A 71,426-nucleotide genomic window follows, 5' to 3' on the forward strand; every position below is an offset into this window, starting at 1 on the left:
AGCAACCGGCACTTGGCACTATGTCAATAGGTAAAAAATGATATAAACTGATTATAAAACATCCAAGAATGATAATATAACAGCATGGAACAATAAAAAATTATAGATACATTGGAGACGTATCAGCATCCCCAAGCTTAATTCATGCTCGTCCTCGAGTAGGTAAATGATAAAAACAGAATTTTTGATGTGGAATGCTAGCTAACATGTCATCTCATATTCTCTTTTTACAGCATGGACATTTGGACTTTTATATGGTTCAAAGCAATAGTCTAGTTTTGACATGAGACTTAAATACTCAAGCATATCAACAAGCAACCATGTCTTTCAAAATATAAACGCTAAAGTAAGTTATCCCTAGCCCATCATGCTTAATCATTGATCCATTCATGAAACACACTCGCATATTAACTACACCTAATGCTCAAGTACGATCATAGTGCCCCCTAGTTGGTGCTTTATAAGAGAAGATGGAGACTCAAATAAAAAATAAAAAATTGCATAAAGTAAAATAAAGGCCCTTCGTAGAGGGAAGTAGGGATTTGTAGAGGTGCCAGAGCTCAAAGCAAAAATTGAGAGAAAGAAACATTTTGAGAGGCATACTTTTCCCACCAATGAAAACGACTTACAGCTCCCAACACTTTCCATGCTAGATATATCATAGGCGGTTCCCAAATAGAAAATAAAATTTACTCCTTTTTCCACCATACTTTCACTTTCCATGGCTAACTGTATCCATGGGTGCCTTCCATACCAACACTTTCCAAGGAATTTATTATTTGACAACATAAAGTAATTCATTTTTCATTTCAGGACTGGGCATCCCTAACACCTTTGCCTTACTATCATGCAATGACAAGTGAATAAACACTCATCGTAAGAGTAACACATCTAGCATGGAAAATATTGGCCACCCCTCACCGCCTCGTGAGCGGTACGAGCACACAAAAGAGAAATTTATTTTAAAAAATAGAGATGGCACATACAAATTTGCTTAGAACGGTAAAAGAATACCGCATATAGGTAGGTATAGTGGACTCATGTGGCAAAACTGGTTTAAAGGATTTTGGATGCACAAGTAGTGATCATACTAAGTGCAAAATGAAGGCTAGCAAAAGATTGAGAAGCGACCAACCAAGAAATGAATAATCTCATAAGCGAGCATTAAGAATAATTAACACCGAATATTGCACCACAAGTAGGATGTAATTTCATTGCATAACTATTGAATTTCGTGCTTCCATAGGGAATCACAAACCTTAACACCAATATTCTTACTAAAGCACGATTACTCATCAACATGACTCACATATCACATCATCATATCTCAAAACTATTACAAGGAATCAAGTTTATTTTGTCCAATGATCTTCATGAAAGTTTTTATTATATCCTTCTTGGATATCTATCACTTTGGGACTAATTTTCATGTGTTGCTTTTGATAAGCTCAAACAAATATAAGTGAAGATCATGAGCATACTATTTCTTTCTCTCAAATTAATTTAAGTGAAGCAAGAGAGAATTTCTTGAAAATTTTACTAAATCTCAAATAAAACTAAGTGAAGCAAGAGAGAATTATTCAAAAATACTAAAGTACACCGTGCTCAAAAAGAAATAAGTGAAGCACTAGAGCAATTCCATAGCTCATAGAAATTTAAGTGAAGCATAGAGAGCAACTCTAACAAGTCATGGCATAATTTTGGCTCTCTCAAATAGGTGTGTCCAGCAAGGATCCATGAATTAAAACAAAAGGCAAAACAAGCAAAGACTCAAATCATACAAGATGCTCCAAGCAAAACTCATAGTATGTGACGAATAAAAATATAGTTTTGAGTAAAATACCGATGGTTGTTAGAAGAAAGAGGGGATGCCACTCGGGGCATACCCAAGCTTAGTTGCTTGCTTCTCTTTGGATAATAGCTTGGGATTCCATGGGCATCCCCAAGCTTACACTCTTCTTACTCCTTATTCCTTCATCCATCGTAACATCACCCAAAGCTTGAAAACTTCAATCACACAAAACTCAACAAAACCTTCGTAAGTTCCGTTAGTATAAGAAAGCAAATCACTACTATAAGTACTGTTGCAACTCATTCATATTTTATTCTTGCATTATATTTACTATATTCCAAATTTTCTATGGCAAAAACTCTTCAAAGAAAACCATAGAATCATCAAAACAAGCACACAACGCAAAGAAAACAGAATCTGTCAAAAACAGAATAGACTGTAGCAATCTGGATATTTTGAATACTTCTGTAACTTCAAAAGTTCTGAAAAGTTAGGAAGGCCTGAGAAATTTGTATATTAATCTTCTGAAAAACGAATTGGTATTTTATCATGCTCTGGTTAAAAATTAGAATTATTTTTGTGAGCGCAAAAGTTTCTATTTTTCAGCAAGATCAAACAACCATCACCCAAGAAGATCCCAAATGCTTTGCTTGGCACGAACACTAATTAAAACACGAAAAACACAATCATAATAGTAGCATAATTGTGCAAACACTCAAGAATAGAAAGCAAAAAGCAAAAATAAATTTTATTCATTGGGTTTCCTCCCAACAAGTGCTATTGTTTTGCGCCCCTAGCTAGGCATAAAGCAAGGATCTAAGTTTTGTCATCCTTCTTCTTAATTTCCTTAGAGGTGTTTTCGTCATGAGGTTTTGTAAAAACAACATAAAACATATTATCCATAGAAACCTTAGCACTATTAAGTTGCTTAACATCATAACCCCTTTAATTTTCGGCAACAATCCAAGAGTAATATTGATTAACATTATTGAAAACTTGTTGGATTATGTCTGAAATGGGGACTTCCTTTTTAAGATTCTCATCAAAGATTTGATTATCCCCAATCAAATGTCTTAATGCATAATCACTATTGTAAAGAATTTCATCTATCACGGGCTTTTCACGATTCATACCATAAAAAACAAAGATTTCTTTAGCCTTAGGATTCTTTATAACGGGAAGCTCAAAAAAAATCTTTGCAAAGTAGGATGAGTACGGATAAATTTACTTTCAAGTTTCAGAACTAGTGCTGAAATAGCATCTGCATAAGATCTAGTATTTCTAAGTATAGGAGCATCATCAAGACTTAGATTTCCAACACAATTGAAAAATTCTTGGATACATTCTTTTCCCATAACATTCCCTTGTCCCAAGATAAAAGTTTTGGCATCCAGATTGCCCGTACGTCCAATCTTAGGAGTTAGGCCATCATTTGTTGCTGCCATACTGAAATCACTCATGATTGTAGGCAAAGGATAGATATGATGAGAAAACGGCGAATGAAAAGAGGGCGAATAAAACGGCAAATTTTTGTGAAGTGGGGGAGGGGAAAACGAGAGGCAAATGGCAAATAATGTAAATTGTAAGGAGTTGAGATTTGTGATTAGGAACCTGGTAGATGTTGATGATGTCTCCCTGGCAACGGCGCTAGAAATTCCTTTTGATGTCTGCTAGACTACGTCGGTATTTCCCCAAAGAGGAAGGGATGATGCAGCACAGCGACGGTAGGTATTTCCCTCAGTGATGAGACCAAGGTTATTGAACTAGTAGGAGAACCAAGCAACACTGCGTAAACATCACCTGCACACAAATAACAAGTATTCGCAACCTGACGTGTTAAAGGGGTTGTCAATCCCTTTCGGGTAACGGTGCCAGAAATTGGCAGATGGATGTGAGAGAGTTGTAATAATTTTATAGATAGATCGTGCGCGAATGCGAGATAAAATAAATTGCGGCAAGGTATTTTTGTATTTTTGGTTTAATAAATCTGAAAATAGAAGCAAATAAAAATAGATCGCAAAGGCAAATATATTAAAGAAGAGACCCGGGGGGCGTAGGTTTCACTAGAGGCTTCTCTCGAGAAAAAATAGCAAACGGTGGGTAAACGAATTACTGTTGGGCAATTGATGGAACTTAAAATAATCATGACAATATCCAGGCAATGATCATTATATAGGCATCACGTTCAAGATTAGTATACCGACTCCTGCCTGCATCTACTACTATTACTCCACACATCGACCGCCATCCAGCATGCATCTAGTGTATTAAGTTCATGGGGAAACGGAGTAATGCAATAAGAACGATTACATGATGTAGACAAGATCTATTTATGTAGAAATAGACCCCATCTTGTTATCCTTAATGGCAACGATACATACATGTCGGTTCCCCTTCTGTCACTGGGATCAAGCACCGTAAGATCGAACCCATCACAAAGCACCTCTTCCCATTGCAAGATAAATAGATCAAGTTGGCCAAACAAAACCCAAATATCGGAGAAGAAATACGAGGCTATAAGCAATCATGCATATAAGAGATCAAACAAGACTCAAATAACTTTCATGGATAAAAAGATTGATCTGATCATAAACTCAAAGTTCATCGGATCCCAACAAACACACCACAAAAAGAGTTACATCATATGGATCTCCAAGAGACCATTGTATTGAGAATCAAACGAGAGAGAGGAAGCCATCTAGCTACTAACTACGGATCTGAAGGTCTACAAAAGGCTACTCACGCATCATCGGAGAGGCACCAATGGACATGATGAACCCCTCCGTGATGGTGTCTAGATTGGATCTGGTGGTTCTGGAACTTGCGGTGGCTGGAATTGATTTTCGTCGACTCCCCTAGGGTTTCTGGAATATTGGGGTATTTATAGAGTAAAGAGGCGGTCCGGGGCACCCGAGGTGGGCACAAGCCTCCAGGCGCGCCCTGGTGGGTTGTGCTCCCCTCGGAGCACCCCCCGGGTGCTTCTCCGGCCCACTCGATGTCTTCTGGTCCATAAAAAATCCACAAAAAGTTTCGTTGCGTTTGGACTCCGTTTGGTATTGATTTCTTGCGATGTAAAAAACATGCAAAAAACAGCAACTGGCACTTGGCACTATGTTAATATGTTAGTACCAAAAAATGATATAAAATGACTATAAAATGATTATAAAACATCCAAGAATGTTAATATAACAGCATGGAACAATCAAAAATTATAGATGCATTGGAGACGTATCAATGCCCCTTCCCCTTTGGCCCATGTGGCCCATTAACCTCTCGGGGTGTCCGGTAACCCCTCTGGTACTCCGATAAATATCCGATACTCTCCAAAACACTTCTGGTGTCCGAATACCATCGTACTACATATCAATCTTTACCTCTAGACCATTTTAGGACTCCTTGTCATATCCGTGATCTCATCCGGGACTCCGAACAACATTAGGTCACCAAATCACATAACTCATATAATACTAAATCGTAATCGAACGTTAAGCGTGCGGACCCTACGGGTTCGAGAACTATGTAGACATGTCCGAAGCACCTCTCCGGTCAATAACCAACAGCGGAACCTGGATGCTCATATTGGTTCCTACATATTCTACGAAGATCTTTATCGGTCGAACCATAACAACAACATACGTTATTCCCTTTGTCATCGGTATGTTACTTGTCCGAGATTCGATCATCGGTATCTTCATACCTAGTTCAATCTCGTTACCGGCAAGTCTCTTTACTCATTCCGTAATACATCATCCCGCAACTAACTCATTAGTCACTTTGCTTGCAAGGCTTCTTATGATGTGTATTACCGAGAGGGCCCAGAGATACATCTCCGATACTCGGAGTGACAAATCCTAATCGTGATCTATGCCAACCCAACAAACACCATCGGGTATACCTTTAGAGCATCTCTATAATCACCCAGTTAGGTTGTGACTTTTGATAGCACACAAGGCATTCCTCCGGTATCCAGGAGTTGCATAATCTCATAGTCAAAGGAATATGTATATGGCATGAAGAAAGCAATAGCAATAAAACTGAATGATCAATATGCTAAACTAATGGATGGGTCTTGTCCATCACATCATTCTCCTAATGATGTGATCCTGTTCATCAAATGACAACACATGTTTATGGTTAGGAAACTTAACCATCTTTGATTAACGAGCTAGTCTAGTAGAGGCTTACTTGGGACACGGTGTTTTGTCTATGTATCCACACATGTATCAAGTTTCCGGTTAATACAATTCTAGCATGAATAATAAACATTTATCATGATATAAGGAAATATAAAATAACAACTTTATTATTGCCTCTAGAGCATATTCCTTCATTATTTGAGTTCCGCCGACGAGAGCTCCTCCTTTAGTTTCTTCTTCTTGGCGCAGGACGGGCGGAGGTGGCGGTCGGGATGGCGGCAACAGGGTGCTGCGAGGCGATGGCCATGGAGGGCGCGGGGGGTGGGAGGGTTTTTGGGAGGAAGTGGGAATGAGAGCATGTGTGTCCCCAACATGCGGACCAAGGGAGGACAAGGTGTTGTAGGGTGAAACCCTAGGTGAGATATTTTCACACTTGGAGGGGGAAAAGGATGAACACAAGAACACAAGAGAGGAATTCACTCACACAAAACTCAATAACCCATCCACTAGAATAGCAAACACATGAGATCCACAAGCATATAAGAACAACCCAAGGAAACAAGCCAAAGATAAGGTTCTTCCCACTCCTAAGGAGGTAAGGTCTTGATGATAGTCTTCTCCAAAGAGGAGGTCTTGAAATCCACTTGGGATCCTCTCCCAAAAGGTCTTGATCTCCAAGAGGAATGGTAGAAGGAGCAAAGCTCTATCAATATCTCACATATACTTTGCTAACCCTAAGCATGACTCTATGTACGGAATATATAGGTAGGTGGGCGAGGGGGCGAGGTGGAGGCCCAATCAGCCACTCTTGGACGTCCATCCTGAAGGGCCCGTGCACAAGGGCTAGGTTGGGCCCGTGTGCACGGGATCCAGTGTGCACGGGGTAAGTTGGGCTCGTGGGCATGGGGGTCCCGTGTGCACGGTACACGCCTGTGCGCACGGGGTGCTACAACGGCCCGAGCCCGTGCGCACGGGAGTGCACGTCTCTTTTTCAGAGGGCTTCTAGGAGGCCCGTGCGCATGGGATCTTGGGGGCCTGTGCGCACGGGGTTGCCTGGGAGGTGCAGCCTTCGTCTTGTTGGACTCCTTCTCCTTCCTCGAGGCCTTGGGGTGCTTCCCCTCCTCCTTTGGGGTGCCCCTTAGCTGCTTGGTGGCGTTGGTCTTCGTACCTAATGACACATAGCATAGTTTGGTGAGGTAGCAACCAAATTTCATTCATGTCCATATCTATCTCAAGTAGGAGTGAGTTCACCTCGGTTTCAATGGCGCGTGCTCGAGCTTTTGTCATGGGTCCATGTGGTGCTTGATGTGTTGGTGTAGGGTCGATGGGGATGATGGAAGGATGCTCCGCATCACAAGGTCCTATCCGTCCACATCCTGTCCCTTTCGACGCAAACGTGGATCAAATTTTGGCCGAAAATAAGTTGCGTATGGACAAAAAACAGATGCCCATTCGTTTGCGCCGGCGTGTTGGCCGTGTTTTCTATATGTTTCAACTCAAATAGATGTGGCAGGACGAAATGGGTTCGCTGGAGTTGGCCTAAGCCCATGTCTCTCATAAGGATGGTGAATCTACTAAAGGATGTTGACCATGATAGGTCGGTGTTTGCTTCATTAGTGTCAGATATTAAATATCTAATGTCTCTACATAAAACTTGTATTACTTGTATTAAGCGTAGCCAAAATGCTGTAGCAGATTGTTTGGCAAATTTTGCTAGAACCGGAAAAAGAATTGTAGTGTGGTTGGGCTCTGGTCCACCCGGAGCGCTTGGTCTTAGCATAGTTGATTGTAATCCTGATATTGATTGAGTAATACAAGCTTTTACACGAAAAAAAAGATGCCTTTCTATTTCATTCTCGTGGTCATGTCCGAGCCGTGCCATAGGAAGGCGCGCTGAATTTTGTTGATGTTCGTTCTTGCTCATTTGTCCCGATCAAATCCCGACTTACACACACTCTCTACACTTTTTCCATTTTTGTCTTGATTATGCCAGCAGCCGAGAAACGCTAAGAACACGAACAAAAAGCGGTCACACGATTTGGAACGGCAACGATGCAAAGACGTCAAGGCCTTCTTTGGTTCATAGGATAGGAATTTTATAGGAATAGGAAAATCATAGGAAGTGAGATGACATGCATGTCAATTCCTATAGAGAAAGAGATGTCATTTGGTGCATAGGATAGGATTTTTTCCATTGAGTCTAGGCTAATGTTTTTTTCCTCCAAAATATGAAGGATTGATCCCTATCCTACATAGGAATAGGAATCCATTCCTACAAACCAAAGGGCTTCAAAGGAATTTTTCCTTTGCAAATCCTATCCTATAGAATTCCTACAAAAACCCTACAAACCAAAGGAGGCCTAAATCGGCAGACCGGGCACGTCACGTGGTCGCGCAGCCACACGTCCATGCAGTGCTGGTGGTACATGTGCAGCTACGCCGGCAGCCGCTTAACCATGTCTCCATCCTCCAGCTCTCCGAGGCACGCCGCGCACTCCGACGGCCGCCTGGCCATCTTCCGTCCTCCTGCTGCTCGGGTGCTAGGATGTCGTCCGCGGTGGCCGTGCGCACCGGCGGCTCACGACCACTTCCTTTTTGCACCACGAACTGCGGTAGATCAACGGAAAATTCTCTGTCGCTCCAACACCATAGCTTGCCTGGCTCTGCCCAGCACCGCTGCGCCACCTCTGACCACGACAAGAGCGGGCATAACTGGTGGCGGTACAAATTGGCGCTGAATATTTTACGAAAAAGGGTTTCCTCACTTAAGCACGAACCATAATCAACAAAGCATCCGATACAAACGCACACCACACACCCAAGGCAAGATACATGAATGCCGGGCACCGACACACAACCACAACGACTAGAAAGCACCTAAAAGATGAGCAAAACGAAACCGCTAAGAGCCGACGGAAAACACCACCAAGAGGAGTGATCGTCCGGAGGATGTGTAACGGACATGCCGGACCAAGGACTCCAAGGCGGTGCCTCCAGGAAGGGTACAACCATGAACGTCGCCACCGTCCGATCCGAGGATCGAGTTTTCACCCGGAGTAAGATGGAAGGGGAAGAAGCACCACGACGAAGCCTGCAAGGAGGACACGATGTCCACGGATGCCGTCACCGTCGACCAGACACACTAGGTAGGTGATGAACCCCGGTGCTTCAACACTTCCGCTGCCCCGGTCCGACAACACCCGCAGCCACGCCGCCTAAGCGGCCATGGTTGCCTGCCCGCATCCGAGCCGCGCAACCCGCCCACGACCAATGCACGACTCCCGCCGCCAGGGCCGCCGCCCCGCCATGAGACCACCCCGAAGCCACCAAAGGCCACGACTTTGCCCGGATCCACGACCCCAACCACCTCCAGAACCGCCGCCGACCAAGCTGCCTCGAGGAGGGCTGCAACCACATCGACCGGGGGAAGGGGAAGGCGAAGAAGTGGCCCATGGCCATGACTGACACCCATGTCGGCTCCAACTTTCCCCCAGAACCGAGTTCCACCCCCGTTTCGAAGGGCCAGAGCATCAGGAGGCATCGGCCGTCGCCAGAAGCCGGAGAGGGAGGGTTGCGGAGCCGTCCCCGCCACCGCCTGAAGACGCCACCGGGGGATCCACCCGAGCCGAGCGCCGCCACCCAGCCGCGAGGGCCCGACTGGGTGGGGGCAGCCCACCACCACCGCTGCCGCGCCGCCCCCCTACCAGAGCACCACGGCGAGAGGGACGCCCGCGACCCGGTTGACCGCGACCCGCGGTGCTAGACGCAATGCCGAAGCACTGCTGGGGGCACCGCCGCCGACGCCACCACCGGCCCGCACCACCGCCATGCCGCCCGCCGCCCGTCGAGCGCCACCATCGCCGGCCTACTTTGGGATGCTGCCGCGCCCGGCATCGAGAGCCATGCCCAGCCGCAGATCTGGCCCGTGCCAAACCCTACAAGCGGGGGACGAAGGAGCCCCGCCGCTGCCAGCGACGGCGAGGGCGGAGGAGGGAAGAGGAGGGGGTGCGGCGGCCGGGATCGGGAACCCTCCCCGATGCCTCGCGGGTGGCGGCAGGGGAGGGAGGGAAGGGAGTCGGCTTCCGTGTAGGCCATTGATGGTAGCCGGACGAGCGCGTAGATGGTGATAGTCGTGCCAGAGATTGTTAGACTTAGAGATATATTCTTGTAATCTCAACTAACTGTATCTCTTCCTCTCCTGTAGCTTCTCTTATCTCTTTTGTAACAAACCGAATCCCAAGCGATCGGTAATTCCTTGTAAGCCACGGCAAGGGGCGTTTCCTGTCGAAGATCAATATATACACACGTGGCTCCCTCACGAGGGAGTAGGAACGCTTCCCATCTAACATGGTATACAAAGCCATCCTCTTCCTATCGATCTAGCCAGCTACCTCCTTCCTCGATCACCCTCGCCATCCTTCCTCGATCATCCTCGCCATCGCCATGTCGTCGTCATCCACTGTCTCCCTCAACCTTGGTGCGCTCCCATCAGAGAAGCTCACCAAGACCAACTTCATCCTTTGGAAGGCACAGGTCATGATGGGCCTGCGAGGAGCACAGGTCACCGGCCTCCTGGACGGATCAGACGCACCTCCACCGAAGACGGTACAGCAGCAGCAGACGGACAAAACCGTCACCACCGAACCCAATCCTCTGTATGCTCAATGGATCTCAAAGGACCAGCAAGTCCTTAGCCACCTCCTGAATTCTCTTTCAATGGAGATTCTCGCCCAAGTTGCGAGCAAAGAGATGACCTTCAATCTCTGGACTGCCATCACCACCTTGTTTGCCTCGCAGTCCCAATCGCGCATCACCAACCTGAGGATTGCCATCACCAACACAAAAAAGGGCTCTATGTCTAGTAGCGCTTTCATCTCCAGGATGAAGAACCTAGGAGATGAGCTTGCAGCGGCAAGGCGCCCCGTCTCGGACCCAGAGATGGTGGATTATGTCCTTGCCGGGCTCGACAGGGACTATGACCCTGTTGTGGCAGCCATTGGCGCAGTAAAAAATTAGATCTCAGTTGATGACTTGTTCGCCCAGATAGCAGCATTTGATCCACGCGTGGAGATGCTCGGCGACGGTCCAGATGCAGGGTTCAAAACCTCAACAAACTTAGCCTACAGGGGGCGCGGGCGCGGCTACAGAGGCCGCGGGCGCAACAACAACAGAGGGCGCGGCCGAGGCAGGCGCCCCTCCCCAACTCCATCTGGTGGAAATAGCGGCGGCAACGGTGGTTGCGGTCGCCCACAGCAACAGCGTCAGCAGGTTCGAGACTATCCAGAATGTCAAATTTGCTACAAGCATCATCCAGGAGGTGCTCGTGATTGTTGGCATTGATATGATGATGAAGATGAACATGAGGAGAAGGGGGCCAACATGGTCACCGACTCCTACGGTGTCGACACGAATTGGTATGCGGACACAGGCGCCACAAATCACATCACAGGGGAGCTCGACAAGCTGACGATCAGAGACAAGTATCGTGGACACGACCAAGTGCATACTGCTAGCGGTTCTGGTATGAAAATCACTCATGTTGGTAGTTCAATTGTCAAAACCCCCATTAAAAATTTGCATCTAAAAAGAGTTCTACATGTCCCCTCAACATCAAAAAATCTTCTTTCAGTTCATAGATTTACTCTTGATAATCGTGTTCTTATTGAATTCTATCCTTATTTCTTTTTGGTAAAGGACTTGGACACGAGGAGAGTGCTTCTTAGGGGCAAGTGTGTGGGAGGTATCTACCCACTCATATCTTCGTCGTCATCATCAAATAAACAAGCTTTTGTTGCTATCAAGCCTTCTTCAGCAAAGTGGCACAGTAGATTAGGTCATCCTTCATCAGCTATTGTCAAGCTCGTTCTTAGCAAGAATAAACTTCCCTATTCTCATGAGTCTAGTGTTGCGTCTGTTTGTGATCCATGTCAACAAGCTAAAAGTCATCAGTTGCCATATCCTATTTCATTTAGTGTTTCTACCGCACCTTTGCAACTTTTTTTTCCAGATGTTTGGGGACCAGCTCCCACCTCTGTTGGTAGACACTCGTATTATGTTAGTTTCATCGATGACTATAGCAAATTTACATGGATCTACCTTCTTAAGAAACGATCTGTGTTTCAAGTTTTCAAGAACTTTCAAAACCTCGTTGAGCGAAAACTAAACACTAAGATTATTGCTATGAAAACCGACTGGGGAGGTGAATACAATAAACTCAATATCTTTTTTCAAGAGCTTGGCATATCACATCATGTATCATGCCCCCATGCACATCAACAGAACGGCTCTGCCGAAAGGAAACATCGCCATGTTGTTGAAGTAGGGTTAGCTCTACTAGCAAACGCATCCATGCCACTAAAGTTCTGGGATGAGGCATTCTTGACTGCCACATACCTCATTAATTTACTCCCTAGTAAAGTCATCAAATTCGAGACTCCCATCACACGTCTTTTTGGTACCACTCCTGACTACAAAACACTTCGTGTATTTGGTTGTGCTTGTTGGCCTAACCTTCGTCCGTAAAATACACATAAACTTGCCTTCCGTTCCAAAAAGTGTGTGTTTCTTGGGTATAGTCCAATCCACAAGGGAGTCAAATGTCTTGATGTTTCCACTGGCAGAGTTTATATCTCTCGAGATGTTGTGTTTGATGAATCTGTCTATCCTTTTGCGTCCCTTCATCCCAATGCCGGAGAACTTCTCAAGAAAGAGCTACTTCTTCTTCCACCACATCTCCAAAACATTGATCATGGGGGTGACAGTTGTACTAACCAAACTGATGATCCTACTAGTGGAACCATGTCTCCTTGTATGCAGGATCATGCAGCAAAAATTGGTGCAGAAAATGATTAAAATTTTGAAGAAAACGATCCTATATTGCATGTGCCAGAAGAAGACGGAGCAGGCGCGGAACACGAAGAAGATCCGCCATCACGTGGAACTCCTGTGCGCCAGGTCGCCTCGGATCAGGTGCGCAGATTCGCGCCGGATCGCGCGCCGGGCAGGAGTCTGCAGCGCCAGTTGGAGGGCGACGTGTCATCATGTCACGACGAGACGCCGCGTCCCGCACCGCGTCCCACGCACGGGCCCAACGCGTCGACAACGACAGGCGGATCTGGGTCAGCATCGGGATCTCTGACCCACGCGCGTGTGTAGACCAGCAGCACGAGATCTTCTGCGGCTGCTGCTTCTGGTGGGTCGGCCACATCACAGGCCACACGGCTCGGCTCGGGATTCGTTGTGGAAAGCGGATCTGAGGCGTCTCCAGGATACTCTGTGGCTAATTCTGCTGCGTCGTCTCCTGTACCACCTCCAACTAAGGTTTCACGTGTTATGACTCGGCTTCAGAAAGGTATTCGAAACCCAAAATTTAGAATTGACAACACTATTACATATGGTATGCTATGTATCACAGGAGAACCGGCAAGGTTAGAAGATGCCTTAGGGGATCCAAGATGGAAAATTGCAATGGATGAGGAGTACTCAGCTCTCATGAGGAACAAGACTTGGCATCTTGTACCTGAAAAACGAGGTAAAAATATTATTGACTGTAAGTGGGTTTACAGAATCAAGAAAAAGGCAGATGGCACTATTGATAGGTATAAAGCACGCTTAGTTGCAAAAGGTTTTAAACAACGTTATGGTTTGGACTATGAAGACACCTTTAGTCATGTTGTTAAAGCTGCAACCATTAGGCTTGTGCTAGCAATTGCTGTGTCCAAGGGATGGAGTCTGAGACAGCTAGACGTTCAGAACGCGTTTTTGCATGGTGTTCTGGAAGAGGAGGTTTACATGAGACAACCACCTGGGTATGAAAGTAAGAAAACACCTCATTATGTGTGTAAGCTTGATAAGGCACTTTATGGTTTGAAACAGGCACCAAGGGCATGGTATTCAAGGTTGAGCTCTCAGTTGAAGTATCTTGGTTTTGTTGCATCCAAGGCTGATACATCTTTGTTCATTTATAACAAAGCAAGTACAACTATATTTGTGTTAATATATGTTGATGATATCATAGTTGCAAGCTCCTCTCAAAGTGCCACTAATGCTCTTTTGAGTGATTTGAGTTCACAGTTTGCCTTGAAGGACCTTGGTGGTCTACACTTCTTTCTAGGTATTGAAGTCAAGAAGATTCAAGATGGTATAGTACTAAATCAGGAAAAATATGCCACTGAACTTCTAGTTCGTATGGGAATGAAGGACTGTAAGCCTTCACCCACACCATTGTCTCCTTCAAAAAAACTTTCAGCCTTTGAAGGAGAGCCACTTAAGGAAAAAGAGAGCACAAGATACAGGAGTGCAGTAGGAGCTTTGCAGTATCTGACACTGACAAGACCAGATATATCCTTTGCTATTAACAAGGTTTGTCGGTATCTTCATGCACCTACTACTGTACACTGGACAGTTGTTAAGAGAATTATATGGTATATAAAGCATACTGTGAGTTTGGGTCTTCAGTTCAAGCACTCTAACTCATCTCTTGTTAGTGCCTTCTCTGATGCTGACTGGGCAGGATGCAGTGATGACAGAAAGTCAACTGGAGGCTTTGCAGTTTTCTTTGGCTCAAATATCATTTCTTGAAGTGCTAGAAAACAGACCACAGTGTCCAGGTCAAGTACTGAAGCTGAATACAAGTCATTAGCAAATGCTACTGCTGAAATCATTTGGGTTGAATCATTGCTCAATAAGTTGGGAGTTAACCAACATCGTGTGTCATGTTTGTGGTGTGACAACTTAGGAGCCACGTATCTTTCTGCAAATCCGGTGTTTCATGACAGAACGAAGCATATAGAAATTGACTTTCACTTTGTAAGAGAAACGGTTGCAGAAAAGAAGTTAGACATACGGTTCATCCCTTCCAGAGATCAAGTTGCGGATGAATTCACTAAAGCTTTGCCAGTCAAGCCTTTCGAGGAATTCAAGAAGAATCTTAATGTAGGATAGTTTAGATTAAGGGAGGATGTTAGACTTAGAGATATATTCTTGTAATCTCAACTAACTCTATCTCTTCCTCTCCCGTAGCTTCTCTTATCTCTTCTGTAACAAACCGAATCCCAAGCGATCGGTAATTCCTTGTAAGCCACGGCAAGGGGCGTTTCCTGCCGAAGATCAATATATATACACGCGGCTCCCTCACGAGGGAGTAGGGACGCTTCCCATCTAACAGAGACGAGACGAGGAAGCAGCCGATGAAGACACACTCAAACGTGCCCGTGGTTGCCGCCGGGTGCGTGCGGCGCGCGCGCTTGTGGTAACTCCCGTGATCCTCGGGCGTTTTCTGGCTGTGAAATGCTACCGGCTATACATTTGATTTTACATATACTCCGAGGTCATATCTGATTGGTCTAAGCCATTTGTACGTCTACCTTTCTCCGGAGATTCTAGTCACGCCATTGTTTTCTACTCCTACCTTGCATGTGATCCATCGTACTATATCTTTATGCACAAGGGATGTTTGACAGTGGCGGAGCCAGGAAATTTGAATTAGGGGGGCCGATTGCAGTCAAAATAGGTTGAGGAGGGCCAAAGCATAGAAAAAATAGACTTTAAGCATAAAAAAATTGCTAATCATGCACTGTTCATCAGTGAATTAGTAGCAAACTCCTAATGTCAAGGGGGACCAGGGCCCCTGCTGGTCCCCCCTGTCTCCGCCACTGATGTTTGATGTATACTCAAGGGATAGGAGCCGGCCGTGACGTCTACGTACCTTGCTAGTGATCCATCAGATATCTTTTTTCTACCGCATGGGACATGTGGTTTGCAAACTCAAAATTCACACATATATCTTTTTTTAAGGGATTCATATTTTTACATAGCTTTACAAGAGAGTATACGGGTACCTCATAAGGGCAATTTTGAACACAGATCACCGAAACGGAACTCATCAAACGTAGACATACTCGCGGACGGTGATAATGGTGAACGCCATCCAACCGCGGGCCTCTATCTGTTCCTTTCCCTCAACAAAGAAATGAAAAAACTAAGACAAATGTCCGCCTCCAGTATCAAGATCAACAACAATTCAACCGTACCACATTTAGATCTGAAAGCACTCCTCGAAAGATGTTCAACAAATTTTTTTTCCTAAATTTATCAAATCCAAAAGCGGCCTTAATCTCAACCTTCCTCTCATCGAGCTTAATAAACTTCTTCATAGGCACTGGTTGATCCAGTTGCTATTCCTTTGGATTTCATCCAACAATGGGTTTGCCTCTGTCATTTGATACAACACGCACATGCGTCCGGACTAGACAATGACGTGATCAAGAAATTGCAAAACATTGAGCAAATCAATGAAATGACCAAGAGTAACAAGGAGCAAAACTTACGATCTCTTCAAGTGACGCGCCCCTTGGCGACCTTTTTGGCACTCGTGCATACAAACCGCAATACTTTATTGACGGCATTTTGAATGGCGTACCATATGGATGGAGTAGTGACCTCACACCATGATCATGGACCACTTCCATGTTTTAGGGGGGGGGGCGTAGTTCTTGTGCCCATTGAACAAAACATGCACACTTTTGCCAAAATGCCACATTATGCTTCATGGCTTGAAAATCCACACTTGTGCCAACCATGCCTCACACAACAATCCACCCTCCTTCACCAAGTATGCAACAATCATGTTTCCTTGATAGTCAACAACGACAATGTCGAAAGTTTTTTTAGAGAAGTCAAAATATTCCGTTTGGCATTTGGCCGAACACATGCTGGCCGTGGCCTCTGCCATGGATGGCAGCGACAGGGGCAGATGGCACCTGGGTGCTAGCGGGATCCTAGGTGGAATGGCGACGACACAGTCCAAGGCGGGCAGGAGTCTGGCTGGAGCAACAGAGGTCCGACAGGGCCTCGATGGTGTCCGAGATGGTACTGCGGCGGTGGCGGTCTCCAAGGGTGAGGATACACAGCACAGGGGAAGGGAGGGAGTGGGGGGGGGAAGGCTCTGGGTGGGCGGTGGGGTGTTTTGGTCGGGCGGCGTTGTGGGAGTCTGACGTGGCGGATGTCCGGACTCCTCAAAACCTCCCCTAGGTTTGATTTTGGACATTCAGACCGGTCCGAACAAATTTGGTAACCGTTGTTGGATTGGCGAAAAATATCCAAACATTTGTGAGCGATTTGATGATCCGCGTCAGAGTTGCCCTAATGCTAGTGAACTCTCTTTTGCAAGGAAAAAAAAAAGAAGAGAAGATGGTATACTCCCACCAACCCGCACCGAAGTAAGCAGCTCATGTTGATTAGCTACTATACGTACCACCAGATGATGCCGCTCATGCATATGGCTGCTCGCATAATCTTAGGATGAGCCAACCGAAAGCAAGCATGAATGCCATTCCTAACTCCCCTCCCTAGCTACCCAATCAAGTGATCAACCACACCACCTCCCATCACCGGCTCAACTGTACCGCAACATTTCTCCAAAAGATAATTTTCCTGGGTGCATGCATTTGAACCATGAACCCATGATGCATATATACTTGCAAAGGAACTTGCTACGACAAGGTACCCCGAATACAGTCTACTCCACCAATGTCCGAGGCCCATGATGAGTTTCTTCAGGTACCGATCATGTCCTCGGAGGGTCCGGTGATGATACAGTTCGTGTCCAACCCCAGCATCGCCGGCAGCAGCGACGCGCTGTCGGCGTCGCTCAGCGCCTGCCCATCGGGGAGGTCGGCGTCGGAGGTAGAGATCGAAGTGCTCTTCCATGACGCCGACGGTTACGTCTACGACGACGATGGCTGCTGCACGGCGTCATTGCTCGGCTGCGGCGGCGAGGACTTGGAGTCGGGCGGGGCGACGGCAAGGCTGCTTCGCTCGCCGTCGCCGGGCATGGAGTTCGTGGAGCGTGACGGCAAGGGGGGGCCCAAGTGGAGCGAGATGGAGCGAGTGAGGTTTGGCCGCTCGTGCTCGTCGCCTGGGAAGGCTGGTGAGCTCTTTTCACTTCGCCGATGCAAGTAGTGAAATTTTAGAAGAGTTTGTTCTGTTTTTGGTCGGGGCTTTGCTACACCTACGTAATTATGCTAGGTAATGTTACATAAAAACTACATGCCTCACTTGATAAATCACCAAACGGTTAATTGGTTAGGGAGATCAAGAACTACATGCTGCAGAGGGAGTTTAAACCAGTGAAGATCATGAGATCACAGAACATGGTCTCACATTGTCTTGCTAACTATGCCCGAACGGCTCGTAGCACCGCTTGTTAGTTGCAACGGCCACCCCCCTTCATTCATAATCTTGTATTAGCGGACTGTAAGCCTGTTACTTTGAAATAAACTTCTTTTAAACCCGCAAAAAAAATGTTACGTAAAAACTGATATGGGATGATTTGATTGGAAGGGGAAAATAGCCCAGCCCCGCCCCATGAAAATCAGGGGGGGGAGATAAATAGATTAGGATAAGTACGTAGGTGTAGGATTATTGTTTTGGTCGTATGGGAAAAAAAGTGAAGCAACCAACTAGCCAAAAAAAAAACAGTTCGCATGCATTTCAAAATTAAACTCTGATAATAAATCAGACCAATCAAATGTGTGTTGTATGATAAAATTTATGCCATTGAATTCGTATTTAACAGAAATTTTCATCGGCATAATTTCTGTCACAAATATATATTATTGATCTAATTCATGATAAGGTCGGATTTCGGTTAAGGTGACTTTTAATCTTGCCACGTGTGGGATGATTGCTCATGTGGACGAGAAAAGAAAGAAAAACAAATGCAGTATATAAAGAGTAGATACAATAGGAAGTTGGATAAACAGAAAGTGCAATAGAACGTCGACGAAAGATGCACTAGAATTGAGCACCAAAAAAAAAAAGTAGTCCTTCGTGCAGAGGCCGTCTCCAGACATGACCATGTCCACCTCCCCACGCCTCCTTCGATCCTCCCACCCAGCCTGCCTGCCGACTCCAATGTCCAATCCCGCGGCTTCCGCACACGTTGGCGAGGCCGAGCTCTTCACGAAGGTAGGAGTTTTTGATAAAGGATGGATTTTATTAGCTCATAATGAAGCATCAAGAGGATACAAACATAATAAGCACACACCCGGCCTCTGCATAATTAGGATTCACGAAGGTAGGAGTATATTGCTAGCTGAATTTAGTCACAGATGCGTACGTATACATGTACTTTCTTTAGATTCAGACTGCGTAGATGAATGGATTGTCGAATTGTTCGTGCGGTCGTGCTATGGGCTGTTTGTTGTTGGAGCCTGCAGCCCTGCGCACCAACTGTTTGCTGGTATGCTTCAACGTGGGCTGTGCTTACAGTGCTTTAAACAAAGATAGTAACATTCTTCACAGGAAAGAGAGATAAGGATGATGCAGAGTCCAGCCTTCGAGTGGGAGATGGGCTGGGGAGGAACCGATTGAGAGGACGGGGCTGTTTAACCTCTTTGTCGGGAAAAAAAAAGCCAAGAAACACTAAAACTAGAAACACTGTCCTAGTTTCTATAAGGCAAATAATACTGAATACCATGCCCAGGGATCAATCGTTAGTCTTTGCAAGCTCTCTACATTACATATGGCTCCATGAATTTTGAAGGGTTAAAATGAAGATCGTGGTATTGATATCTTTCTTTATATGTAGTGGAATATTGAGATAAAAATATTGAATGGGTTCTCAAGAAAATAGCCATATTTTTTTTGTTTAATTTATCTCTGTATATTGCTTGCATCTCTTTATGAGCTCATATTACTCTGTAGGTGAAAATGAGTCTGCTAGTTCGGCGGAAGGGCCTGTTTTGGTCAATCAAAACAGCAATCCTAAAAGATCCATCAGTCGTTCTTCTAGCCATGGGATCAGAATAGCATTGGATAGGTATTCTTCGTCAACTGCAACTCCTATGACTCCAGTCTCAAGTATAAACACTAAGAAATATAAAAACTATTGACACATAGAAATTTCTTACACATTTTTTACGTGTTTTCTTACACATATGAATCTGCAGCTGTGAAAGAAACTCAAGTAGCAATCTCAATGAAAAAGATATCAAACAGGTATGATGCAGACAGTCTTAACACATGATTACTAATAGCTTAGAACTGTGTATTTACATGCTTTTAATTTCTTAGGCGATAATGTTCAGTGCCTCTTTGAACAAGCTCTCATTAAGCCAAGACGAAGCAACTGAATACACACACTTGATCCTAGAAGAAATCCAAACAGGCCAGGGACTAGCAAAGGTGATCTACTAGCACCAGCCAGTATTTTATAATCACTGACTCTGTTTCTTCATATTGATAATATAAATCCAATTTATTGTCCTTGCAAAATCCTCAAACATGCAGCTGAGCGGAACAAGAAAGGGGACACTGAATGATCTCCAACCAACTTGCTGGTCAACACCTATACCAACCAAACACATACAATGTATGACATCGACGGCCATTGTCTTCTTTCGTGCTCACTGGAGACGAATATGGGTAATTGTCATCTGGCTTGTAGCATGTGCTGCACTCTTCACTTGGAAGTTCATGCAGTATCGCCAGCGATTGGCATTTGAGGTCATGGGATACTGCCTGCCAACTGCCAAGGGCGCTGCAGAGACTCTTAAGTTTAACATGGCCATTGTGCTCCTACCTGTATGCCGTAACACTATCACTTGGCTTAGGAGAAGCCGTAGCATCAACTCTGTCATTCCATTTAATGACAATATTAACTTCCACAAGGTGTGATCTATTGCCAAATGTAATGTGCATTGCATTTGCATGGCTTGTATACTCCAATTGCTCCGAGCATAATATTCATATTCCAGTTTAGCTTGTTGCTGCAGGAATTGTGATCGGCATAATCCTCCATGGTGGTACTCACCTATCATGTGACATCCCAAGGATTGCAATGGCAGATAAGACCATTTTTGGGCGCACAATTGCTCGTGACTTTGGCTATCACCAGCCATCATACATGGAGATAGTGACATCAATCGAGGGGACAACTGGTATAGCCATGGTAGTGCTCATGCTGATTGCTTTCCTGCTTGCCAGTAGGCCTTCAAGAAGAAATCCAGGATCACTCCCACCTCTGGTCAGACAGATGGCGGGATTCAATGCTTTCTGGTATTCACATCATCTGTTCATTGTTGTCTACGTTCTGCTCATCGTGCATTCCATGTTCCTCTTCCTAGCAAAAGATGTATCAGAGAAGACGGTAATATGAATTGAATAAAGTAAAGATCACTATGTTTATGTCCCTGTTATCTCATACTGTCTCAAAGTGTATGCAGACATGGGTGTATGTGGTGATTCCTGTGATGATCTACCTTGGAGAGCGAATGTTCAGGATGGTCAGATCTATGGCATATGAATCGAAGATCCTCGATGTGTGTGATCATCTTCCATATTTCGTCATCTCAATGAAGTATATTTGTTTTATGCACGTCCTCTTGTAACAAATCTAATTCAGTATGTTTTTTACAGGCAATGACTTATCCAGGGAAGGTACTTTCTCTCAAGATGGCAAAGCCTCCAGGTTTTCGCTATCAAAGTGGAATGTATGTCTTTGTCCAATGTCCACAAGTATCGAAGTTTGAATGGTGAGCTTACCATGGTACCGAAGCTTTGGTAAATAGTTGGTGATATATCAGTTTCGTTACTGTTTTGCGCTGTCACTTTATCGCGTGCAAGTTTGTAGCATGGGTATTATTGCTAATTCTATATATATTTCGTTCTGTGTTTCAGGCACCCATTTTCTCTTACCTCTGCACCAGATGATGATCATTTGAGCATCCACATCAGATCTCTGGGTGACTGGAGCTACCATGTGTATGATATGTTCCATGAGGTAAGACACTCTTCATCCTCTGAATAATGCTTCAGGTAGCTATCTCAGTACTTTAGTCATATAATATAAACACTTGACATTTTGTAGGCACTGCGTTGCAGCAACCTCGACCTGCCAAAAGTATCCATTGATGGCCCATACGGTGCAGCATCACAAGATCACTCGAAATATGAAATTATCTTGCTAATAGGGCTTGGAATAGGAGCAACACCGTTCATAAGTGTCCTCAAAGACATTGCTAATGGCCTAGATAAGGCAATGACCAGTGCAAACTGCTCATAAAGTGTAACCAGCTACGCATCTGCATACAAAATGATTTACCGTAATCTTCCCAATCCATTGCAGGAAGGCTGCGCAGCAAATCATCATAGTGCCAATGGGCTGAGGAAGGCCTACTTTTATTGGGTGACAAGAGAGCAAGGATCCTTTGAGTGGTTTAGGGACATCATGAAGGAGGTTTCAGCTCGAGACAGCAAACAGGTTACGATTTAATGACCATTCTTAAGTGTCTGTATCTACTTCCAGATGGGCATTTTCCATGACAATGAATGTCTTGCGCTCTTATAAATCTCACGTTGTGATTATAGGGTGTGATAGAGATGTACAACTATCTAACAAGCGTCTACCAGGAAGGTGATAAGCGGTCAGTGCTGATAAGCGCAATTCAGGCTCTTCATTTTGCGCGCCATGGCATTGATATCATCTCGAAAACTCCAGTAAGTCTTTCTCCTAAACAGCTACACAAAATTGAAGATTGTACAACATTCTTATTACTCTACCATTTGGTGCTCTGCAATTTTCCAGTGCTAATTACCGCGAACCCTTCATTCCGTGCAATTGTCAAATTGTCAATCACAAGGCAATTTTTTATACTTGCAGGTCCGTACACACTTTTCGAGACCGAACTGGCCTAGGGTGTTCCATGGTCTTGCAAGAAAACATATCGGTGAAAGGATAGGTATGACTCTTCTGTTCTTGTCTAACAGCTAATTATATATGCAACTAATGTTCTACCGAAAAATATTTGTTGTAATTTAGAAGATGCACTGTCAGTTATATCATCGTACGATGAAATAATGATCCCCAGTTTCTTGTCTGATGTGTCAAAAGGGGAAAGAGCTGCAGATATATGACCCTAATATCATGAGTTTCCTAGTATTATTTAATTTGGGACATATTTTCCATGAAATTTGCGGTTTCAAGTTCACGTATTTGTTATTCTTACATGGAAATGGAACGCAATGGCAGGGGTTTTCTACTGCGGGCCGGATGATTTGGGAAGACAACTGGAAAGACTCTGCCACAAAATGAACATGAGAACATTCACTAGATTTGTGTTCCACAAGGAGCATTTTTAGGATAGCTAAGTGAAGTGGAATGAAATGAAATGTGAATTCCTGTTCCTTTATTTTTGTCAATATTTTGGGTAGAACATGAGCTTGTGTTTACTAATTACCGAAATGCAGGCTCTAATTTTATATTTTCCTCCCACAGTTGAAAAATCTTGTAAAATGACACTTTGGACAAGGTCAAATCTCTGTTGGATATGCTCTGTTTTTCTTCTAAGGGAGTAATATTTGTTTTAAAAAATATTCCTTTGAGGAATATTATTTTAGCACACTTTGAGAAATAGATTTTTTTTTGAGAAACACTGAGGAATAAGTATATTTTTTAGGCAACTTTGAGGAATAGTTTTTTTTTAGGGTCCTCTGTTTTTTTTTTTGAGCACTTTAGGGTCCTCTGTTAGCTGGTGCTGGGCTGAATGAAGCATACTCCGGTTAATTGCAGACCCGGCCCACGTTCCCAAAACCCCGCCGCCGTTTCAGCCCATCGTCCCTATCCCAAAATCAGTCTCTCTCCTCCCTCCGCCGCCACCTCCGCCACCGCCACGGCGCCCGCCGGTGAACCCCACCGTTGGCGACCATCGCGCGCGCCACCGCCCTCCCCACCGCTCGGCTCCTCCTGCGCGGGCGCATGGCCTCCTTCGCCTCCGTTGCGACCCTCCCCTTTCCCACCTGCTCCTCCGACGACGACGACTCTGACGACGCCAAGCCCCTCCCGCCTCTACCCACATCGGAGGAAATATGCCCTCCGCAGCAGCACCAGCAGCAGCCGCAGTGGCGGCAGCTGGAGCGCGACTGCAACGTGGCCATGAAGGCCCTGGCGCGCGCGGGCGACGTCGACCAGGTGCTCGCCCTCTTCGCCGAGCTCAGGACTTCCGGAACCCCCAGTGTGCTCTGCTACAACACTCTCCTCAACGCGCTCGTCGAAGCTGGCCATGTGGAGGAGGCCCCCAAGGTGTTCGACGAAATGTGTGCGTCTGGGGTGCGGCCCGATGCGTCATCCCACAACATCTTTCTCAAGCTGCGTTCGTGGACCACCGACCACGACGACTCTCCGTACAAGGTGATCATCCGGATGCAAGAGCTTGGGATGAAAGTTGACGTGAGCACGTACTCTACAATTGTCACGGGGCTGTGCCGTGCGGGGAAGCTCCTCGAGGCATGGGGTCTGCTTGAGTGGATGCAGGAAGCGGGGTGCCGTCCCATGGTGCATACTTACACGCCAATTGTACAGGGATATTGCCGTGAGGGCCGTGTCAAGGAGGCCATGGACCTGATGGCCATGATGGAAGCTGCTGATTGCCCTCCCAATGTAGTCACCTACAATGTTCTGATCAGGGCTTTGTGCGACGCCGGCCAATTTAATGAAGTCAAGCAGCTTTTAATGGAGAGCAGAACCAAGGGTTGGACGCCCAGTATTGTCACCTACAATACCTTTATGAATGGTCTCTGCAAGAAAGGTAAGGCTAAGGAAGCACTTGCGCTGCTGGGTGTTATGCTGGGCAAAGGGCTGGATCCCACAGATTTACTTTGAGCATTCTTCTGAATTGCCTTTGCCATGCCTCGAGGATTTCCCATGCCAGATACTTGCTAGAGAGGAGTACGTCGTCATCGAGATGGTATGCTGGTGTTGTTGCATACAACACTGTGATGGGCAGGTTATGTGAAATGGGACATTGGAGGGGTGTTCTGAAGCTGTTGACAGACATGATCAAGAAAGGTGTGATGCCAAACACGAGGACGTTCAACATTGCCATTCGTAGTCTTTGCATTGGTCGAAAGTGCTCCGCAGCCAAGAGCCTGGTCTGTAACCAAGGGTTTGCTGCAAATGTCGTGACATACAATACACTGATTGATTGGTTTTTCTACCATCGAACGCCTAGTGAGGTGGGCCGCCTAATGTCTGACATGGCAGCAGGAAATATTGCTGTAGATGAAGTTACTTACACTATATTCGTTGTTAGATTATGCAGAGATGGAAATTTTGCTAAGGCCAGTAGTTGCTTTCTAAAATCGCTAGAGAATGGACTGTCAATGGATCTTCTTGGCGTCCTTATAAACAGGCTTGCTTACAATGGCAAAATCATGGAGACTATTCGCATATTCCAGAATATGAGAGAAAGAAAAGGGTTTTCCCTAGATAATTCTGTATTTGACCTCACAATTGAAAGATTCTGTAGGGCCGGTTATTGTCATGACAAATATATACATAATCTTAACTCTATTCTAGATGCAATGTTGGGAAAGCAGTGAACTGAACTCTTGTGGATCTAGGAAGCAGACGATAATTGGAGGTAGCTTACTCTTTCTTTCTGTTTTTCTCGTGATCTGAATTTAGATGGAGTAGTATTGTTCTCACTGCTGAATTCGTCCAATGAATGACAATAGGATGTTCTGTGCAGAACTTGCAACTTTGTTCTAGTAACAATTTCGGCTAGCATTCAAATTTACGGAATCTGAATTTGTAAGTGTGTTGTACCAAATTGTTGTGCTGTGTAATTATCAATGGTTCCAAATGGTCTTTGTTCTAGACAATCATCACTAGATTTTCCACTAACCATATCTTATTGTGTGTTCTCACTTCTCAACAATGTTGCATGTCCTATAACAATCAGATATGATGTGCTAATTGGTAGGAAAATTTGCCGCTTTTGAGGGAAATGGAAGCTACGTGTGCCTAAATAGTATTTTCCTTTGTGCTACACAATGACATAATCATTCAGTAACATCTAGTCATATTTGCTTGTCTGGCTGACACAACTATAGTGATTTTCAGTGATATATTTATTTACTTTATGATTATATATTTAATTTAATCGTAGTTTTCATTTTGGTGTTTGGAACCAATCAACCAATACTTTATGAAATAAACGCTTCGTATGACAGATGTCGTTGCCTGATTTTTTAAAAATATTTTGGCAACTGAAATATCCTGTAATTTTTGGTATTCCTCTGAAACTATTATGAACAATGTCTCCTCTAGCACACTGCAATTCGGTCCATGGTTTGCACGAAACAGTAGCTGTTTTGCCTTTGGCTGCCGTTAAAAGCATTTTAACCTGAAATGCTCTGTTTTCTGGCCTGCTAGCCGAAAACAAAGGAATTTCTTGAATGCAGACATTGTGGAATATTATCTGTTATAGAAGCATACTTTTTATTTTGTTCAGCATTACTGTAGCTCCGTTTCTCTTACTCAGGTTTCCTTTTGAGTTATACATGTCATATTTCAGGAATGGATTCCCTCTTTTCATTATTTTCCTCCTGCCAACTGCCATGAATGAGAAGTGTGGACATTGCTAAAGATACTCAATACGTGTTGTCTGACTTTTATAATATTCCGTACATCAAAGATGGCTGCATGCCTGTTTATGTTAACATATTCCACCCTGCCACTCAACAGACAGAGTCTAATTGGTGAGTTATGGGAAGATTGACTTACTTGCCAACATAGAAAGGTTTGGTAGTCGGTACTAAAGTTACATAATTAATTATATTGATTTACATAAATGGTGTTATTTATGTATCTGGTGTTGTAAACTAGTACTGTAGTAAGAACTAGCAAGCAATATTTTTAGGCTGGTATTATAATTATGTTTGAATTTTATACATGTTCTGCCAAGTTGCATATCTATGCTACAAATATTTTAGTGACTAGGACGCCGAATTTTCCCCTCTTACCTATGCTATTCTCCACATCTGTGACACCTCAGCCCAGCCTGGTTGAAATTCAGCCCAAGTGTGGCCGATGAGTATATGTGTGCATTAGAATTTAAGTGGAGATACGTACCCCCTTGCTAGTTTAAAGGTGGAAGCCACCAATATCAGTAAATACCCAAGGGTTCCCAAGGCAATAACGTCCTGTTAGCCATTTTTGCGGGAAGCAAGGACGTACGTATAAGCAGGATACCTTGGTATACTCAGTATGCAGATTAGTTCTAAGCCAGTTGGGACCTTGGTGTGTTACCGCATATAGGCTTCGCTCTTTGATCTTTGAACCCTGTTTCTATCATATCCACACTTGGTTAACTTCCTGTCTTCTGCAAGCTTGCAATCAACAACATGCTGCACAGGTGGGATTCCAATGCAAGTTTTTCCTATTTAATACAGGATTACTGCAATTGCAAACAGTTTTAGCCATATAAACTTGACAAGATGAGGATGGTAATGATCCGACAAGGTATGATGGCATATAGGCCATACTGATCACCGTGTCCTGTATGCTGGATCCTCTACCATTCTGTGTTCTTTCTGAAAGCGTGCCAATCCCTATGTTGGGCGGAGCTGAGAATCCTCTATTTGCTGGGATCAAGCTTTTCCTCTTTTTTTTTGCGGGTGATCAAGCTTTTCCTCTGCAGGGGCCTTGTGCAGTAAACCCCCTATGGACGTTCCCTGTCGAATCATTTGTGCTGGCAGGATTCCTGTTATCTGGTTCAGAATGAAACTTGATTAGTGAGGTCCTGTGGTTGTGTATCCTTCTCTATCTACCATAGGTAGAGTGCATATATCACCAGGTAGGTGTTTGTGGTTACTCTACATAGAGCTCTTTATAGAAGACAAAAAAAAAGTGTCAAGTAGGATTCTTCTCTTATTCTTATCAGCATTTAGATTGTGAAATGTAGCCCAAAGACATTCAGGTGAATTGGATTTTGCGTGTGTCAAAGTCAGGTCGCCGTGCTCTAAATAGATTTTTCTTCTTCTGATTTGTGTCGTTTATTTCTAACCTCATGATTCTTGTTCGTTTTGTGGGCAGCTACTGTCATGTGGGGCGCTGCGTACAGGCGCGGGTCGCGCGCCCAGGGGCAGCAGCCGACGGCCACAGCTGGCGAGGCATGATCGGGACAAGGAGTCCTGATCCTACGTTGGTTCCTAGAGTCCAGGAGTAGTTAGTTCCCTAGTTTGTTAGGAGTCCAGGAGTAGTTAGTTTCCTAGTTTGTTAGAAGCCCATAAGGCCTTTATATATCCTGTAATCTGCACCCTTGGACGCAGGCAATAAATCATTATCTCCTACCTCCTCCTCTACTCCTAATCTCTTCTCCTGCACCATTGAGCAGTTAGGCAAAAACCCTAGCGCTCCTATCAACCAAGACTACGAACTACGTAGTCGAGGTCCTGCTGTCTTGGGCACCGAGGTCCTTGACAACTTGGTATCAGGTTCCAGGCAATCCTCTTCCTCGTCCGCGCTCCATCCGCAGCCTGCCGCCACCCCTGCGTCCGCGCCAAGCACACCTCCATCGCCACCATCCGCCGCCGCCTCGGTCACTTCCGGCATGGCAGAACCAACCACCGCTGATCTGGCCACGATGATCGAGGCCTTGACTGCAACGGTGGCGTCCCTGCAGACGTCCGTCGCCGCGCTCCAGAAGGACAAGTCCACCTCCTCGTCGAGCGCTGCCGGCGCCCACGATGGGCAGCACCACAATGATCGCCCGCCCCGGTTTCAGAAGATGGACTTCCCCAAGTTCGACGGCAAGTCAGATCCGCTCGCTTTCCTCAACAGATGCGAGTCCTTCTTCCATCAACAACGGATCGCCGAGGAGGAAAAAGTCTGGATGGCGTCCTACAACCTTGAGAGTTCTGCCCAGCTGTGGTACATGCAGGTCCAGCGTGACGAGGGCACTCCGCCGTGGCGCCGCTTCTCCGAGCTGCTCAACCTCCGCTTCGGGCCACCTCTACGCGCTAACCCGCTGGGCGAACTAATGGCGTGCAAGCGCACAACGTCCGTAGTTGACTTCCAGGAGCGGTTTGAGGCGCTCCTCCCCCGGGCAGGCATCTTATCAGAGACACAGAAGGTTCAGATCTTCACCGCGGGACTCCAGCCACCCCTCAGCCTCGACGTGGAAATCCACAACCCGCAGTCCCTCGCCGTCGCCATGAGCCTCGCCCGCAAGTTGGAGCTGCGCGACCAGTGCGCGCTCACCTCCGCGCCACCGGTGCGTTTTCAGCAGAAGGGCATCCTGCCGGCGCCCGTACCACGCCTCGCGCCCCCCGCACCGGCTCTACCAGCCGCACCCCCTGCTCCTAGTCTGCCGGAAGGGCGCCCAATCAAACGCCTGTCACAGACAGAGATGGAGGAACGCCGTCGCCTGGGCCTATGCTTCAATTGTAATGAGAAGTTTGGCAGGGGCCACAACCGCGTCTGCCAGCGCATCTTCCTCCTCGACCTGGCGCCGGACGACGACGACGACGGCACGGCCTCCGCCACCGCTGATGCCTCGCCGGCCGACCCTCGGATCTCGCTCCACGCGATCTCCGGCGTGCGCACGAGCGAGACCATGCAGATGCATGTCACCCTCGGGGGTGTCTCCCTCCTCGCCCTGATCGACTCAGGCTCCACCCACAACTTCATCGCCGAGGAGGCGGCCGCTCGTGCTACACTGCCATCCCCCACCACCGAGAAGATGCGTGTCACGGTGGCCAACGGCGAGCGTGTTCCGTGCCAGGGCGCATACCGCGCCGTCTCCTTCCGCATCGACCAGGAGGCGTTCTCGGAGGATTTCCTCGCCTTGCCGCTCGCAGGCTACGACGTCGTCTTGGGCACGCAATGGCTGGCGACGCTTGGACCGATCCTGTGGGATTTCCGCGCCCTCTCCATGACGTTCTGGCGGAGGGGCCATCGGGTCTGCTGGCGCGGCCTTGCCAGACCGGACGGGCCAGCCCTGCAATCATGCAATGGCCGCGATTTCCTCGACGCCATCCTCACCGAGTTTGACGGCATCTTCGCCGAACCCTCCGGCGTACCACCACTCCGCAGCCGCGACCACGGCATCACCCTGCTGCCCGACTCTGCCCCGGTGGCCGTCCGTCCATATAGCTACCCGGCCGCGCACAAGGACGATCTGGAGCGTCAGTGCGCCGCCATGCTCGCCCAAGGCATCATCCGAGCAAGTCGTTCCGCATTCTCATCGCCGGTACTGCTGGTCCGCAAGCCCGACGGGTCCTGGCGCTTCTGCATCGACTACCGCGCCCTGAACGCCATCACCATCAAGGATGCGTTTCCAATTCCGGTGGTGGACGAACTCCTCGACGAGCTCCGGCGCGCTCGTTTCTTCACCAAGCTCGACTTACGCTCCGGCTACCACCAGGTGCGGATGCGTGCGGAGGACATCCCAAAGACTGCCTTCCGTACCCACGACGGCCTCTACGAGTTCCTGGTGATGCCGTTCGGCCTCTGCAACACGCCGGCGACGTTCCAGGCACTCATGAACGATCTGTTGCGGCCGTACCTGTGCCGTTTCGTTCTTGTCTTCTTCGACGACATCCTCATATTCAGCGAGTCGTGGGCCGATCATCTTCGCCATGTGCGCACCATCTTTACTGTACTGCGCCAGCACCGGCTCTTCGTCAAGAGGTCCAAATGCTCGTTCGCCGTCGAGTCGATCTCCTACCTAGGTCACACCATCTCCGCGGCCGGAGTGGCCATGGATCCGGAAAAAGTGCAGGCCGTGGCCGACTGGCCGCAGCCTCGCTCGACGCGCGCGGTCCAGGGGTTTCTCGGTCTTGCAGGGTACTACCGCAAGTTTGTCAAGGAGTTTGGCGTGGTCGCTGCGCCCCTGACGGCCCTGCTTCGCAAGGACGGCTTCTCATGGTCGCCGGAGGCGGCATCAGCTTTTACCGCCCTCAAGACGGCGGTCACCACGGCTCCCGTGCTCGCATTGCCCGATTTCACACGGCCATTCATCGTCAAGTGTGACGCGTCTACATACGGTTTCGGGGCCGTCCTTCTCCAGGATCAGCACCCGGTGGCTTTCTTCAGCCGGCCGGTCGTGCCTCGTCACCGTTCTCTGACGGCATATGAACGGGAACTCATTGGCCTGGTGCTCGCTATTCGCCATTGGCGACCGTACCTCTGGGGGCGCCAATTTGTGGTAAAAACTGACCACTACAGTCTCAAATTCCTCCTTGACCAGCGCTTGGCAACCATTCCGCAGCACCACTGGGTCGGCAAACTACTGGGGTTCGATTTCACTGTGGAGTACAAGGCCGGTAGTACAAACACGGTGGCGGATGCCCTTTCCCACCGCGACACGGAAGAGACGGGGGTCATGGTTATATCTGGTCCTCACTTCGACTTCATCGACCGCCTACGACACGCTTCGTCCACCGACCCAGCACTCGCCGCGTTGCGCGAGGATATCACGGCAGGCGCTCGGCAGCTGCCGTGGGCGCTCTCCGACGGCCTCGTCACTTTTAACGGCCGCCTCTACATCCCGCCAACGTCTCCACTACTCCAGGAGCTTCTCACCGCAGTGCACGATGACGGACATGAAGCGTCCTGCGCACGCTGCATCATCTCCGCCGCGACTTCCACGCACCTAACCTTCGCAAGACGGTGCAGGAGTATGTCCGCACCTGTGGTACTTGCCAGCGGTACAAGTCCGAGCACTTGCACCCCGCCGGTCTGCTGCTGCCACTGCCGGTGCCCACGGCCGTGTGGACTGACGTCGGCATCGATTTCATAGAAGCGCTCCCTCGTGTGGGTGGGAAGTCTGTTATCCTCACCGTGGTGGATCGCTTCAGCAAGTACTGCCACTTTGTGGCGCTGGCCCACCCGTACACGGCAGAATTAGTGGCGCAGGTGTTCTTCGCTGAGATTGTGCGTCTCCATGGCGTCCCGCAGTCCATGGTCTCTGACCGCGACCCCGTCTTCACCTCGGCTTTTTGGCGGGAGCTCATGCGCCTCACCGGGACCAAGCTGCACATGACGACGGCGTTTCATCCACAGCCGGATGGCCAAACGGAGGCTGCTAACAAGATCATTGTGATGTACCTCCGTTGTCTCACCGGGGATCGTCCCAGGCAGTGGCTCCGATGGCTTCCCTGGGCCGAGTACATATACAACACCGCCTACCAGACATCAACCCAAGAAACTCCGTTCAAGCTTGTGTATGGCCGTGACCCTCCCACTATTCGCTCTTACGAGCGGGCGATACACGAGTGGCCGCCGTGGCCAGGAGCATGGCGGAGCGCGACGAGTTACTCGCAGACGTCCGCTATCGTCTACAGCAGGCACAAGCGGTCTACAAGTCCTACTACGACAGACGCCATCGGGGCATTCGGCATGACGTGGGCAATTGGGTCTGGCTTCGTCTTCGCCAGCGCGCAGCGTCCTCTCTCAACCTGCCAACCAGGGGCAAGCTCAAGCCACGCTTCTATGGGCCGTACCGCATTTCAGAGGTCGTCAACGACGTGGCCTACCGCCTTGAGCTTCCGGCACGCTCGCGCCTCCATGACGTGTTCCACGTGGGCCTCCTCAAGAAGTTCTTCGGCACGCCTCCAACTGCACCACCGGGATTGCCTCCGATCCACAACGGGGCGGCTGTTCCAGAACCGGAGCGCGTGACTCGTGCACGACTAGCACGCGGCGTTCGCCAGCTGCTCGTCCACTGGAAGGGTGAAGCAGCAGCATCAGCTACATGGGAGGATCTTGACAGTTTCGTCGAGCGCTACCCCGCTTTTCAGCTCGAGGACGAGCTGCTCGTCGAGGGGGGGAGAGATGTCATGTGGGGCGCTACGTACAGGCGCGGGTCGCGCGCCCAGGGGCAGCAGCCAACGGCCACAGCTGGCGAGGCATGATCGGGACAAGGAGTCCTGATCCTACGTTGGTTCCTAGAGTCCAGGAGTAGTTAGTTTCCTAGTTTGTTAGGAGTCCAGGAGTAGTTAGTTTCCTAGTTTGTTAGAAACCCATAAGGCCTTTATATATCCTGTAATCTGCACCCTTGGACGCAGGCAATAAATCATTATCTCCTACCTCCTCCTCTACTCCTAATCTCTTCTCCTGCACCATTGAGCAGTTAGGCAAAAACCCTAGCGCTCCTATCAACCGAGACTACGAACTACGTAGTCGAGGTCCTGCTGTCTTGGGCACCGAGGTCCTTGACAGCTACTCCCTCCGTAAATAAATGTAAAAGCGTGAAGATCACTAAAAATATAAAAGTGTGAAGATCACTAAAATAGTGATCTAAAGGCTCTTATATTTCTTTTATAGAGGGAGTACTAGCTAGCTCCTGAACTAATTTTGACATATTGCAGCATTGTTTTCCCTTTATTTCAGTCATTCTGAATGTTTCCCTCGCGTTATTCTTTTCAGTCTCAGGCCAGTGTGTCTGTCAGGTTCTTCCACTGATGTTAGCGTACATGTATACCTCATTCCACAGGACGCATGCATGATGCAGTTGTTGCTATGGATAAAAGTTTTATCATAAACATGTCTGCCCAATCTGAGTTCATCTGAAAACCTCCATATGCACTAACCTTCTCCCCATCTCCTTTTCTTGGCGCGGGGTATGCATATGCTGATATGCACTTCACTAGACTAGTAGACTGTTCAAAAAAAAAGATATGCCCATCGGGTTATTTCAAAAAGGAAAAAATGATATGCCACATCGGGTTTGTCATGGGTACCTTTTTTTAGGGGTGTCATGGGTATCTGTTGAGCGAGCATAGCATATACGTCTTTTTTTTTGGACATGAGCATAGCATATTATTAGTCCAAAAAGCAAACCTAGCGCTGTTCACATTTCGCAGGAAACAAGCTCGCTCCTTATTCTCGTAAAAGAAAAAAAAAACTCCCGAAAAAACTGGATCTCGCTCCCGTGTCGCTCGTGGGCGACACCGGGGCGCCCCCAGCCGCCGGTCTCCGCTCGTCCGCGACTCCTCATCGCCGCCGCCGCCGCCGGCGAGCGCGGTGGCGGCGAGGCCTGCTCCTCTATATCATGAGACGCGTACGGCTCAAGTGCACAACGGCGTTGGGAGTCTGCGGCGGCCAGGGCGGGTTGGTCATGTGATTGCCTGTCTTGCTGCCATGGCCGGCGTTGATCTCGTGTCTTCGATCTGGCATGGCGGCAGCACCTCGTGCTTCCTCACCTGTTTGTGTAAGACATATGATTTGGGGATGCTCGACATCCCTAACCTGGGGTTTGGCTATCTCACTATATAGAAGTACCCAAGGGGTACAATACAACGTCACAGTACATGTATACAGAGGCTACGTGTATATACAGTCTACCACACTCCCCCCCTCCCCCTCAATCTTAACTATGTCCTGAAGTACAAAGCAAGTTAAGATTGTGCCTACAGCCTACAAACTGTGGTTGTGGAAGAGGCTTCGTAAAGATGTCAGCAAGTTGATCCTTTGATGAGATGAACTTGATACAGAGTAGCTATGTGCAACACGTTCCCGAACAAAGTGATAATCCACCTCAATGTGTTTTGTCCTAGCATGAATCACCGGGTTAGAAGAAAGATATGTAGCACCAATGTTGTCACACCACAGGACCGGAGGACGAGCTTGAGGGACACGCAGCTCTCTCAACAGAGATTGTACCCATATGATCTCAGCTGTCGCATCAGCAACAACTTTGTACTCAGCCTCAGTACTATTGTGAGACACTGTTGCTTGCTTGCGAGCATTCCAGGCGATCAAGTTAGGACCCAGAAATACCGCATAACCCCCCGTGGATCGCCTGTCATCAGGACTACCAGCCCAGTCTGCATTAGAAATGTCGAGAGTTCATACGCCGGTGCAGACTGAAGAAGCAAGCCATAGGAGGCAGTAAGGCTGACATAGCGCAAAATACGCTTCACAGCTGACCAGTGAGACGTCCTGGGTGCATGCAGAAACTGACAGACACGGCTGACTGCATAGGAGATATCAGGCCTGGTAATAGTAAGGTATTACAGACCACCAACGACACTGCGATACTCAGTAGCATCATCAGACGAGAGAGAGTCACCATCAAGAGTAGACAACCGATCAGTGGCAGACATTGGAGTGTTAACATGTTTGCATTTGAGCATTCCAGCACGACGCAACAAGTCCAAGGAGTACTTCTTCTGAGTGAGAGTCAAACCAGCAGAGGACCGTGAAACCTCAAGACCAAGGAAAAAGTGAAGAGCACCTAAATCCTTGACAACAAAATCATCACGGAGAGCAATCACAAGGCGATCAGCAGCAGCAGCAGATGAACTGATGAGAATGATATCATCAACATAAATCAAGAGATACATCGTAACTTCAGGACGATGTAGGAGAAACAATGATGTATCAGCAGTGGAGGGAGTAAACTCAAGAGCCCGAAGAACAGAGCCAAGGCGAGCATGCCATGCACGAGGAGCCTGTTTGAGTCCATACAGTGCCTTAACCAGTCGACAGAGATGATGAGGCCGTGTTGGATCAACAAAACCAGGCGGCTGACGCATATAAACCTCCTCCTCCAGAATGCCATGGAGAAAAGCGTTCTGCACATCAAGCTGACGAAGGAACCATCCGCGAGTAACCGCAAGAGACAATAGTAATCGAATGGTAGTAGGCTTGATGACTGGACTGAACGTGTCTTCATAATCAAGACCATACCTCTGTTTGAAGCCCTTGGCAACTAATCGTGCCTTGTAGCGTTCAATGGAGCCATCAGCATGTCTCTTGACTTTGAAAACCCACTCGGAATCAATGACGTTGACACCTGACACTGGAGGAACAAGATGCCAAGTGTTATTCTTTTGTAGAGCCTGAAACTCTTGTTCCATTGCATCACGCCAATGAGGAATACTCAGTGCAGCCTGAAAGTGACGAGGCTCTGCAGTGGGGTCGGCGGCAGTGTGAGCCATGCACGCAGCAAGCCACGCAACCGTCCCATCTGTGCGCTCCTTTGGACAAAATACACCGTATTGGCTCCTTGTGCGAGGACGCAGAGTGACAGCAGGTCCTGCCGGCAGAACCGGTACAGCAGAGGATGTCGATGAGGACGGTACAGAGCCGGGCTCACAGGGGACTGAAATGGTGCTGGTCGGCGACCCTGGCAGGAAGATCGACCCGACCGGTGCAGGTGACTGGACCTCCGGGCTAGTGGCAGCAGTAGCCGGCCCAGGCGAGGGGCCAGCCAGTGGCCCGGGCGAGCCACGCGAGGCTGGCGAAGCCTGCGAGCCAGGCGAGCCGGGCGAGGCCGCCGCTGGCGAGGCCGCTGGCGTGGACGGGGCCCGCGAGCTAGAAGAGCCTGGAGCTGGCGAGCCCACCGCTCGCGGGGCCAGCGTGGGGCCAGGCGGGGCCAGCATGGAGCCGGACGGACCCGGCACCCGCGAGGCAGCCTCCGGTGGCGAGATGAGAACGGGTTGGTGAGTGCCGCCCGGTATGCATGATGCATGCACGTCCCGATCAGGAGGATCATCCGTGACCTGTTCATCAAGAAGCTCGAGCCGAGCACCGCGTCCAATACTTGCAGCATGATTAGGGAGCAACGCAGGGGCATATGCACCATCCACAAATTGATCAGGCGTAGGTGTAGACACGGGCACTGGTGGTGTAGAAGTGGTAAGGTCAGTCGGAAGTGCCCGAAAAGGGAATACATTTTCATCAAACACAACGTCACGAGAGATGTAGACGCGGTTGGTAAGAACGTGTAAGCACTTGTACCCTTTGTGAAGAGAACTATACTCGAGAAAAACGCGCTGCTTAGACCGAAACTCTAGCTTGCGCTTGTTGTATGGACGGAGGTGAGGCCAACATGCACACCCGAACACTTTGAAGAATGTGTAGTCTGGAATCTCATTAAGCAGAAGTTCAAGTGGGGTTTGCATTTTCAGGAGTCTCGAGGGAAGCCTGTTTATAAGAAAACAAGCTGTGGAGAAAGCATCACTCCAGAACCTAAACGGGACGGATGCATGAGCTAGCAAGGTTAAGCCAGTTTCAACAAGATGACGATGCTTACGCTCGGCAGTACCATTCTGCTGATGTGTGTGAGGACATGACACGCGGTGTGAAATCCCAAGTTTGTTAAAGAACGAATTGAGGTTGTGGTACTCACCCCCCAGTCGGATTGGACATGGATGATTTTCTGCTTAAGAAGACGCTCAACGTGTGCTTGAAACTGAAGGAAGACATCGAACACATCAGACTTACGCTTAATAAGATATAACCAAGTAAAACGGCTGTAAACATCAATGAAACTGACATAATAATTGTGACCACTAACAGATGTCTGGGCATGGCCCCATACATCAGAAAACACAAGCTCAAGAGGATGTTTCACAACATGACTAGACTCTGAAAAAGCAAGCTGATGACTCTTGCCCTGCTGACAGGCATCACAAATAGTTTCAGCAGTTTTATTGGACACAACTGGGAGATTATAACAATGCAAAACATGTCGAACTATGGGAGCCGCCGGGTGACCAAGGCGCGCATGCCAGTGTGTAGGCGATGCACGAATACCACTGAACACCTGAGGAGAAGACGACATGGAAGATGGGCGCCGTGACGGCGGGAGGAACCGAGGTCGGCGCGGCGACGGCGGTGGCGGCGGCAGCGGAAGACATCGTAACCTAAGCTGATACCATGTAAGACATATGATTTGGGGACTGCTCGACACCCCTAACCTGGGGTGTGGCTATCTCATTATATAGAAGTACCCAAGGGTACAATACAACGTTACAGTACATGTATACAGAGGCTACGTGTATATACAGTCTAACAGTTTGGGTGACAGTCCTGTTCTGATGGGCGCCCTCACAGCCAAGCTCCATCCCCAACGAAGCTCCATGAGATTGCCATCGAAAGGTATTTGTGAGGATTTCTTCTTCCGGATCTGATGGTTGACTCCGACGGGCAGATACAAACTATGGACAATGACTTGACGCAAAGGGATGTTTGTGCAGCGGCTGTGGTCCACACCACATGTAGCTGATGGGATCGCGGAAAAGTGGTGGAGGCAAAACACAACAGACATTGATGGCGGTGCTACTCGATCACCGGCCCGGTCTCGAGCTCCGAGGTGAAAACCTAGGTTTGAACTTCGTTGTTTATGTCTGGCAATGGTGATATTTTTATGTCGTTACCTTGTTGAAGGCATTGCTCGGATGTGTTTAGACCGATTCTTCAGGGTGAAAACCTAGATTCTGGCCTTGAGTGGTGGATCCGGTGACGGCGGCGATTCAGCGCCGCTACCTTCCTGAAGGCGTTGCTGTTGAAGAATCTCGTCGTCCTGTGTTGTCATGAGATGATTGGTGCGGATATGGTTATTGTTGTAGTTTGTCAATCGCGGATCTGATCGCTTTGAGGTTTTTTCTTTTTATTTTCACCGCCTACGCATAGCTTCGGTCTTACATGACTTTGCTATTTGTCGGCGTATTTTTTGTGTGTGTGCGTTGATGTTGGCTGTGTGCATCTTAGTCATGCAGAGGCCGGGTGTGTACTCATTGTGTCTGTATCCCCTTGATACTTCATTTTGAGCCAATAAATATCACCCTTTGTCAAAAAAAATTCTCATAAAAGTTACTCGCCATACTGGGATGGAAGAGGTTCTCTCTCATACACCTTCTCGAGTTGATGTGAATATGAATGCCCGACCGAATACTCATTACACCAATGAGGAAGTCAGAGACGCTTTGTTTCAAATGTTTCCAACTAAAGCCCCTGGGCCAGACGGATTTCCAGCACACTTTTTTCAGAGGCATTGGGAGCTTTGTGGAGAAGAAGTCACATGTATGATCATTAGGGTCCTCAATAGAAAGGACTCACTAGAGGATATCAATCACACATTCATCGTTCTTATTCCTGAGATAGCAAATCCAAAAAATTTAGGACAGTTTCAGCCTAGTCTTTGCAATGTGGTTTATAAAATTGCATCAAAGGTCTTGGCAAACATGCTGAAAGGTATTCTCCTCGTGGTAATTTCTAAGGAGCAGCCGACGTTTGTCCCTGGACGTCTAATCATGAACAATTTCATTACTGCGTATGAATATTTGCACTATATGAAAACAAGGAGAGTTAAGGATAATAGGTATTGTGCGCTTAAAATGGATATGATGAAGACGTATGACAGGATAGAGTGGCCTTATTTGAAGGAAGTGGTGCTCAAAGTGGGAATCAGCCCTCATTTCACTAACACTGTTATGAGGTGCGTCTCGTCTGTTTCTTTTTCAATTCTCTTTAATGGTGGTGGCTTGGATGATTTCAGGCCATCGAGAGGACTATGACAGGGAGACCCGATCTCTCCCTACTTATTTTTGTTGGCGGCGGAAGGGCTATCTTGTTTGCTCAAAGCGCGGGACAGTGGGGTGGGGGGCCTATTTGTTGCTCCCATGGCGCCATCTGTCAACCACCTACTATTTGTTGATGATAGTCTTTTGCTATTTGAAGCCACAAGTGCTACTGGAGGCAGGGTAAGGGACATCCTGAACATGTATTGTGCTGCCTCCGGACAACGCATAAACACCGACAAGTCGTCCATTTATTTCAGTAAAGGGGTCTCGGAGCAACAAAGAGTTTAACTTAAAAATATACTTGATGTTCAGAACGAGGCCTTGTCGAAAAATTATTCGGGTCTACCCACTAATGTTGGAAAAGCGAAGGAGAGGGTTGCTTTTGGTATTTGAAGGACAGAATCTGGAAGCATATTTAGGGTTGGATGGAGAAATATTTCTCGGCAGGAGGGAAAGAGGTCTTGATCAAGTCTGTTGCTCAGTCTATTCCAACTTATTCCATGGCATGTTTCAAATTGCCTCGTGGCCTGTGTGTCACTACAAGAAATATGTCAACTTGTGACCAGCACTATTGGTCACTGAATGGTCACTGTTTTCAATTTGTGACCTTTTTGTGACCAAAAACATAAGGTCAAAAGCTAGCCGTCATAAACTGACTATAGCGACCTTTCTTCTGAAATGGTCGTAGACGTTTATGACGAAAATACGTCTACTGTGGCGTTTTGGTCACTAGCAACCTCCCCAGGGCACGTAGGCATCCAGCGTGGCAATCTGATGTGGCACAAGATTCAGCCCGGTCCAATTCGATTTTCTACATGGGCCTAGCCCAACAATTCGGCCTTTTTACATATTTTTTCTTGATTAATTTTGGTCAACTACATGGGCCAGACCCAACATTTAAGCCATTTTATTTTTGGGCCGTAGCCTTTTAGTCCATTGATTTTTCTAGTTTCAGCCATTATACATTGGGGTACCACTAGTAAGCCAACCCCACATGTCATGTTTATCTCAAAATATGTCCCACATGTCAGAAATTTCGAAATTTGTCAAACAACCATTATAACTTGGACCCTCTTGTCAGGTTTCCATTTCACGGGTATTCAAATCACATACTCAATCATTGTTTTGAACAGACTAGAGAGCAAATGAAATTCGTCCAAAACAAGACTACATTAGTCTATTACAATTCAGTATACTACAACCCAGATATGCGTACAATTACAACACATAATATGCTCCTCTTTGTTGATATGATTCATAGCTTCGGCCTTGGATTCACACTTCACCTGTGCAAAGAATAAGAATGAAAATATAAGAATAAGAATGTAGAGTCAAAATGAAATTAAGCCTACCACTTCCTGCTCTCAGATTTCAGTTCATTTCTAAACTTTGCATTCTATTTATACAAGCACATCTAATATTCTACTATATATGCTAGACTATTGTTACCTTACTAAGCTCTTAATTATTATTAATTTATAATGGAAATAAAGTACCCTAATGCATCCCCTATTAAATGACATTACAAACTGCAGTGTGCGTGTGTACTGATATGTTTACCCACATGTTGTGAAGCATGGAACATGACAAGGGAAATGCAAAGGATGCCCAACAGAACTCTTGCTCCATGGCCTTATTTCTACTATAGTTGCAGACTTGGGAGTCCCACGTAGCTAAACCTTTTGTACATCATGATTTAATAAATAAGCTGAACGTCCTTTTAACCTACTAATGAACACTACCTGGGCACTATTCAAGTCTAGAGTCAAAACAGAAGGCACTAATCAATTCCTAGGATTGACAAATGTAAACCAGTGACAAAAGTAAAGAGTGCTACATCTAAAACCTGCTGATGTCTGCTACAATGAATTCAATATGGAAAGTACCAACAAAATGGCAGTATCCTCTCACATAATTCAGACAACATGTATAGGATAATGTAGCAGTACATGTGTGTGAACAGAAACCAAGTTCATTATGGAAAGTACCTACAAAATGGCAGTGAAAGGTTTTTCAGTTTTATGTTTAGTAGCACAGGCAGCAAGTAGATCAGTCCATTTATCAGTTCAAGGAAATTCCAGAGAATTTAGAAATGCCTAATTATTTTATATCCACTACAGAAGAATTGGCAGATTATCCTCAAACTGCATTCTTTACTGTAAGAGGGATGCTTCACATGAACTAAACCATCTACCATCCAATCCAAGTCAGTCACATTTCAAAAAAATTCCAAACCGAATGAAACTACAGCGGACCGAGTTAATTCACTTCAATTGCATCTGCACAAATTACATATACTACTAGTGCTGCTACCAAAGGAATGCAGGGGAAAGAACCGAGAAAGATGTCGAACTTGCTTGTCACTGACGGTGTCAATGATTCGGTCCTTGAACTCTGGAACTCCGCGGCAAAGACCGCGTCACGGTCAACGCCCCTGTGAACAAGAGGGCTCTCGTTCTTGTTACAGGCCCCTCGTCATTGTTTTCACCGTCGATGTCGTCCATGGAGGTCGCCTGCGTGGAAACTTGTAGCATTAGGAGAGAACACACGCAGGGAAGGATGAAACTAACACCAGACCTAAGGGAGAATGTACACGCATACTAGAAAATGAATAGCATTCTTGCAGGCTGGCAACTGCACATTGTGTGTGGGTAAGGTATATGTAAAGGACAACTTATAACCTGTATGTATGCATTATTTCCATTCGTACGTGCTAAGGCCAATTCAAACCCCTGAGACTAGCGGCATTGAATCATTTTACAGGGTAGAATCATTGTCCCAGATCTGAATTTTAGCTGCTATTATAACGTGAAATTGATTTTGGGTTTGGCGTGTGTGACACTGACTGCTGCTGAAAAACTGGCCAGGGCCATTGTGGTTAATGCGAACAAAGATGGGCATGGAGGGGACGAGGGGCAGGGACTTACTACTTCGATGTTGATCCCGTAGATGACGTGCAGCACATCAGCTTCTCCTTGGCTGGCCCCCTTCCTTCACAAGCTGAAGCAGACCGTACTGTAGCAGATCGGAGTGAGCAAACTGCAGAGAACGCAGGAATCAGATGCGGGATGAAGGAAACCAGAAGAAGGAGAAGAAGAAGAGAAAGGGATTCATACCTAGCATACCATAGACTCTCCTTGTGGACGTTGCGTTGCTGATCTTGCTCTTGGAGAAGAGGGTGCTGAGGATCCAGAGCTCGGTCGCCATGGCCGCCCGCGCACGGGCTAGGGTTTGAGGCGGGAGGAGGGAGGGAGGGAGGGAGGGAGAGCTGTGGAGGTGGAAGAAGGAGGGCGTGGTGGCGGCGGGGCTCCTCTCCTCGGCCGCGGTTTGGGCGTGGTGGCGGCGCGGATGCGGATGCGGAAATGCCGCGCGGTGCGGATCTGGCCCTATGGAGGGGAGAGGAGCGGAAAGGAGGGGGCGCCAGCGGGGAGGAAGTTGGAGAGGAGCGCGGGCGGGAGGAGCAGGTCGAGGAGGACGATGAGGAGCCCGATGTGAGCCTGAGTAGAGGCGCGCTGGACGGGGAAGGGGCGGAGGCGTCGGCGAGGAGCCAGCAGAGATGGCGGTGGAGGTGCGGCGCCGAGGGCGGGACGAGCGCGGCGGCCATGCGACGGAGGGCGCCGACTGAGGCCTCCGGGACGGGTGGAGGAGCGGGTGGTGGTGCGCGGGCGCGGGCGGCGGTGTCGGATCTGAATCGGCGGGGTGGCGGCGGCGATGTGGGAGAGGGAGCGCGTGAGGTGGATCTGGAGCGCTAGGGTTCATGGGGTGAGAGGGTGAGGGAGTTTTTTTTTCTTTTTCTTTTTTTGAGACAAATAGGGGGAGCGGGGCGAGGGAGAAAGGGATGTCGTCCGATCCGAGAGCATCCGACGGTGTTTGAGCACGATTCGCGTGACATGTCCATGGACCAATCAGAATCCAGTACACGTTATGACCTTCTAAATTGGTCGTAATTGACTAAAAATAAGGTGTTAAACCATATTTTTTCAAAAAAACATGTTGAATCATATAAACAATTTTATGATATGAGAAATTTAAAAAGAAACATTCTCATTGTGTCACCAAATGTGACATAGTTTTTAGGAAAACTAACAAACTTGTAATTGGAATAAGACAAATATCTTTTAAAAATTGTTATGAGAAATGAGTTTTTAGGGGGGGGGGGGTCATTTTCTTTTTTCGGAGTGCCAAAAATGTTTACAGCACCACTCCATTTTCCAAAACTATAAGACTACATTTTATGTACAGTTGACCAAATCTTTAGAAGTAAAATGCTTTTGATCCACCTCTCATCAAAAAGACAAATTATGTTTCAAAAAAGCATCTACCTCGGCATTCTTTTGTTTTTCTTCTACTTTTTCACATGAAAAATTCAATAAAATGATCTCATATTATGCACAATGGTGCATATTGAAATGGCAAACAATGTTACCTAAGGAAGTTTTTATTTTCTTTGCACGGAAAATTCATTTTTCATTTTTTGAGTGCCCGAAAAGAGGTTTTTTTGTGAAGGACCTACCAAATATTTGTTGCAAAATTGTACTAAATCAATTTTCTAAAATACTAGGACATATTTAATGCACAATTGACCAAATGGTTGGGTGTAAAAAGTTTTGATCCACCTCTCGTGAAAAAGACAAATTCCCGCTGATTCAGTTGGAAGCGGGTCAAATTTGAACTGTAGCTGCCTCATAGTTTGCTCTTTATTTTTTCCAAAAATCATTTCTAGGTACATAAGTATCTATTTAATCATAAAAACACCAAAAAAATCCAAGATTCAACCACTAACTAGGAACGGTCATTCCCGCCGTTTTGACCGCATTTTGAAACGGGCATAAAAAATTCAAAAAAAATCAAAAAATTGGGAAACCTTCGCATTGTGTCATTATATGTGGCCAAGTTCATAGGAAAATTAACAAACTTGTAATACAGCAATTATTTTTAAAAAGTGTTCTCAAAAACGAGCTATCAAGTGTGAAGATTCATGACTTTCAGGACCAAATGATCAATCTTATGGCCACATTCATGGCATAGTTTATTCAAATGATCTCATATTGTGCACAAGGGTGCATATTGGAATGGCAAACAATGTTGCCTAAGAAAGTTTTCATTTTCTTTGCACGGAAAAACCATTTTCCATTTTGCGAGTGCCCAAAAGGAGGTTTTTTTGTGAAGGACCTCCCAAATAATTGTTGCAAAATTGGACCAAATCAATTTTCTAAAATACTAGGACATATTTAATGCACAATTGACCAAATGGTTGGGTATAAAAAGTTTTGATCCACCTCTCGTGAAAAAGAGAAATTCCCGCTGATTCAGTTGGAAGCGGGTCAAATTTGAACTGTAGCTGCCTCATAGTTTGCTATTTATTTTTTCCAAAAATCATTTCTAGGTACATAAGTATCTATTTAATCATAGAAACACCAAAAAAATTCCAAGATTCAACCACTAGCTAGGAACGGTCATTCCCGCCGTTTTGACAACATTTTGAAACGGGCATAAAAAATTCAAAAAAAATCAAAAAATTGGAAAACCTTCGCATTGTGTCATTATATGTGGCCAAGTTCACAGGAAAAATAACAAACTTGTAATACAGCAATTATTTTTAAAAAGTGTTCTTAGAAACGAGCTATGAAGTGTGAGGATTCATGGCTTTCAAGTCAAATAATCAATCTTATGGTCACATTCATGGCATAGTTTGTTCCAATAATCTCACAAGGGTGCATATTGGAATGGCAAACAATGTTGCCTAAGGAAGTTTTCATTTTCTTTGCACGGAAAAACCATTTTCCATTTTTCGAGTGCCCAAAAGGAGGTTTTTTTGTGAAGGACCTCCCAAATAATTGTTGCAAAATTGGACCAAATCAATTTTCTAAAATACTAGGACATATTTAATGCACAATTGACAAAATGTTTGGGTGTAAAAAGTTTTCATCCACCTCTGGTGAAAGAGACAAATTCCCGCCGATTCAGTTGGAAGCGGGTCAAATTTGAACTGCGGCTGCCTCATAGTTTGCTATTTATTTTTTCCAAATATCATTTCTAGTTACATAAGGACCTATTTAATCATAAATACATGGTTTGGTGGCGATACGTAGAGGTTTGGGCAGTGGCCGAGGGCCCCAACTCTAGAGCGTGTAAACTCGCATGCCCGCCGCGTGGTCACCGCGTGACCGTGGCGTTGCCATGCGTTCTGGGCGACCTAGGCATGTCTAGTGGGTTGGGCACTCCCCAGGTTGGTGCTAGGAAGAAAATTACAACATAAGATTCTCACGAGGAGACCGATCGATGCTCAAACATGAATTAACAGCCAAGTGTTTGATTAGCGGTACGGGAAATGTACATGGCTAATGGGCGTGAGTTTTGGCTGAGGATGATCAGTTACTAAGAAGACCGTCTTCACAAATTTTCAGCTCAAAAGGAGGAGCCTAGGTGGTACTTGCTTTGCGAACTACCACACTGGACATAACTACGAATGTTGAAGCTCGGCTCAAAATAATGAACAGATTGAGCTGGCATTAGGTGGAGGATGGTTATTTGGGCATAGGAAACCACTGTAGAAAATGGATACTATTTGGACATGCCAAAGTGGTACTTTCTTCACAATTCTCTTCTATGGACAGAAACTTGGGAAAACTAGTGAGAGATATTGGATGAATGAAATGAGCTAAAAATTGGTGTAGGTAAGTTACATAGGTATGGTCATGCGCTGGTAAATTTTCAGATCATTTGGGTAAGCCTAGCTAGTACTTACTTCACAAAGCTTCTCTCGAGGTAGAAACTTTGAAAATTTCCTGAGAAAGATTTACTAGGAAAATTGAGCTGAATATTATCATGTGGCAATGATTTGGGTATGGAAGAGTGTCCGAAAAGTTTGAGGGTAATAGGAGGGGTCTAGATAACACTTGCTTTGCAACGTGCCAATTTGGCCATAAAATATAAATTGAACCTGGGCTCACATCGATGATTTTACTGAGCTGCAATTTGGAGCAGGGTGATAATTTGGGCATATGAAGGAACTGTATAAATTTCATGTCATTTCGATATATAAAAAAGGTACTTCCTTCACAATCCTTCTAGGTGGACAAAAACTTTGGAAATTTGCCGAGGAAGATTTGCTAGGCAAATGGAGATGAATTTTGTCATGCGGTAATGATTTGGATAGGAAAGAGTGCCCAAAAATTCCGAGGGCAATCAAGAATATATAAATAGTACTTCCTTCATAAAGTGCTGTCGTGAACAGAATAGGAAAATGAATATTGTTGAATTAGTTTTGAACTAGGCAAGGAATGATTTTTACATATTTGATGAAGATATGACCCAAAGAATTTATGAGATTTTTTTGGGAATTTTGGGAATGACAGAAATATAGGTTGCTTCACAACCTAGGGCAAAAACTGCCACATGGACATGACACATAGGCAAAACTGATGAGGTGGCGCCTAGTCATAGCAACCCACCACAATTTACAAGGTTATGACCATCTATATTGGTCATGATCAGCTAGAAATAAGGCAGCGGACCAGTGCTATCTGCTTTATGACCATTTCGTGTAAGGAAATTACGACCTTTCTGACCAAAATGGTCGTTATAGTTTAGGTTTTGAAGCCCCCCGAACAACTTTTGACCAATTGGTCTGAAATGGTCATAGATCTATGACCAATTCTTCCAGGGTCACTAACAGAAGGTCACTAGTTGACATATTTCTTGTAGTGCGTGAACACATCAATTGTCTACTCCAGAAATTTTGGTGGGGTAGCAAGTAGGAGAGGAAGCCGGCATGGGTATCTTGGAGAACTATGTGCAAGCCTAAGCATATGGAAGGTATGGGGTTTCGGGATATTGAACTCTTCAATCTTGCATTGCTAGAAAGGCAAGTATGGCGTTTACTTTAGGAGCCGGATACTCTTAGCACTAGAGTTTTAAAAGCTAGATACTACCCCCAAACTGATATTTTGCAAGCAACTTTAGGGGCTCACCCGTCCCAAGTTTGGCGGTCTCTGATAGAGGGGAGAGATGTCCTTGAGTTAGGAATCATCAGGAGAATCGGGACAGGTGGTGAAACTCATATCTGGCATGATAACTGGCTACCGCGGGATTACAAACTGAGACTCGTATGCACTATCATAGCAAACCCGCCTCAATTGGTCTCGGAGCGGATTGATCCAGTTACGCGCTCGTGGAACATGCAGGTGATTGATGAGCATTTTATTGCACCGGATGTGGATGTAATTCTAAACATACCTTTGAGCACAAGGGGGCAGTCGGACTTCTGGGCATGGCATTACAAGAGGAAGGGTACCTTCTCTGTTCGATCGGCCTATAGGATGATAAGCGATGTCAAGCATCAGAGAGAAGATTGGCTGCAGCATAGGGCGGGGCACTCAAATTTAGCACAGGAGAAGAAATCATGGCCGTTGTTATGGAAGGTTAAAGTTCTGTCAAAGGTACGAGTTTTCGTTTGGAGATTGTCCCATATGTCTCTACCAACAGGCACAACGCGGCATGAACGGAAGATGGCAACTAATCCGACATGCTCCATATGTGGTGCGGAAAATGACTCTTGGCGGCACTCCCTTTTCGAGCGTCGGACGTCGCGGTGTGTTTGGGCCTTGGGTGATGAGGAGATCGTCGAAGTTTTACTCTCCAACAGAACGGAAGATGCGAGGCTGTGGCTATTCTGGCTCTTTGAAACGATGAACCAACAGGATCTAGCGAGGGTACTCATCTCAATGTGGGCAATTTGATGGGCAAGGAGAAGGGCCATACATGATGATGAATTCCAAAGTCCTCTAACTACTATGTGCTTCATAAATCGTTACTTGGAGGACCTTGATATAGCTATTGTTCGAAAGCCGATCATCAATACAGTACCACCCCAACAGCGAGTTCACAGGTGGATTGCGCCCAGTGAAGATGCGGTAAAGATAAATGTTGATGGGGCTATATTTCGCAATGGCAAGGCATGGGCTGCCGCAGCGATATGCATGGACAAGGATGGCAACTACTTGGGGTCTTCAACAGTAACCTTCGAGGGCGTGGTGGATGTTGCAAGCCTCGAAGCACACACATGCAATGAAGCTCTTGCTTTGGCGAGGACGTCAACATCACGCATGCGATCATAGCCTCGGACTGCATGCAAATCGTGGCCGACATCAATGGGAGAATGTTATCTTCATACGTTTTGGTTATAGATGAGATAAAGGAGTCCATGAATGAGTTTGTAAAAATTAGATTTCGCTATGAGTGTAGGGAGGCAAATTTGGAAGCTCGCGCCATTGCAAAGGCGGCTTCAGCGTTTCCCTCTGGTCACCGTATGTGGCTAGGGATTTTGCCAAACATTGCTTGTATTGTTCCGGCTTTGAACTTTGAATAAATTCCCTAGTTCACCTAAAAAAAACTCGCTCCTTATTAGTCCGCCCACAGATTACTTCGGCCCAAAAGGAAAGAAAATAGGATGGCAGATCCACAATGAAGCCCACCCTAGCCGTAGCCCGGCCCACACTAACCAGCCGCGAAGCCGCATCGGCGCGTCCTATATATTTGCCCCCTCGCCCTAGGGTTCCTCTTTAGACGCAGCCGCTTCACTTCTCCCAGGTAAAGGTAAGCTCCCCCACGCGCCGCCGCCGCCGCGGATCCAAACCCTCGCCTCGCTTCTCCCCGTCGCTAACGTGGGTCGTGGCTTCTCCTGGCGTGCAGGAAAGATTCGCCCATGGCTCCGTCGCAGCCCAAGTCGGGCCTCTTCGTGGGCATCAACAAGGGCCACGTCGTCACCAAGCGCGAGCTGCCGCCGCGCCCGTCCGACCGCAAGGGGGTAAGCTTCTTCCACCCCTATATCCAAGACAAATCTTGCGTACAGATCACGCGGGTACTGTTGTGTGATGTTCTGTTGATCTGTGCGGGTTTGCTGCGTTAGGCTCGTTGCTTGTTGGTGGATTATGTGGCGTGGTAGCTTTGCTTGCCTCGCTATGGACTAACGGCGAGTCTTCCGTAGATCATGACTTGTTGCTAGTTTTGGTGGATCTGAAGCATGCTACCATTTCTGTTGGAGGGATTTTGTGTCTTTCTGTTCAGTATTCGGTTCAGTGATTCAGGAAAGCTAGTTGGTTAATCCGTGTAATATTTTATCTTGCTAATAATGACCACCTTGGTTTGCTCAGCTGGTCATTGAAGATGCCCATGGGCATCAGGTCTTTAGCTTTATTTAGAATATTTTTGACTATGTAGTGTAGATACGTAAATACTCTTAGCAGACTGGATTTGAGGCGTTCTAGTTTATTTGGAAGACGAAATTCAGTTCAGATTCTGAATTTGTGACAATTCCTTCATTCTCAAGTGCAATGGATCCTTTGTGATATGAATTCAGATTATTGTGATGTTTACTCCTGTTTTAAGTTTTTCATTCTCATTTTTCTGACCAGTTACCATGTTGATTTGCAGAAAGGTACCAAGAGGGTGCATTTTGTCAGGAACTTGATCAGGGAGGTCGCTGGGTTTGCTCCGTATGAGAAGCGTATCACTGAGCTTCTCAAGGTTGGCAAGGACAAGCGTGCCCTGAAGGTGGCGAAGCGAAAGTTGGGTACCCACAAGAGGGCGAAGAAGAAGAGAGAGGAGATGTCCAGTGTCCTCAGGAAGATGAGGTGTGTAAAATATGACTTCACTCTGAATTTTTTGTTACATGTCCTGAGCTTACTTGCAGTATTAATTGGTAGCTTTGTTACTCTCAGTGAAATCAGTACTTTAGTCGGTGATAGTTCATATATGATTAATAATTGTGTGGAGTGTATACAATGTGCCTTCATTTATAAATGCTATTTTTTGTGTGATGGGGAGACATCCGAGTCTTCTAGCTTTATGTGGAGCAAACCTTGCATGGTTGTATATTCCTAAGCAAACATCACAAATTGAGCTTTTTCGTGTTGAGGTTTCCCCAGGGATTCCTCCATTAGAAGGCAGTCTCATATTCCATCGCCCTTGATAGCAGCGTGGCTGCATTTAAACTTTGGGAATTGCCATGAGACACACATCTCTTCTTGCTAGCATTTTTTATTACTGTACATGTTTTAGTCTACACAATTTTGCCTTTCTCTGTATAAAAAACTGTTCTGTGTGATGGGAGGACATCCGAGTCTTCTTGCATTATGTGGAGCAAACATTCCATGTTTGTATATTCCTAAGCAAACATCACAAAGTGACCCTTCAGGTGTTGAGGTTCCCCTAGGGTTTCCTCCACCTGATGGCAGTCTCATATTCCATCGCCCTTGATAGCAGCGTTGCTGCAGTTAAACTTTGGGAATTGCCATGAGACGCACATCTGTTACTGTGTCATTTCAAACACATTGTCAATGGATTGCATGTTTTGGTTTGCACTTTGTGCCTTTTTTTATGTATATTAACTACTTTCATGGATGATATACATGCTAAACTAATTTTCTGCTGTGATGTACAGATCTGCTGGAACTGGAACAGACAAGAAGAAATAGAGCATCCCAGGCTCATGAAGTTGATGGCAATCTTCTGTTCTGGTGTCCAGTTTTTACTGCATGTAGAACCTACTAGACCTGAAACTGTTATCCGCCAGCTAAACATTATGCTATGTTGAACCTCCTGTCTTGTGAGATTTTTGATCTAACTTGCAATGCATCGTTTGCCACCCTATTTCTGAGTTTGCTTCTATGATCCGTCAGCTTGATTCCATCTGCCATTCTTGTGCCAGATGCTTTACAATTGATGTATGTGTGCGTAATTTCTGTGATCTAACTTATCAAAACATGCTCCTTGAATATGAAGTAACTTATTAAACATGCTGTGTCCATTCTTGTGCCAGATGCTTTACAATTGATGTATGTGTGCGTAATTTCTGTGATCTAACTTATCAAAACATGCTCCTTGAATATGAAGTAACTTATTAAACATGCTGTGTTTTGAAGTAACAAGAACTGTGAAAATGCTCTTTAGAGCTCGGGCTCCATGGAGCCCGAGTTTGACTTGATCAAAATTCAAATTTTCACGTTTCAAATTCTTTTGAAAAAAATACACACATACTTAGACATAAAGCGTATGTGTGTAAATTTTCAGGACGAAACACTTTAAGATGAGTGCTACACAAAAAGAACAAATCTGAGGCTTTTTAGTAGATGCACTATTCATTCTCAAAGTCCATGAATTTGTCTTTTTTGCACAGATCGCATTTTAGAGTTTCATCCTCAAATTTTACATACATACTCATAACATCTTTGTTTACTTGTATGATTTTTTTAAGATTTTTTTAAAACTGAAAAGTGTAAATTTTGAATTTTTTAAAAAATCCGGCCTCCATGGAGGCCGAGCTTCAAAATGCCCTACTCCAAGAACTGTTGTTATACACAGAAGATAGCGATTTATGCCTGGACAAGATCGAGAACCACATCGTGTTTTACTGTGGCAAATAATGGCATCATAAACACAGGGTGATTAGCCCAATTGATATTGGGGACTGGGGTATATTGTTGATCCAATAGTGGCAGCAGGGGGCCTGTGCCGCGCGTCTTCCTGGATAGTCTGCATCCATAGCAAGTTGATTGGGTCGTGAGAGCAAGAAGATGCGCACCAGTTTGGCTCTAGTTTAAAAGACCGGACGCTTTGGGTTTACACCGGTCGGATCGCCTGTTAACCGGGTCATTTGCTTTTTACCATAAAATAATATATACTCCCCTTGTCTGTGCTAACTAATTCGGGACGAAGTTAGTATTGAGTAATGATATGTGGTAATATATTACTGAAAAATGGTTATTTTTTGAGAAATGAAAAATGGTTAAATAGACGCAACGAATGTGCCCTCCCGAGGTGATTATTGGGCCAAACTTTGCTTCGGCCTACTACCAAGCGTTTGATTCTCCCAAGTTGTTTTAAATTGTTTTTCCGGTTTTGTCTTTTTTCCCTAAAAAATGTCGGTTCTTTTGATTTTCACTGGTCTGATTGCAGGACAATCTTTAGACCTTAAAGAACCACTAGAGTTATCGGTTCCCTTTTTTTCAGCCTAACCGCTGGTTCTGTTCGTTTTTTATACCTATGCATGCAAGGGGGCTACGTCTTCTAGGAAAGCCGCCAATGCGGCCCCGGATGGATCCACGGAATAGGGCAAGGTAGCAGGAATTCATCGAATATTGTTTCGAATTAGTCTAACGCTATCGCAACTCGTCGGGGCCATTACAGACAGAGGTGGACCCAGGAAAAAACTTGAGAGGGGACAAAAATATATGGTCCTACTATATTCTTTAAGAACCTCGTTCCATGGGCAGGGGTTTCTGCGGTCATTAAGGAGAAGAGATTCCAGTTTATAAGGAAAACATGACAAAAAATAAACATTCCTAGATGATTAAGGAAAAGCCAAGCGAAAACCAAAAAACCAAAAACACAGAAAAATGGTAGAGTTTGGGGACTATGAATAGAAACACTAGCGACATCAAGGAACATCATCTGAGCCAGACACAAAAGCGCCAAGACCCAAAACTAGCAAGTGTGGCTTAAGAGCAACCAAGCCGAATATATGGCTATATTCACGTTCATGGCGAACACATTGATATAAAGTAAAACACTTGGCATAATCACATCATTCTCCACATGGTAACCAAGTTAATTGAGAAGTGAAAGAAAACTAACCATTTACGACAACATCTTGTTCCTGAGTTGCATAAGAGAACATTATTGACACATTGTTCTAACAATCTAATCTACAACCCGCAAGGAAAAAAAACATTATCAAACTAGGGAAGAATGGAAACACCGAAGAAGGCCGGTATTAATAAAATAGAAAAGAGCTTTAGCACATTCCTTTCGTTTCATCAAACAACAAACTTTTACGGCATGAAAAATGTATAACAATCACTTCATTAGAAGCTTGTCCAAATCCACTAGTTAAGGCATCTTGGGCGTTGTCGTTTTCTGAAAGGAAAAAACTCTCCATGAATTGCTGTAAGGAAACTAGGAAGTATTAATAGTTAACCTGAATAATCTGAAGTAGAAAGTTGCATACTGAAATTTACATGCCACGAACTAGCCAATAATCTAAAGTAGAAAGTTGCATACTGAAATTTACATGTCACAGTTTTTCTGAACTATGCTAATCACTTGAATTGATAAATTATACACATAAGTAAATGCAACTAACATGGTTCCTAACATAGGAATTGTAAACAAACAAAATCTATGGGGGAAAAGGAACCTAGATGACTTCTACGGTTTACCTTTATTTCAATTAGAATTAGAGAATTGAAATTTAGGGCTCATGTTTGTTGATTTGGTTGTGCGGCCGCTGCTGCGGTGTCATAGTTCAAGGCCGCGATGGCGCGAGGGATCGGCGACACAAGTCAGGGGATTGCAGCGGCTACGCGGCGGCGTGAGAGAAGAGATCGGGGATTCCGTTAGGTAGGCGTGCGTGTATAAGGGAAATCTAGTGATCGAGTCTTTTTTAGCGCATCGGGCGATTGAGTTAGGCAACGATTAGAGCCGTAGGCTGCAGCCCATGAGACAACCTGCGTGCGCTGCTGACGGAAGCAGTTCTTACTCAGTGGGCTGTATCTTAATTTGGAGTTCGGCTTTTAGAAATTATACAGAGAATTGGGCTGAGCGGGGGCAGGGTAATGGGCTAAGTGGGGGCACATGGCCTACTACGTTGGCAAACTACAGGTGATCGTAAAAATCAAGTGGGGGCAGCTGCCCCCACATCCATGAACGTGCGTCCGCCCCTGATTACAGAGCTGGATGGGGCGCAACCGTTGCCAGAGCTCCACATATTGCACCATTGCACCATGGTTGCAGGGCCGAACGCATCATGAATGTCGCACACCCTAATGTGCGCCGACAACCCCTGGTGCACCGTATGGTCTCACTGGCGGCGTTTGGGGTCAAGGGCGTAGATGAGCGAGGCGAGCTCTGCAATGGTCTTCCCATCTGATGTGATGTAGACTCGACTAGATGGCGAGTCGTTCGTCGTCCCGATCTTTCACGATACTAGCAGCAACAAGAAATTCCGGTCGAGCAAAGATGCAAGACCGTAAGAACGAAAACTTGCGTCAAGTAGATTGAATCGACTCCACGCACAGCAGCAACAAAATCCTCACGGATCAGCAACGAAGACGATATTTGGTGTCCCTCGACATGGAACGTTTTCTGTAACTTTATTGACTCACGATTAAAGAAAAACCAATCTGCGTTACATGGCCGAAGCCAGCCATATTTATAGGCGACCCTGAGCTCACAAACCGACCTGGACTCTATCCTAACGTGCAAAACACTCACGTGCAAAACAAAGAGAAGGAAAACTAGGACTCGCTCTCAACCATATAACTAGGACTTTCCTAATAAAATAATCCGGCAACGTTGTTAATCATGCAGGATCACGCCTAACCAAAATAGATCACGCAGGATCTAACCAACCAAAACAAGACCGTACCATAGCGGTTTCTATTCGGATGAAACTTACTAAAAAAAACTAAAAAAATTAGGCTACTTGAATTGGAATAGCACCGACCAATGTCCAACTTGGAGTACGAAAATTTGGCGTGACTTCTTCAGCTGGTGGTTCTGATGATGGTACTTCCATTGTAATTTGGCCAATGGTCAAACTATTTGATTTGATAACTTAATCTCTTTTTGCACCTCTGATCACATCATCCCCTCCTCCTTGAAACAAAACCGTCCTCGGTTTTGCGAGAGATTTCATTGACTTCTTCAGTGAAGCAGTTGTGTCCACCATGATTTCTCCCATAAACATAGAACGCAGAACATGTCGTCTTCCGGCATTCCAAAAAGAATAGGTATTGGACCGTCCCTCATGTGTGGCATGCGGTCATATGCCATCGGTCTCCCCAACAAAGTAAGTGACATGCATCCATCTGGCAATACATCACAAATCACTGATCAATATAGTCACCAAACCGAAAAATTGAGACGCACCTTGTGAAGTAACTTTCAGTTTCCCCGACTGATATAACCATTCGACGCAGTGTGGTTGTGGGTGCTTCCAGTAGCAAAGCTAAAGCATCCACCCAGTCCTTGCTGACCGCATTGGTGTAGCTTCCACCATCTATGATCAACTTACAATTAGTGTTGTCGATTTTGCATTGAGTTTGAAAAATATTCCAACGCTGCCCCTTATCTCAATGCGATCTCTTGCACTGTTGCACCATCAAAGACGATATGATTCAGCAGCTTCAAAACTCGCAACCACATTTCAACATCTCAGATTTTTCACTAGAAGTGTCAGAAACTGCCTCTTCATCACTAGCGGATGCATAGCCATCTCTCGTGAGCAACACTCTTTTCTCATTAGGACATTCACGCTTCATATGTCCCCTTCCTCCACACTTGAAACACTCTATGTCACTAGTGCGTCCGTCGACTGTGCACTAGAATCAACCATCGACAGTCCTGATTTTGAAGCATCCTTTTGCACGGAACCATCCATCTATGATCAACTTACAATTAGTGTTGTCGATTTTGCATTGAGTTTGAAAAATATTCCATCGCTGCCCCTTATCCTCAATGCGATCTTCTTGCACCCGTTGCACCATCAAAGACGGATATGATTCAGCAGCTTCGAAACTCGCAACCACATTTTCAACATCTTCAGATTTTTCACCAGAAGTGTCAGAAACTGCCTCTTCATCACTAGCGGATGCATAGTCATCTCTCGTGAGCAACATTCTTTTCTCATTAGGACATTCACGCTTCATATGTCCCCTTCCTCCACACTTGAAACACTCTATGTCACTAGTGCGTCCGGTCGACTGTGCACTAGAATCAACCATCAACAGTCCTGATTTTGAAGCATCCTTTTGCACGGAACCATGAGAGCGATTTGATGATGTTGCCCTGAAGCTAGGACCGACATCCACACTCTTATACTGCGAGCGTCGCCATGTGTTCAAAGTGGTACTGGGAACAATGTTGACTTGGCGTCGCTTAATCTGTTGTTCCGCACGCACAGCTTGGTGCACAAGATCTTGTATGTTGTAGTAGACCACCATCTCAACACGATCCTGCACCTCGATATTTAGCCCGTTAAAGAAACGAGCCATAGTCGCCTCCGGATCCTCCGTTGTCCCTGTACGTATCATAAGCAATTCCATCTCCTTGTAATATTCATCAACACTCATATTACCTTGAGAGAGCCGCTGCAACTTGTTGTACATGTCTCTTTTATAGTGCTCAGGAACAAAACGTCGCCTCATGAATTCTTTCATACCTCGCCAAGTCGTCGGCCGATGTCTTGAACGACAAATTTGATTCCACCAAATTAGCGCGTATCCGGTGAATTCAATTCCAGCAAGTTGAACTTTCTTCTCCTCGCTATAATGATGGGCATCAAAAATTTGATCAACGCGCATCTCCCACTCCAAATAGCCTTCTGGTTCGCACTTGCCGGAGAACGAAGGGATTGAAATTTTTATGCACCCAATCCCATCATCCAAAGGCACACGCACAGCTTGACCAACTCGGTCATGCACTCCACCATGAACGGATGTTTCGGGAAGAGGCTCATAGTGTCGTGGTCGTGGCGCGTACCCCGCATGGTCAACGCCATCATTGAAACCATCATCTCCAGCATGAGGGTGTGCCGCCAAACGGCGATCATGCACGCCGGCATGTCCTTCGCGAGCTGGTGGTGCATAATGCAGTGGAGCAGCCGGAGCAGTCTGTGGTGGGGCAAAATTCGTCGCCGGCATATTGATGATGTCCGCCAAACCATCAAACCGAGTGATCAAGACATCTATTCTTCTGCCGAGCGCATCATGACATTGCTTGATGTAGTTGCATGTGTGGTCAAAACCATCCCGAATATTTTGCGGAATATCATCCGCATACACTGGACGTACTATTTCCTCAGAATCAGCAGCAACCTCATCACCCTTGTTGACCGAGGTTGACATCTTGATCAACACAGTACGTGAACAACCTTAGCTCTGAATACCACTTGATGTAGACTTGACTAGATGGCGAGTCGTTCGTCGGCCCGATCTTTCACGATACTAGCAGCAACAAGAAATTCCGGTCGAGCAAAGATGCAAGACCGTAAGAACGAAAACTTGCGTCAAGTAGATTGAATCGACTCCACGCACAGCAGCAACAAAATCCTCACGGATCAGCAACGAAGACGATATTTGGTGTCCCTCGACATGAAACGTTTTCTGTAACTTTATTGACTCACGATTAAAGAAAAACCAATCTGCGTTACATGGCCGAAGCCAGCCATATTTATAGGCGACCCTAAGCTCACAAACCGACCTGGACTCTATCCTAACGTGCAAAACACTCACGTGCAAAACAAAGAGAAGGAAAACTAGGACTCTCTCTCTCAACCATATAACTAGGACTTTCCTAATAAAATAATCCGGCAACGTTGTTAATCATGCAGGATCACGCCTAACCAAAATAGATCACGCAGGATCTAACCAACCAAAACAAGACCGTACCATAGCGGTTTCTATTCGGATGAAACTTACTAAAAAAAACTAAAAAAATTAGGCTACTTGAATTGGAATAGCACCGACCAATGTCCAACTTGGAGTACGAAAATTTGGCGTGACTTCTTCAGCTGGTGGTTCTGATGATGGTACTTCCATTGTAATTTGGCCAATGGTCAAACTATTTGATTTGATAACTTGATCTCCTTTTGCACCTCTGGTCACATCACCATCCACCCAAGCAACAGCCAGAAGCAGTAAGAGTGGTTGTCACGCAACGTCCATGAGGTAGAAGACTAGAGGATGTGTAGGGCCTCCGGATCGTAGGGAAGGTGAAGATGACTCCAGGGGCGGCTGGGTCCGGTGCGCTGTAACCGATGCGATTGAGTACACAGTGTAACGCTCCGAGACCGTTGCGCCAGGTGTCTTCCAGTTATTCGCTGTTGTTGCCTTGTCATTGCTTGCGTGTCATGCATTTCATATCATGTCATCATGTGCATTGCATCATCATGTTTTCAAAACTTGCATCCGTTCGGGTTCCCCCAGTTCCGTCCGTTGTCCGTTCTGAGCCCAACCACACTCGCACGCGCCCGCGGCATGTCCGAAATAGTATTTTATAAGTGGCCGGAAAATGTTCTCGGAATGGGATGAGAGTTGACGTGTGGTCTTGTTATAGTGTAGATAGACCGCCTGTCAAGTTTCATCGCATTCGGAGATCGTTTGATGCCCAACGGATAACTATAGCGGCAATATAGCCGGTCTAACGTCGGACGTTTTCGGTCTCCGAAAACTGTTGCCGGGCTTTCCCTCTCTTTCCTCTCTAGACCGTCTACACAGCCCACTACCTACCGTCAGGTCCAACCTAACCTCTCTTGTCAGCCCGCGGCCCTCCTCGCGCGCGTCCGAAAGCTGCCCCGGACCCGAACCGGACTTTCGTCACCGTTGGATCCGAATCATCCCCAAATGTCTACAAAACATCACCGTTTTCTTATTTGGGCTCCCTAGCCTATTCTTCCCGACCTTCCGATTTTGATCGGAGGGACGAGATAGCCCCTAATCTAACCCACTCACTATATAACTAGACCAACCCTAGATCCTAGGCACCTTGTCCCATCCATCCAATCCCACGCCGCCGCCACTCCCTTTATTTTCAACGCCAAGCCAACCAGCTTCTTCCCCGATCCAAATCCTCCTCGTTTTCTCCACCCAACCAACCCAGCTCATCCCCTGGATCCCTCGCAGTCAACCTAAGCCAGCCACTTCTCGATCCCTGCGGCGCCAGCCACGCTCGGGAGGAGCCCGATGCCCTCTGCGCCTCGTCCCCAGTCGCCAAGGACCTCGTGCCCGAGGGCTTCACTGACCACCATCACCTCCGGTTGCCTCGTCGGAGCAGCAGCAGCAGTCCCGAGCGCCTGGATCCCAGCCTCCTCGCGCCTGCCGTCCAGGGAGCAGCAGCACCGCTCGACATGGTCACCAGGCCACGACCGCGCTTCTCCTCCCGTCCCTCGTCCCCCAATGCCCGTGCTGCCGGCCCCTGCTTCCATCCTCGTCCGCCGCTACCTTCAACCAACGCCACCGAGCGCCCGAACCAGGCTAGTCGCGCCGCCCATCTTCTTCTTCTCCGTGCCTCTCCCTCTTTGAACTTTCTTTCTCTCTGCAACCGAATATGTTGCCTGCAGGACTCGCCCGGATCCTGCCGGAATGGACCTTCGGCGGCCAGACCTGTCCCCGCCCGACCTCGCTGCCCGGATCCGCTTCCTCCGCCCACCTCGAGCGCCGCCGGAGTCCTGCGCCGCCCCAAGCCGCCGCTGCATCCCCTGATGTTTGTTCCTGCCCTTCAGAGTTCAGGGACGAGAGCAGCGCATTTTGCCCCGTCGCGCCTGTTGACCGCTCGGCCTCCAAGGCCCAGATCCAGCGCCAAGGCCGACCCAACACCAAGACGCCAAGGCCCGGTTCCCTAAAGCCCAACGTGAGGAAGCCCACCTCCTGTTTGCTCCTGTGCAGCCTAGTTCGGGCCAGTTTCGGCCCGACTCCTGTTTTTTTCCTGAGGAGTGATTTATCTATTTATCAAGTTAAAAACAAAATTGCAGAAAAACCCTCAAACGTCATGCATATCATATATCTCAAACCGTGCATCATATGGAAAAACTTTATATTTGAAATATGCTTAGAATTGCATCTAGTTTCATAATATGTCATTTTCATCCATGCTTAAAATGCTTAAAATGTTGTTTGGTTAAATTTTCTCCTATGCCATGTTAAAATAATTTAATTCATAACTAATTAACCGTAGCTCCGAATCTAACAAACTTTATATGTAAATGGGGTAGAAAAATGCCTAGTTTAACATGGTGTACTCACTTTGCATGTTTAATAACTCTAAAATATGGTTTAGGGCAGAACAGTACCAAACCTAATATATGCATATGAGGAGTTTCCGGACTTGTTGTTTTGTTGTTCCGGCCTCATTTAAACTTGCCTAGATTAGATAGTTTCATCATGTTTCACCTCTTGCCATGCTAACAACATTTAATATTGTTGGGTACATAAACAAGATCAAACTAAATAAGTCTTGTGGGGTTTCGTCAATATGCAACGGAGTTGCATGTTGAGCTCCGCTTAATTTGTAGGATTGTTTGTGCATTTTGCCATGCCATGCTTCTTTAAACCGGAATTTGTAGGATTGTTTGTGCATTTTGCCATGCCATGCTTCTTTAAACCGGACATGCATCATACTTGTTTGCGCATCATGCCATGTTCATGTCGTGGTTGTTTACTATGTTGTTTGCTCCTTTTCCGGTGTTGCTTCTTCGGGTTGGTTCCGATAACGTCGTGTGTGTGAGGATCCGTTCGACTACGTCCGTTTGTCTTCTTCATGGACTCGTTCTTCTTCCTTGCGGGATCTCAGGCAAGATGATCATACCCTCGAAATCACTTCTATCTTTGCTCGCTAGTTGCTCGCTCTTTTGCTATGCCTATGCTGCGATACCTACCACTTGCTTATCATGCCTCCCATACTGTTGAACCAAACCTCTAACCCTCCTTGTCCTAGCAAACCGTTGATTGGCTATGTTACCGCTTGCTCAGCCCCTCTTATAGCGTTGTTAGTTGCAGGTGAAGATTGAAGTTTGTTCCTTGTTGGAACATGGAGATGTTGTTCCTTGTTGGAACATGTTTACTTGTTGGGATATCACAATATATCTTATTTATTTAATGCATCTATATACTTGGTAAAGGGTGGAAGGCTCGGCCTTATGCCTGGTGTTTTGTTCCACTCTTGCCGCCCTAGTTTCCGTCATATCGGTGTTATGTTCCCGGATTTTGCGTTCCTTACGCGGTTGGGTTATAATGGGAACCCCTTGACAGTTCGCCTTGAATAAAACTCCTCCAGCATGCCCCAACATTGGTTTTACCATTCATCACCTAGCCTTTTCTTTCCCTTGGGTTCTGCAGACTCAAGGGTCATCTTTATTTAAACCCCCGGGCCAGTGCTCCTCTGAGTGTTGGTCCAAACTGAGCGGTGTCCGGAGCTACCAGGGGCAACTCTGGGCTGGCCCACCCGACGTCTGGCTCATCCGGTGTGCCCTGAGAACGAGATATGTGCAGCTCCTATCAGGATTTGTCGGCACATCTGGGTGGCTTTGCTGGTCTTGTTTTACCATTGTCGAAATGTCTTGTAACCGGGATTCCGAATCTGATCGGGTCTTCCCGCTAGAAGGAATATCCTTCGTTGACCGTGAGAGCTTGTGATGTGCTAAGTTGGGACCCCCTGCAGGGATTTGAACTTTCGAAAGACGTGCCCGCGGTTATGGGCAGATGGGAATTTGTTAATGTCCGGTTGTAGAAAACCTAAAGTTGACCTTAATTAAAATGCATCAACCGCGTGTGTAACCGTGATGGTCTCTTTCCGGCGGAGTCCGGGAAGTGAACACGGTGTTGGAGTTATACTTGACGTAGGTTGTTCTAGGATCACTTCTTGATCATAGATTTCTCGAACGTGCTTTGCCTTCTCTTCTCGCTCTCATCTGCGTATGTTAGCCTCCATATATGCTAGTCGCTTGCTGCAACTCCACATATTTACCTTGCCTTACCTATAAGCTTAAATAGTCTTGATCGCGAGGGTGCGAGATTGCTGAGTCCCCGTGGCTCACCGATACTTCCAAAACCAGCTTGCAGGTGCCGATGAGTCCGTGCAGATGACGCAACCAAGCTCAAGGAGGAGCTCGATGAAGATCTTGTCCTTTGTGTTGTTTCGTTCTAGTTGATCAGTAGTGGAGCCCAGTTGGGGTCGATCGGGGATCTGTGTAGCATTTGAGGTAGTCTTCTTTTATTTTGGTTCCGTAGTCGGACCTTGATTGTATCTGGTTGATGTAATGCTTTATTCATGTAATTGTGTGAAGTGGCGATTGTAAGCCAACTAAGTATCTCTTTCCCTTATGTATTACATGGGTTGTGTGAAGATTACCTCACTTGCGACATTGCTTTCAATGCGGTTATACCTCTAAGTCGTGCTTCGACACGTGGGAGATATAGCCGCATCGAGGGCGTTACACACAGTGTGATCCCTGAGCGCTGCAAATCCTGAATGCAAGGCTGCCAAGGTAGGTAGGCCAGCAAACACGAGCCCTGCTGACACGACATTGGCCTTCTTGCATGTCTTTGTGGCCGATCCAGAGAAAACCTCGAATAATCTGATTGACCTTGACAGTGATAGTTCATGTCAACGCTTCGTTGAGCTTATAGAAGCCCCGCCCATTCAGAGTATAGAGCTTGCCAAAGACATCATAGATGTCGTGCTTGATGATCTCCCAAGCGCTCTGAAGAAACTCGGAGGTAAAACCATCTGGTTTGGGTGCCTTGCCCACATACAAACTCCTGATGGCTCGCCAAATCTCGTCCTCGAAAAATGGCTCCTCGAGTCCAGACAACTCGAAAGGTCCAGTGTGCACCGAAGCAAGGTCGATGGAGCAAGAGCGCTCCTTTGTGGTGCCAGGGATGGCGGTGAAGTGGTTGAAAGCCACCTCGTCCATGCCTTCCTGGTCGGACACCGAGCCGTACCCAACCTTAAGCTCGAGGACACGGTTCTTCTACTTACAGGGCACATGAATGTGGAAAAAGTGTGGCTCGACATCATCGTATTGCAAGCATGTGAAGCACATACGCCGCCTCGCGACTGCTCGAGCGAGGCAAGCCCCATATAGGCGCCTTTAAGCTTGCGCTGAAGCCAGGCCTTGGCCTTGAAATAGGCTTCAAGTCTTGTGCCTGATCAAATCGTGTGATGAGTTCATGGGCGACAAGCAGTTTTTGTGAGATGTTGCCAACAACACGAGAACTCCAGCTTTGGAGTTTGTGCGTGGCGATCCGCTGGAAAGGGTCTGGGTCACGGTAAGCAGAGTTCAATGCGTCTAGGTATACATCCATACGAGGCCAAAAACGTTTGAGGTGGAAATGCTTGGCTCTGGGGGAGCGAGCTGTGCAATCAACTATGAGAGGGCGGTGATCTGAGGTGGCGGATGAAAGACAGCGGAGCAGGCAGTGCGGTTGCAAGGTAGACCATCTAGAGGAGAAAAATATGAAGCCAATGCGCGAGCGGGTGGGTGAGTCGTTTTCGCTTGACCAAGTATACCAACACCCATGGAGATAAACGTCTTGCAGCTTCTCATCAACAAGGAAGCGGCGGAATCTGGAGTTATTTTGCTAAAGCCCTAAAGCACCACTTTGTTTTCAGTTGCATGATTGGGTTTCCTGGGTTGAAAACTGTTGGAAATATGCCCTACAGGCAATAGCAAATTGGTTATTATCATGTTTCCTTGTTCACGGAAAACACTTATTATTCATGCCAGAATTGTATTGACCGGAAACTTAGATACATGTATGAATACATAAACAACATTGTGTCCCTAGTAGGCCTCTAAAGGACTAACTCGTTGATCGAATATGGTTAAGGTTTCCTAACCATAGACACGAGTTGTCATTTGATAATGGGATCACATCATTAGGAGAATGATGTGATGGACATCCCAACCTTAAGCCTAACATCAGATCGTGTCACTTAGTTATTTGCTACAACTTTCTTCATGTCAAGTATCAGTTCCTCAGACCATGAGATCATGCCACTTCCGGATACTAGAGGAATAACTTGTCTGCTATCAAACGTCACTTCATAACTGGGTGATCATAAAGGTGCTCTACAGGTATCTCCGAATGTGTCTATTGGGTTGCATAGATTGAGACTGGGATTTGTAGCTCCGTGTGATGGATAGATATCTTTGGGCCTTCTCAGTAATGCAACATCACAAGAAGCTTAATGTGACTAATGAGTTTAGTCACATGATCTTGTTTACGAAACAAGTAAAGAGACTTACCGGTAACAAGATTGAACTAGGTATGGAGATACCGGCGATCGAATCTCGAGCAAGTAACATATCGTTGGACAGAGAATTGCATACGGGGTTGTCTGAATCCTCGACATCATGGTTCAACCGATAAAGATCTTCATGGAATATGTAGGAATCAATATGAGCATCCAGGTCCCGTTATTGGTTATTGACCGAAGAGGTGTCTCGGTCATGTCTACATGAACCCAAACCCGTAGGGTCGCATGCTTAACGTTCGGTAGTGCTAGGGTAATGTTGAGATATTAATAGTGGAAAGTCCGAAAGTAGTTCGGAGTCTCGGATGGGATCCAGGACATCACGAGGAGCTCCTTAATGGTCCGTAGGTAAATATTTATATAAGAGAAGTCATATTTAGGGTTCCAAAAAAGTTCAAGAATTTTTGGTAGAGTACCAGGAAGGTTCTAGAAGGTTCCGGGTGTTTCACCGCGCGGCCCAATGACATGGGAAGGACCCACATGTACCGAGGGGTGAGTCTACATCCCACATGGGTTGGCCACACCATTTACCAAGGCACATGTCATTTAAATCTAGAGATAAGGTCTTATCTCTAAATTTAAAGGGTTGAATATAGAGATAAGGTGCTATCTCCAAGTTTAAAGAGATTTTTCCCATGTGGGAGGCCCTAGGAGGGTTTTGGACGCCCTACCCTGCCCTTAGCCTATATAGAGAGGGGGAGGCGCTTGGGGGCAGCAACCCCTTCACCCTTGCCCATTGACTCTCCCAATTCCTCCCACGTTTCTTCGGTACGCGCTTGGCAAAGCCCTGCCGGAATTCCGCTGCCACCACCACCACCATACCGCCATGCTGATTCCGATCTCATCTACCTCCTCCCCCTTGCTTGCTGGATCAAGAAGGAGAGGACGCCATCGAGCTGAACGTGTGCTAATCTCGAAGGTGTCATCCGTTCGGCACTAGATCGTGATTGGATCACGAAGAGTGCGACTGCATCAACCGCGTTTTATACGCTTCTGCTTTCGGTCTACAAGGGTATGTAAACACACTCCCCTCTCGTTGCCTTACATCTCCTAAATTAGATCTTGGGTGTTCGTAGATTTTTTTTTATTTTCATGCTTGGTTCCCATCAAAAACAAGATCCCATTTTATTATCTTTTGACCAGATCATGAATGGCCAACCTAATAGTAATATTTTGTTACCATGTAATAATCTTATAACTAAATGTCTATAACAAGTCTATAACCTTATAAACAAGTGACTAACCGGACAACTGGTGACGGGAAAAATTCATCGAAAGATATCAATGATATCAGATCTATAGTTTTTCAAAGAACTTGGCGCCACAATACCGGGGCGAAAATGGATCGTCACTTGAGTGTATGGTCTGAGAGATCAACGGTTTTGAAAATTCAAAGCCTAGATACTTTTCTTTGGAAAAAAGGCACAAGATTTGCCATTTTCATTAATTAAGAAGAAGTTAGACATAGTTCCACCAAGCGGAAAAGTACAAATCACTCTCGCGGCATTACATTACTCAGATACTTCACACCCACACGAGCCCAAAGAGAGGCTTCGTCCTTAATCTTGGTAATGATGACGGTAGTAGTGGCGGCTATGTCGCGGAAGATCTCGCGTTGTGCTCGTTCCAAATTTCCCACGCAACAAGCATCATCAAGGTGTTATGAGCCTTGCATGAGTCGCCCCTTTTGTGAGAAAACTCGTCCCACCAAACTTTCACCAAGGGCGCAAGTCTCCAGTCCATCGGGTCGATGTCATGAAGGCCAAGCCAATTCTTAATCTCCGTCCACACTTTCACTGTGAACCGACATTGGAAGAGAAGGTGAGCCGCCGTCTCTCGAACCTGTTTGCAAAGAGGGGAAAGGTTGCAGTTGGGCCATCCCCGACGTTGCAACCTATCGGCGGTCCACACCCTATTCGGGATAATCAACCAAGCTTTTTTTTTTGTTTTGCATTTTTTGGGGGCCAAGCTTTGCACTACAAGGGTGCTCTACAAGATTTGCATGTGCGCTGGACTGTTCCCTGGTGGAATTCGCGTCACCAACAGTGTCTGCCCATGTGGAGACTCGCCATCATGGACAATTCAATCTCTCACTGTATGGTTGACGCTTAAGCCAAGCTGACTAGTCATGGAGAGCTAGCTGCTTGCACGCCAGGACTTGTTAGCTGGCGCATGCGTGGAGCCTTCTTCCTTGCCCACATCGCTCATACGCCATTGAAAGCTGCCGCTATCCACCATATCTTGAGATTACGCTCATCCGAGTCGACCCGATTAGCTGCAACGTCGCATTCCCAGCTGCGAATTCGTCAACGTATAGCCCACGTACCCAATCGGATTATCTTGTGCCCAACCACCAGCGGGCCGAGCTAATCAAGCCGCCACTGCGTATTTAGGGAGATCCTGACACCGAGGCCAGCTCCAGCCTCCTCCAGCTCGATCGACCGCCGGCCATGACGAACGGGTACCTCTTCCGGGAGTACCTCGGCGCGCAGTCCACGGGCGTCCGGTTCTCCGACGTGCCTGTCAACCCCGGCGTCAGCTTCCACTACATCCTCGCCTTCGCCATCGACTACACGCCGGTGGCGCAGCAGCCCACGCCGGCGCCCACCAACGGCGTGTTCAGCGCGTTCTGGGACACGGCCAACCTCTCCCGCGCCGACGTGGCCGCCATCAAGGCCGCGCACCCGAACGTGAGCGTCATGGCCGGCCTCGGCGGCGACAGCGTGCTGGACATCGTCAAGGTCTCCTTCGCGCCGGCCTCCGTCGACTCGTGGGTGGCCAACGCCGTGGCCTCGCTCTCGCGCCTCATCAACGAGTACGGCCTCGACGGGGTGGACGTCGACTACGAGCGCTTCGCCGCCGGCGTCTCCGTCGACACCTTCGTGGAGTGCGTCGGCCGGCTGCTCACCCGGCTCAAGGCCGCCTTCCCCAACATCACCACCTCCATCGCGCCCTTCGAGGACGACACCGTGCAGAGGTACTACCGGGCGCTCTGGAGCAGGTACTCCGGCGTCATCGACTACGTCAACTTCCAGTTCTACGGCTACGGCGCCAACACCGACGTCCCGACCTACGTCATGTTCTACGACCGCCAGACGGGCTTCTACCCCGGCGCCAGGGTGCTCGCCAGCCTGCAGACCGGCAAGACCACGGAGGAGCTCGGCCTGCTCTCGCCGGACCAGGGCATCGCCGCCGCCAAGGAGCTGCTAAGGCAGAACAAGCTGCCGGGCTTCTTCATCTGGTCGGCCGACAGCTCCAAGCAGAGCACCTACAAGTTTACCTATGAGACCAGGGCGCAGGAGATCGTCGCCAACCATTGAATTGATCTCCAAACGGACGCGCGGTATACACTACAGTACTACTATCAATACTAAGAGTTACTATTAGGCTTGCCAAGAGCCGTACTAGAATAAGTGCACTTGCAAGTGCGCGCGTGCAATCATACTTGTTTGCAAAACTACTACTGTATGACAGTATGAGAGTGGTGTGATGACCGTAAGAATAAGGTGGATGGTTCAGGGATAAAGTGAAGCATCGTTGATCCATCGCCATCCTCCTCTCCCGTCCCCTCCATGTTCGATTGCCGACCATCCTGCCGCGCCCCAATCACCTCTTCGGAAGTTCGGATGGTTTTAACTTTCATTGAAATTTTGATGAAATTCATCCAAAATATTTCAGCAATTTCAGTAGTACACATGAATTCAAATAATTTTTAGAATGTGTTTTATTTTTTTCTCTCAAAAAGCTAATTGATTTTTTTTCCGGAAAAACTTTCAATTTATTTATTTTCAATCATAGCAGTACAACGAACACCAGAAATAAAAATTACATCCAGATCCATAGACCATCTAGCGACGACTACAAGCACCGAAGCGAGCCGAAGGCGCGCCGCCATCATCACCCCTCCATCGCCGAAACCGGGCACAACTTGTTGTAGTAGACAGCCGGAAAGTCGTCGTGCTAAGGCCCCATAGAACGAGTATCCCAGAAAAGCAACCGCCGCCGATAAAAAATAACGTAGATCGGAAGGATCCAAACCGAAGACACACAAACGTAGACGAATAACGACGAGATCCAAGCAAATCCATCAAAGATAGATCTACCGGAGACACACCTCCACACGCCCACCAACAATGCTAGACGCACCACCGGAACGGGGACTAGGCGGGAGACATTTATTCCATCTTCAGGAAGTTGTCGCCGTCTCGCCTTCCTGAATAGGACACAAACCCTAACAAGATTGAAAAAAAACCGACTAAAAACGGAGCCCTCCCGTTAGCCCTTGCCAGGATCCACCGCGCCTCCATGGCCCTAGGGCCACCGGAGATGAGGCGGACCTGCACCAGCGCCGGCGAGAGGCATGAACCCTAACTTTTTTTCTTGGAGGAGCTAATTGAATTCGATTGAATTTTTTGATGCTTGGCCGAAACGCAAACCAAAATCACCAAAATTCAATCAACTTCGGTTTTTTTAGAGGAATCAACTTCGGTTGTTGATGAAATATATCTGAAACTAAAAGTGAAAGGGGACTGCTAAAACTCAGTCGACTGAGTTTTAAGGAAGTCTCAGTCGATGTACTTTGACCTTCGATCGTTTTCTGTTTGAGATTCAGGATCGCTGTTTCCGTGTGATGTATCGGCCTGTTTTAGTTGTGCTCTCGGCCCATTGCCTTGTTTCCTTTTTTTCTTTTTGCCTTTTCTTCTATTCTTTGTGTTGGACAGAGATGCCCCATGGGCTGGCCGTGAGGGGTGTATGGCTTTTCCTTTGTCTGTTATTTGGGCTTTCTTCTAGGCTGAATTTTCTATTAGTGCTCGTGTTGCGTGGGGACAGAAGTGATTAATAGGGCTGTTCGCTTTGGTTTGTTCCCATTTTCTTTCTTTCTTTTTTTCTCAATTGCTATTATTATTTTAAAAAATATTGTCACTTGTTTACACATACATTGCTCGCACACAATTACATGTACATTGAATCACATGCAATTACATGTTTTATTGTCCGTGTCCGTGTGCAACTTTTTTTCTTTCTAAAAATATTATTGCCGACACACCCGTCGAGCACATATAGTGTCATGCATATCGGCCACATATAGTTGTATGTATGTCATTGGCGTGTAACTTATCTTTTTTCTTCTCAAAAATATTTGTCACCGGCCAACTAGACTTTGTTTCTGGTTTGAGTTTTTTTTAACTTTGTTTGTGGTTCGAGTAGGGATCGGTAGGGCCGGTTGCATGTCCGACACTAGGAATGCAACTGCAAGTGCCGCACCAGACCGCAACTCCATGTCTTCAAGCCCGAGTGCACCTGGAAGTTTTTGTTCTGTCAGCGAGGGGGCGCCGGTAGAGGGGATGGGCCAGTTGCAAGCCCGACAACATTCCCATAACTGCAAGTGCCGCACCCGACCACAACTGCATGTCCCCTAACATGGTTGCAACTGGACCTTTGTTTTGTCGGAGGCGGGCGACGAGAGAGGGGGCGGGCCAGTTCCATGTCCGACACTAGGAATGCAACTTCAAGTGTCGCACCTGACCAAACTACATGTCTTCTAGCCCGACTGCAACTGGACTTTTTTTGTTCTGTCGGAGGGGGCACCGATAGAGGGGGCGGGCTAGTTGCAAGCCCGACAACAACCCTGCAACCGCAAGCGCCGCACCTGACCGCAGCTGCATGTCCCCCATCATGGTTGCAATTGGATCTTTGTTTTGTCGGAGAGGGCGACGGGAGAGGGGGTGGGCCAGTTGCATGGCCGACACTAGGAATGCAACTGCATGTGTCGCACCCGACCGCAACTGCATGTCTTGTAACCCGGCCGCAATTGGACTTTTTTGTTCTGTCGGAGGGGCGGGCCAGTTCCAAGCCCGACAATAGCCCCGCAACTGCATGTCTTGTAACCTGATCGCAACTGGACTTTTTTGTTCAGTCGGAGGGGGTGGGCTAGTTGCAAGCCCGACAACATCCCTGCAACTTCAAGCGCCGTACCTGACCGCAACAACATGTCCCCCAATATGGTTGTAATTGAACCTTTGTTTTGTCGGAGGGGGTGGTAGGAGAGGGAGCGGGCCAGTTGCATGTCCGACACTAAGAATGCAACTACAAGTGTTGCACCCGACATCAATTGCATGTCTTGTAACCCGACCGCAACTGGACTTTTTGTTCTGTCGGAGGGGCAGCCCGGTTGCAAGCCTGACAACAGCCCCGCAACTGCAAGCGCCACACCCGATCGCAACTGCATGTCCCCCAACATGGTTGCAACTGGACCTTTGCTTTGTCGAAGGGGTCGGCGAGAGAGGGGGCGGGCATGTTGCTTGTCCGACACTAGGCATGCAACTTCAAGTGTCGCACCCGACCACAATTGCATGTCTTCTAGCCCGACCGCAACTAGGCTTTTTTGTTCTGTCGGAGGGGGCACCGGTAAAGGGGGCGGGCCAGTTGCAAGCCTGACAACATCCCCGTAACTGCAAGCGTCGCACTCGACCACAACTGCATGTCCAACTGTAGTCATGCAACTGCATGTCTTTCTAACTTGGTTGCAATCAGGCTTTTGTTTTGTCGGAGGGACCTCGAGGAGACGGGATCAACTGCATGTCCCACAATAGTCATGCAACTACAAGTGTCGTCCCCCAACTGCAATTCTATGTCTTCCAACATGGTTCCAACTGGGGATTTATTTTTTCGGAGGCAACAACGACGGGATAGGAGTGGGATAGATGCATGCCCGATAGTAGCCATGAAACTGCAAGTGTTATCCCCCCACCCCAACTACAAGTGTCTCCCTTGACTGCAACTTCAACTCATTGGTGTTTTGTCCAGGGGAGGGGTAGCAGTTGTATGTCCGCATTAGGTAAACAACTACAAGTATCGACCCGACTTCAACTGCATGTATTCGACGCAACTCCAACTTAGCGGCGCTTTTAACTTGAGGGGATAGCAGGCCGCAAATGCAAGTGTCGCCCCTACCGTGGTTGCATGTCTGCCACTATTCCTATTTTTCTACTTTTATTCTTGTAGGTCTTTTAGCTTTTCTAAATAATGGTGTTTTCTTATTTCAAACGCGCCACCAGCTGCACGACGCCCCATGTGCAACCACATATGTTATAGTTTTGCATGCAACTGCAAGTGACGCCAGCAGCCGGGCATAACTTGGGTGCGGGTGGGGCGGGGGCCTAGGAGCTTGGGCGTTCCAGTACGTGAATTTATTTTTCAATATTTCAATATTGGTTTGTACTTTCTATTGTTCTTTCTATTTATTTTTGCATTTTGGATTTGTGTTATTGTTTCTTTTCTAAATTAGTGATGTTTGGATATTTTTCTAAAAAATAATGCCACTCGATTTGCACACACATGGGATGCACACAGTTTCTTAATTTATTTCCCTTCTTTTTTGTGTCAAAAATATGTGCTCAAAGAAATACAAACACACTACACTTTTTTTTAGAACAACTACACTTTTTTGTATGTATTAAGTTTGTTTGAGACACACTACAGTGTACATCGGCTGGGAGAGTTGACACATACATCGATATATTTGACAGCCTAAATACAGCCTAATATTTATACACATTTGCACACCAGTCGGCCGCATATAGTTG

At 46.7% G+C, this 71,426-nt stretch overlaps 4 protein-coding genes and 1 pseudogene across 6 annotated transcripts; all 5 read left to right on the forward strand.

The window, feature by feature from the left end:
• The first annotated feature begins 17,362 nt into the window (after positions 1–17,362).
• On the forward strand, positions 17,363–23,271 carry LOC125520663 (respiratory burst oxidase homolog protein A-like). 2 transcript variants are annotated; one of them, XM_048685627.1, is made up of 14 exons: positions 17,363–17,857; positions 19,636–19,750; positions 19,881–19,929; positions 20,005–20,115; positions 20,221–20,601; positions 20,693–21,079; positions 21,156–21,251; positions 21,349–21,464; positions 21,610–21,712; positions 21,800–21,967; positions 22,058–22,192; positions 22,300–22,428; positions 22,592–22,670; positions 22,961–23,271. In XM_048685627.1, the coding sequence occupies exons 1-14, from the start codon at positions 17,458–17,460 to the stop codon at positions 23,068–23,070; spliced, it is 2,379 nt and encodes a 792-aa protein (XP_048541584.1). In that variant the 5' UTR covers positions 17,363–17,457; the 3' UTR covers positions 23,071–23,271. The 2 variants fall into 2 exon arrangements, with proteins under 2 accessions (XP_048541584.1, XP_048541593.1); XM_048685636.1 differs by lacking the exon at positions 17,363–17,857 and adding an exon at positions 18,740–18,897.
• Positions 23,272–23,526: 255 nt separating this feature from the next.
• On the forward strand, positions 23,527–28,234 carry LOC125520679 (annotated as a pseudogene).
• A 20,253-nt stretch (positions 28,235–48,487) lies between these two features.
• LOC125520688 (60S ribosomal protein L36-3-like) lies at positions 48,488–50,679 on the forward strand. Of its 2 annotated transcripts, none has more exons than XM_048685656.1 (4): positions 48,488–48,624; positions 48,721–48,835; positions 49,462–49,661; positions 50,471–50,679. In XM_048685656.1, exons 2-4 carry the CDS (start codon positions 48,734–48,736, stop codon positions 50,502–50,504), a joined length of 336 nt encoding a protein of 111 aa, XP_048541613.1. In that variant the 5' UTR covers positions 48,488–48,624; positions 48,721–48,733; the 3' UTR covers positions 50,505–50,679. The 2 variants fall into 2 exon arrangements, with proteins under 2 accessions (XP_048541613.1, XP_048541622.1); XM_048685665.1 differs by having other exon boundaries at positions 48,598–48,618.
• Positions 50,680–58,559: 7,880 nt separating this feature from the next.
• LOC125535854 (vegetative cell wall protein gp1-like) lies at positions 58,560–59,768 on the forward strand. The gene is made up of 2 exons (XM_048698928.1): positions 58,560–59,059; positions 59,147–59,768. Exons 1-2 carry the CDS (start codon positions 58,770–58,772, stop codon positions 59,286–59,288), a joined length of 432 nt encoding a protein of 143 aa, XP_048554885.1. The 5' UTR covers positions 58,560–58,769; the 3' UTR covers positions 59,289–59,768.
• Positions 59,769–66,175: 6,407 nt separating this feature from the next.
• LOC125520703 (chitinase 1-like) lies at positions 66,176–67,385 on the forward strand. The gene has a single exon (XM_048685678.1). The coding sequence runs from the start codon at positions 66,291–66,293 to the stop codon at positions 67,158–67,160; it is 870 nt and encodes a 289-aa protein (XP_048541635.1). The 5' UTR covers positions 66,176–66,290; the 3' UTR covers positions 67,161–67,385.
• The last annotated feature ends 4,041 nt before the right edge of the window (positions 67,386–71,426 follow it).

The sequence above is a fragment of the Triticum urartu genome, chromosome 1 (assembly GCF_003073215.2).
Source record: "Triticum urartu cultivar G1812 chromosome 1, Tu2.1, whole genome shotgun sequence".
Classification (NCBI taxonomy): Eukaryota; Viridiplantae; Streptophyta; class Magnoliopsida; order Poales; family Poaceae; genus Triticum; species Triticum urartu.

Bases quoted from the DNA above. Each gene is read 5' to 3' on its own strand.
- LOC125520663 (XM_048685627.1), top strand. From the start codon at position 17,458: ATGTCCGAGGCCCATGATGAGTTTCTTCAGGTACCGATCATGTCCTCG. The intron at 21,713-21,799 runs GTAAGACACTCT...GACATTTTGTAG, and splicing joins TGTATGATATGTTCCATGAG to GCACTGCGTTGCAGCAACCT. The intron at 22,193-22,299 runs GTTACGATTTAA...TTGTGATTATAG, and splicing joins CAGCTCGAGACAGCAAACAG to GGTGTGATAGAGATGTACAA.
- LOC125520688 (XM_048685656.1), top strand. From the start codon at position 48,734: ATGGCTCCGTCGCAGCCCAAGTCGGGCCTCTTCGTGGGCATCAACAAG. The intron at 48,836-49,461 runs GTAAGCTTCTTC...GTTGATTTGCAG, and splicing joins GCCCGTCCGACCGCAAGGGG to AAAGGTACCAAGAGGGTGCA. The intron at 49,662-50,470 runs GTGTGTAAAATA...TGTGATGTACAG, and splicing joins AGTGTCCTCAGGAAGATGAG to ATCTGCTGGAACTGGAACAG.
- LOC125535854 (XM_048698928.1), top strand. From the start codon at position 58,770: ATGCCCTCTGCGCCTCGTCCCCAGTCGCCAAGGACCTCGTGCCCGAGG. The intron at 59,060-59,146 runs GCTAGTCGCGCC...TGTTGCCTGCAG, and splicing joins CCACCGAGCGCCCGAACCAG to GACTCGCCCGGATCCTGCCG.
- LOC125520703 (XM_048685678.1), top strand. From the start codon at position 66,291: ATGACGAACGGGTACCTCTTCCGGGAGTACCTCGGCGCGCAGTCCACG.